Raw genomic sequence first — 72,089 nt, 5'->3', positions numbered from 1 at the left:
ATCTTATTGAATGGTGGAGCAGACTTATAGATGAATAACTGAATGACATAGTCCTGCTCCTATGTTCCTAGGAGAAAATGCCATTTCCCTGAGCAACTATTAACCAAATTATCAAACCTACTCTATCCCCACCACCATGGATGCACTGCTTCCGACCCACTGTGATTGTTCCTGTGGTGTTTTCTAATCAATTCCCCAGCAGAGAATCAGGGAACACAACAGTCTAACTCCTGACATCATCACCAATATCATCGTTGCAGCAAATTCCAGGGCAAGATTAATAAATATGACAAAAAAACCATTACTCTGACAATTCTGCAGAAGAGATGCTTTCTAAGAGACTCCAACAAATCTAACCTTAGGTTTTCATATACCCAGTGACACTTGAAAGTGATGATATTTTAAATAAGGTGATCATGTGCCCCTGACAGCTGCAGTATCCCCTGCTGATATTGTTCCTCAGCCAAATCATGTGTGTCACGATTGATGTTAGAAATGTTTAAAATTCCACAGATGGCTGCGGTGTGTCACAGTTCATTCATGGGGCAGAACATCGCCGTCGGCTTGTGGGGGCGGGCCCGACACGCCGATGTGTAAAATGATGCGAGATGACGTCGGGTGTGCGTCCCGATATCATCGCGTCTCATTTTGACAGTGCATTCGGCACGCGCACGCCAGAGGCAGCTGCGTACCCGCCGAACTGTCAACCACCTATTAAAGCCATTAAGAAAGCAATTTACCCGATTAACAATACTGCCCTTAAGGTTGGCGTGCAGGTGAAGAGCCCAAGCGGCCTTCACATTTTCCAGGGAACCTCATCCATGGGCGGGATGAGGTTTCCTGAAGGTTTTATAAAATTAATAAATAAATCTTGTCCACTTCACAAACATGTCCCAGATCATGTGACACTAGGTAAGATTGTACCCATGGAGTCCAAGTTGCTGTGGTAACATGCACTTTTACATGCATGTTGAAGCATAGACCAACGGATAGTGATGGTAGAGGCTCCAACATTCCTTCCACCACACGGCTGACCAGGAATCACGCCGACTCTTACCACCTGCCATTGGCATGTTAAAAAAAAATTTGCAGGTTGATACTCAACCTATTTGACTGCCTTGCGAGTGCACATTCCTTGGCCTTCATGTCCTGGGGTAGGAATCAAACCCAAGGCTTCTGACTCAGAGGCAGGGACGCTATCCACTGAGCCTCCAGATGGCTGTGTAAAGTGCACAAAACATTTAACATATCATGGAACCAACATACCTTATGGGCAGGATTTTCAGCTCGGCATGGGGGCGCGCACCCAACACACCCGAGCGTGAAATAGCGCATGATGATGTCGGGCGATCATCCTGATGTCATCACACACTTGCGCGGTTTTTCAGTAGGTGGGCACATGAAAGAGTCAGCAGCGCGCCCGGCGACAATTAAGACCCTTAAGCTGGTAATTAAGTTGAATTTTTTGCTGCCCGTCGAACCTTACGGGTGGTGGGCAGGCGAATAGGCCAGGCAGCCTTTGCATTTTTTGGGAAACCTCATTCACGGGTGGCATGAGGTTTCCAAAAGCGAATTAAAAAAAACAGTAAAAAATTTGTAAACTCATTTTTAACATGTCCCTGTTCATGTCTTTCTTTTTAATTTTTAATCCTTCAGCTCCCTGAGGCAGCTCTGTGCCGTCAGGGAGCTTTCACTGAGCGCACCCCCCCAGCATGGGCACACTTCAACGCTCGAGTTCCTATCACCCTCACCCCCACCCCGGCAGTGCTGAGACTCTCAGCTCGCGTTTCACACTTGACGGCCATTAATTGGCCCAGCCAGTGTGAAATCGCAGTCGGGGCCCCTATCACGTGCAGCGGATGGTTTCTCGGCCGCTCATGGGCCCGCCCGCCATGCCTGCCCAACGAGGGGAAAATCCTCCCCTGTGACATTTAAGCACCAAAACACAGGGAGCGTATCCCTGATGTATTAACATTCAATTAACAATAATTTGGTAAATTTGTGTGGGGTTTTATGAATATTGCAGGATAGATGAGTCAAGCCTTCAGAATGTAATCTCTGTACTGTAATTAATTGCTGTAATAACTGCAGAGTGAGGTACAGAATCCATAGGTTTCCCACAAACTTTCTCCCTGGATATGATTAAGAAATGATGTGTAAATTTGTTACAGGTACAAATCCAGCTATCCAAAAGCTGCCGATACATTTTATTAAGCGGGCCATGAAACAATATCTCGTGGCAACAACTGTATAATTAAAAGTTTAATAATTTAAGCATTCAGATCCCAAAAGATCATATTATTCTGGTAATTTTAGTTAATTAATTAACCACAAATCGACATTAGAAGGCAAAATTCCAAATGTGCCCTTTGACCAGCAGTAGAATGGAGAACAAAATGAATGCTTCCATGCAATATCACACGCCTGTTGTTTCCCATGCTCTGAGTCAGAGCGACCCTTGAGCCCAGTTGACCCACTCAGCCCAACCCGGCCTGACCTTTAGTCACAACATGGTGCCAGTCTCACCATTAGTGGCCTGCTGCAGGTACTGCCAGTGAATGAAAATACTGGATGATAGTTTCCTCTGTTACTGACAGGAAAGCAGCACCTAAACCCACCTATGGAAACTACATCTTACCTGACCTTTAGAATGAAAAGAAGCAACATAGCAGAGAGAAATAGCCACACTTTGGGGCCAAACAAGGCGCATAAGGGAGGGATAAGCACAAAGGAGTAGACATGTTGCAATATGCATGAGGCTGAAGCCAATCATCACCTTGCCTCCAAAACCAGCAAGATGTGAAATCTGTCACAGACTCAGTCCTAAGGTTGCTGGTTTTGAGACACTCTACCTGTACAACATTACAGATCTTTTATACCACCCACTGAAAATGATTACGAATGCAGGCAGATTTCCAAGGCTATCGAGAAAGATCACGCGAAAGAACTCACAACTTGTTCCCAATTGCTATTAGACCATAAGACCATAAGACATAGGAGCAGAAATTAGGCCATTCGGCCCATCGAGTCTGCTCCGCCATTCAATCATGTCTGATAAGTTTCTCAACCCCATTCTCCCGCCTTCTCCCCGTAACCTTTGATCCCCTTACCAATCAGGAACCTAACTATCTCGGTCTTAAATACACTTAATGACCTGGCCTCCACAGCCTTCTGTGGCAATGAATACCATAGATTCACCACTCTCTGGCTAAAGAAGTTTCTCCTCATCTCTGTTCTAAAAGGTCTTCCCTTTACTCTGAGGCTGTGCCCTCGGGCCCAAAATTTCTCACAATATTCTAAATGTGGTCTGACCAGAGCCTTATAAGGCCTCAGCAGCTCATCCCTGCTTTTATATTCAAGTCCTCTTGAAATAAATGCCAACATTGCATTTGCGTTCCTAACTACCGACTCAACCTACAAGTTAACTTTAAGAGAATCCTGGACTAGGATTCCCAAGTCCCTTTGCACTCCAGATTTCTGAATTCTCTCCCCATTTAGAAAATAGTCTATGCCTCTATTCTTCCTACCAAAGTGCATGACCTCACACTTCCCCACGTTGTATTCCATCTGCCACTTCTTTGCCCATTCTCCTAACCTGTCCAAATCCTTCTGCAGCCTCCCCGCCTCCTCAATACTACCTGTCCCTCCACCTATCTTTGTATCATCCGCAAACTTAGCCAGGATGCCCTCAGTTCCTTCACCTAGATCATTAATGTATAAAGTGAAAAGTTGTGGTCCCAACACTGACCCCTGCGGAACTCCAGTAGTCACCGGCCGCCATCCTGAGAAGGACCCCCTTATCCCCACTCTCTGCCTCCTGCCAGACAGCCAATCTTCTATCCATGCTAGTACCTTGCCTCTAACACCATGGGCTCTTATCTTACTGAGCAGCCTCCTGTGTGGCACCTTGTCAAAGGCCTTCTGGAAGTCCAAGTAGATAACATCCATTGGCTCTCCTTTGTCTAACATGCTCATTACCTCCTCAAAGAATTCTAACAGATTTGTCAGGCATGACCTCCCCTTGATGAAACCATGCTGACTTTGCCCGATTTTACCATGCACTTCCAAGTATTCTGAAATCTCATCCTTAATAATGGACTCTAAAATCTTACCAACGACCGAGGTCAGGCTAATCGGCCTGTAATTTCCCGTCTCTTGCCTCACTCCCTTCTTAAACAGGGGGGTTACATTAGTGATTTTCCAGTCCTCTGGGACCCTCCCTGACTCCAGTGATTCCTGAAAGATCACCACTAACGCCTCCACTATCTCTTCAGCTATCTCCTTCAGAACTCTGGGGTGTAATCCATCTGGTCCAGGTGATTTATCCACCTTCAGACCTTTCAGTTTTCCTAGCACCTTCTCCTTGGTAATGGCCACCATACTCACCTCTGCCCCCCGTCTCTCTTGAACTTTGGGGATGTTACTCGCGTCTTCCAATGTGAAGACTGACGCAAAGTATTTACTCAGTACCTCCGCCATTTCTTTGTTCCTCGCTACTACTTCTCCAGCCTCATTTTCCAGCAGCCCAATGTCCACTTTTGCCTCTCTCTTACCCTTTATATATCTAAAAAAACTTTTGCTATCTTCCTTTATATTACTGGCTAGTTTACCCTCATATTTAATCTTCTCCCTCCTTATTTCTTTTTTAGTTGTCCTCTGTTGGTCTTTGTAGGCTTCCCAATCCCCTGGCTTCCCACTGCTCTTCGCCACATTGTATGCTTTCTCTTTAGCTTTTATGCTGTCCCTGACTTCCCTTGTCAGCCATGGTTGCCTCGTCCTCCCTTTAGTATGCTTCTTCATCCTAGGGATGAATTTTTGCTGTGTCTCCCAAATTACTCCCAGAAACTCCTGCCATTGCTGTTCCACTGTCTTTCCTGCTAGGCTCATCTCCCAAAAAATTCTGGCCAGCTCCTCCCTCATGCCTCTGTAGTTGCCTTTATTCAACTGTAATACCGTTACATCTGATTCCAGCTTTTTCCTCTCAAATTGCAGGGTAAATTCTATCATATTATGGTCACTTCCTCCTAAGGGCTCCTGCACCTTAGGCTCCCTTATCAAATCTGCCTCATTACACATCACTAAATCTAGAATTGCCTGTTCCCTAGTGGGCTCCACCACAAGCTGCTCCAAAAAGCCATCTCATAGACATTCTACAAATTCCTTTTCTTGGGATCCACTCCCAACCTGATTTTCCCAGTCTACCTGCATATTGAAATCCCCCATGATCACTGTAACCTTGCCTTTCTTACACGGCTTTTCTATCTCCTGGTGTATCTTGTGCCCCACATCCTGACTACTGTTCGGAGGCCTGTACATAACTTTTACCTTTGCGGTTCCTCAACTCTACCCACACAGATTCTACATCATTTGACCCTACGCCATTTCTTGCTATCGATTTCATTTAATTTCTTACTAACAGAGCAACCCCACCTCCTCTGCCAACCTGCCTATCTTTTCATTAGGATGTATATCCTTGGATATTTAGCTCCCAGTCCTGATCCCCTTGCAGCCATATCTCCGTGATGCCCACCACATCATACCTGCCAATTTCAACCTGTGCCACAAGCTCATTTACCTTATTTCGTATACTGCGTGCATTCAGATACAACACCTTCAGTCCTGTATTTCCTGTCCCCTTTCTCATTGTCATCCCTTTATCTGATGTGCTTGAAGTTAGATTCCTAGCCCTTTCCAAACACTCTGTCCTACTTTGTGTTCTGGAGACTTTAATAGCCTCTCCTGGGCTCTCCTTTCTTTTCAGTTTTTTCATAATTTTCCATGAAGTTGAATCCACTCCACCACACGCTAACCTGCTGCTTTGTTTCCCATTAGTCATGCTTTTTGGAGTTTTACCCTTCCCTCCCCCCCCACCCTCCCACTTTCTGGTTTAAAATCCTGTTGACAACTCTATTTACCCTTTTCGTTAGAACATTGGTCCCAGATCGGTTCAGGTGGAGACTGTCCTAACGGTACAGATCCCTCCTGTTCCAATACTGATGCCAGTGCCCCACGAAATGGAACCCCTCTTCCCTGCACCACTCCTTTAGCCACGTGTTTACTTCCCTTATTCTCGCGTACCTATGCCAATTTGCTCATGGCTCGGGTAGTAATCCAGAGTTTATAACCCTTGAGGACCTGTTCTTTAATTTAGTTCCTAGTTCCTGATAATCCCCCAAACAGTTCCTCTTTCCTAGTCTTACCTATGTTATTTGTCCCCCTCTTGAACCCCTCTTTCCTGCACTACTTCTTTAGCCAATAACTCCTGTTACTGAGCTGAAGTAATTGACTGTCCTTGCCGTACCAGCAGGGATCTGAGAAATGAATTTTCCATTATTGGCTGATTGATGTTGGTTGTGTTACTTGCGTGGTCTTAAAAATGAAGAGGCTAGTGATACATGAGCTTTCACTCACACTCGCAGAGTCGAACTCATGGTTATGATTCTATTTAACCCTACTCGCCTCCCTTGTATGACATGCTTGTTAAAATCAATTGTGTCTTTGAAACTATGGGCAGAATTTTCTTGATGGAGTGCGGGGGGAGGCCCAGTATATCTGTGCGTAAAATGATGCGTGGTGATGTTGAGCGAGCGGCCCGGCATCACTGTGCGCCGTCGTAATATTTCGTTTGGCGAGCGCGTGATGATATCCGCTGCGTGACCCACCAGTAATTAACGGGCCACTTAAGACCCATGACTCACCAATCGATGCCGATTTTTCGACGCCCATGCAATCTTCGGGTTGGCGCACGGGCACAATGGGCAGGCGGGAGGGACGCATTTGTATAAACCTCATCCACGGGTGGGATAAGAGGGCTCACTGGGGTCGTGAGTGTGCTCTGTCAAATATTGATTTTTCAAAGCTCTTGAAACTTGCCTGTGTGATCTGCAGTACTTCAAAATGCATACCAGCTGCTTTGTCTGGACCCTTAACCCTCAGGTCAGCACTCTGCAGCGAGGAATCTTTTTTGGGCTTGCAGGTTTCAGGAAGCCTTCCCTTAGACGGGGAATGGGAGCTGAACTCTCCACTGGAGACACCTCCTCTGAGAAGGAAGGGAGGGCTAGAAGGGGGCGGAGGCCAGGAGTGCACATTCAGCCTCTGGGGGAGCCACCTTTAGGAGGACAGGCACAGGCACAAGGGGCGCAGGGCCAAGAGGTCGACCAAGGCGGAAGGGGCCACAGAAGATGCCACTATCCTGCTGCCAGGGTATACAGGTGGCGAAGCAGCTACCTCAATATGCCTGAGGTGCAGTGTCGAAGTAGGCTCCGTCTCTCAAAAGAGACAGTCAACTCTATCTGTCAGATGATAAGGCCTGAGATCTCAGCGAACTGTGTGGGAGGACACCCCATGCCAGTGGCTCTAAAGGTCACAGCTGCCCTCAACCTCTATGCCTTTGGCTCACTCCAGGGGTCAGTGGGTTATCTTTGACAATCAGCTGTCCACATTTGTGTCAAGCAGGTTACAGACGCTCTGTTCAGGTGTGCATCGACCTTCATCCACTTCCGTTGGGACCAGGCAAGCCAGACACAGTGAGCTAGAGGCTTCGCAGCCATTGCTGGCTTCCCCCGCGTCCAGGGTGCAATAGACTGTACACATGTGGCCATCAAGGTGCCAGCAGGTGAGCCCAGTGCCTTCGTCAACAGGAAGGGCTTCCACTCCATGAACGTGCAGATAGTGTGTGATCACAGGATGCAGATTTTACAAGTCTGTGCAAAATACCCAGGCAGCTCCCACGACGCCTACATCCTCAGACACTCCCAGGTGCCGGGGCTCTTCAGTGCTCCAGCCCGGCTTGATGGATGGCTGCTGGGTGACAAGGGCTATCCCCTCAGAAGGTGGCTCATGACACCTCTCCGCCATCCAAGAACAGGAGCTGAGCAGCGGTACAATAGGAGCCACGCCTCCACAAGGGCTGTGGTGGAGAGAACCATCGGTCTTCTCAAGAAGCGCTTCCAATGCCTGGACCGCTCGGGGGCGCACTCCAGTACCCCCCAGATCGTGTGTCGGTGATAGTGGTTGCATGCTGCGCTCTCCACAATCTTGCGCTGGAAAGGGGGGATGCAGTGGATGATGAAGACATCGACGCAGTGGCTGTGGCCGCACACGATAAGTCCAGCAGTGAATCCGAGGATGAGCGCGCACAGGGAAATGCTGAGGGGGTAGACGCTGACCCAGCCATACTGCAGAGAGACAGGGACATCCGGGAGGCTTTAATCCAACAAACCTTCAGCTAGCACACCACAGGACAAGCCTGGGCTGGAGGCTCCATACTCGACGCCTAAGTGCCAAATCTGCCAGGTTCAGAACAGTAACTAAGGGCCTTGTTAATAAAGCTGAATGTCCCACTAAGCACTCCTAAAATTTTTGGAAACCATACACTTGCAGAAGAAAAGAGACACCTTCTGCCATGGTCACATGTCTGAATTTAATATCACAGGCAAAGAAACTTAATTAAACAAAATGACAAGGTTGTTCCAATTCAAAGCAAATCAGAAAGACCTCATCTCGGGCCAACACAAAAGCACTAGTAATAAACCCATGGTGTGCCTAAGGTGCCTTATGTTTTCGTTTCCGGGTGCTACGTCTTGGTGCTGCCCCATTACTGGGAGTGGCATCTGAGACAGCCTGCTGACTCTGCTGTCCCGTTGGCCTCGATGACCTTGGCGGTCATCCTCTGGCCCGTGGAGCCAGCGCTGGTCCTGCCTGAGAGAGATCTGCCAGTTCCACAGCTGGCATCTCCCCAGTTGTCCATAAGACCATAAGACATAGAAGCAGAAATTAGGCCATTCGGCCCATCTGCTCCGCCATTCAATCATGGCTGATACGTTTCTCAACCCCATTCTCCCGCCTTCTCCCCGTAACCTTTGATCCCCTTACCAATCAAGAACCTATCTATCTCGGTCTTAAATACACTCAATGACCTGGCCTCCACAGCCTTCTGTGGCAATGAATTCCATAGATTCACCACTCTCTGGCTAAAGAAGTTTCCCCTCATCTCTGTTCTAAAAGGTCTTCCCTTTACTCTGAGGCTGTGCCCTCGGGTCCTAGTCTCTCCTACTAATGGAAACATCTTCCCCATGTCCACTCTATCCAGGCCTTTCAGTATTCTGTAAGTTTCAATCAGATCCCCCCTCATGCTTCTAAACTCCATCGAGTATAGACCCAGAGTCCTCAAACGTTCCTCATATGTTAAGCCTTTCATACCTGGGATCATTCTCGTGAACCTCCTCTGGACCCTCTCCAGGGCCAGCACATCCTTCCTGAGATACGGGGCCCAAAATTGCTCACAATATTCTAAATGTGGTCTGACCAGAGCCTTATAAAGCCTCAGCATCACATCCCTGCTTTTATATTCAAGTCCACTCGAAATAAATACCAACATTGCATTTGCCTTCCTAACTACCGCGTCAACCTGCAAGTTAACCTTAAGAGAATCCTGGACTAGGACTCCCAAGTCCCTTTGCACTCCAGATTTCTGAATTCTCTCTCCATTTAGAAAATAGTCTATGCCTTTATTCTTCCTACCAAAGTGCATGACCTCACACTTCTCCACATTGTATTCCATCTGCCACTTCTTTGCCCATTCTCCTAACCTGTCCAAATCCTTCTGCAGTCTCCCCCCCTCCTCAATACTACCTGTCCCTCCACCTATCTTTGCAAACTTAGTCAGGATGCCCTCAGTTCCTTCATCTAGATCATTAATGTATAAAGTGAAAAGTTATGGTCCCAACACTGACCTTTGCGGAACTCCACTATTCACCGGCCGTCATCCTGAGAAGGACCCCCTTATCCCCACTCTCTGCCTCCTGCCAGACAGCCAATCTTCTATCCATGCTAGTACCTTGCCTCTAACATCATGGGCTCTTATCTTACTGAGCAGCCTCCTGTGCGGCACCTTGTCAAAGGCCTTCTGGAAGTCCAAGTAGTCCAACATCCATTGGCTCTCCTTTGTCTAACCTATTTGTTACCTCCTCAAAGAATTTTAACTGATTTGTCAGGCATGAACTCCCCTTGATGAAACCATACTGACTTTGCCCGATTTTACTACGCACTTCCAAGTATTCTGAAGTCTCATCCTTAATAATGGACTCTAAAATCTTACCAACAACCGAGGTCAGGCTAATCGGCCTGTAATTTCCCGTCTCTTGCCTCACTCCCTTCTTAAACAGAGGGGTTACATTAGTGATTTTCCAGTCCTCTGGGACCCTCCCTGACTCCAGTGATTCCTGAAAGATCACCACTAACGCCTCCACTATCTCTTCAGCTATCTCCTTCAGAACTCTGGGGTGTAATCCATCTGGTCCAGGTGATTTATCCACCTTCAGACCTTTCAGTTTTCCTAGCACCTCCTCCTTGGTAATGGCCACCATACTCACCTCTGCCCCCAGACTCTCTTGAACTTTGGGGATGTCACTTGTGTCTTCCACTGTGAAGACTGTCGCAAAGTACCTATTCAGTTCCTCCGCCATTTCTTTGTTCCCCACTACTACTTCTCCAGTGTCATTTTCCAGCGGCCCAATGTCCACTTTTGCCTCTCTCTTACCCTTTATATATCTAAAAAAACTTTTGCAATCTTCTTTTATATTATTGGCTAGTTTACCCTCATATTTAATCTTCTCCCTCCTTAGTTCTTTTTTGAGTTGTCCTCTGTTGGTCTTTGTAGGCTTCCCAATCCCCTGGCTTCCCACTGCTTTTCGCTGCATTGTATGCTTTCTCTTTAGCTTTTATGCTGTCCCTGACTTCCCTTGTCAGCCATGGTTGCCTCGTCCTCCCTTTAGTATGCTTCTTCTTCCTAGGGATGAATTTTTGCTGTGTCTCCCAAACTACTCCCAGAAACTCCTACCATTGTTGTTCCACTATCTTTCCTGCTAGGCTCATCTCCCAAAAAATTCTGGCCAGCTCCTCCCTCATGCCTCTGTAGTTGCCTTTATTCAACTGTAATACCGTTACATCTGATTCCAGCTTTTTCCTCTCAAATTGCAGGGTAAATTCTATCATATTATGGTCACTTCCTCCTAAGGGCTCCTTCACCTTAAGCTCCCTTATCAAATCTGCCTCATTACACATCACTAAATCTAGAATTGCCTGTTCCCTAGTGGGCTCCACCACAAGCTGCTCCAAAAAGCCATCTCGTAGACATTGCACAAATTCCTTTTCTTGGGATCCATTACCAACCTGATTTTCCCAGTCTACCTGCATATTGAAATCCCCCATGATCACTGTAACCTTGCCTTTCTTACACATCTTTTCTACCTCCTGGTGTACCTTGTGCCCCATATCCTGACTACTGTTCGGAGGCCTGTACATAACTACCATTATGGTTTTTTTACCTTTGCGGTTCTTCAACTCTACCCACACAGAGTCTACATCATCTGACCCTACGTCATTTCTTGCTATCGATTTAATTTAATTTCTTACTAACAAAGCAACCCCACCCCCTATGCCAACCTGCCTATCTTTTCGATAGGATGTATATCTTTGGATATTTAGCTCCCAGTCCTGATCCCCTTGCAGCCATGTCTCCGTGATGCCCACCACATCATACCTGCCAATTTCAATCTGCGCCACAAGCTCATTTACCTTGCATTCAGATACAACACCTTCAGTCCTGTATTTCCCATCCCCGTTCTCATTGTCGTCCCTTTTTCTGATGTGCTTGAAGTTAGATTCCTAGCCCTTTCCAAACACTCTGTCCTATTTTGTGTGCTGGAGACTTTAACAGCCTCTCCTGGGCTCTCCTTTCTTTTCATTTTTTTCATAATTTTCCATGAAGTTGAATCCACCCCCCGCACGCTAACGCTATGTTTCCCATTAGTTATACTCTTTGGAGTTTTACCCTTCCCTCCCCCCCCCACTTTCTAGTTTAAAGTCCTGTTGACAACTCTATTTACCCTTTTCGCTAGAACATTGGTCCCAGATCGGTTCAGGTGGAGACCGTCCCAATGGTACAGATCCCTCCTGTTCCAATACTGATGCTAGTGCCCCACGAAATGGAACCCCTCTTTCCTGCACCACTCCTTTAGCCATGTGTTTACTTCCCTTATTTTCGCGTCCCTATGCCAATTTGCACGTGGCTCGGGTAGTAATCCGGAGATTATAACCCTTGAGGACCTGTTCTTTAATTTGGTCCCTAGTTCCTGATAATCCCCCAAACAGTTCCTCTTTCCTAGTCTTACCTATGTTATTTGTCCCAACGCGGACCACAACAACTGGATCCTCCCCCTCCCTCTCCAATATCCTTTCAAGCTGGTCAGAGATGTCCCTCACCCTGGCACCAGACAGGCAACATACCATGCAGGCCTCTCGATTCTGCTTACAAAGGAATCTATCAATTCCCCTAATTATAGAATCCCCTACAACTACCACTTGTCTTTTTGTTCCCCCCTCTTGAATGGCCTCCTGTGCCATGGTGCCGTGGTCAGCTGGCTCATCCTCCCTACAGCCCTGTTCCTCATCCATACAGGGAGCAAGTACCTCGTAACTGTTGGACAAGGTCATGAGCTGAGGCTCCTCTGTTCCTGAACACAGGATCCCTCTACCTGCCTCACTTGCAGTCATACCCTGCTGACCCTGACCACTGACCGGACTTGAGGTACTTAATCTACCGGGTGTGACTGCCTCCTGATACAAAGCGTCCAGGTAACTCTCCCCCTCCCGGATGTGCCGCAGCGTCTGGAGCTCGGACTCCAGCTCATCAATTCTGAGCCGCAGCCTCACTGGATGCTACGGTCACTCTGAGGGGTGCAGAGGAGCTGCCGCCCTCATCCGGAGTGCCCTGAGAGGTGCCCACAGAGACGACAGGCAGCTTCTGTGCTGACGTGAGGTTGCTTCGGACCTCCCTGCTCACCATGGATGGATGGGCACCGAGCTGGGAGCTCCCCTTAAACCAGCTTATATTTCACCCCTCTCCTATTTTTACTTAGTTCTGTTGAAGGGTCATGAGGGCTCTAAATGTCAACTTTGTTCTTCTCCGCCGATGCTGCCAGACCTGCTGAGTTTTTCCAGGTATTTCTGTTTTTGTTTTGGATTTCCAGCATCTGCAGTTTTTTGGTTTTATCTCCCACACTGGCACTGACCAGCTGAGGTCAATGCCGATGTGAGGGCTTGCTGGTCATCCCTAGGAAGCCCTGATGGGTCTTCTGGAGGAGCCCCTCCACGAGAGTCGCCACCCTCTCCATGGAGGACACATGGCGATCGTCCGCGTAGACTCCTCCACCACGAAGACCAAGCTAAACGTAGCCTCATGTATATCCCACAGATGCTCCCGCACACCCAGCCGCATTTCATGCCCCTGCTGCATCGTGGACGACTCCAGAGGCACATCATCAGGCACCGACTGAGCACATGTCTTGTCCCCTGCAGTCCTCCGACTGCTGGCGCCATGGGCACTATCTGTCTCTGCCAGCTCCTCCAGTGACTGTGAAGTGCCCTCACCACCATGCCCCAGGACACTTTCTGATGTTCTAACTCCCACTGAGGTGCTAGTCTCTGCCTCCCTGGTAGAGATGGTGTGACGCTGGTGAGACTTCAGGGCCCTCAGGTGTCAGAGGGTGCATCTGCTGCTCCTCCTCCCGGCCCTGCTCCACTGATGCTGAAAGGAAGAACAAGGACATTAGATCAGTTAACGTGGAGACAATGACAAAGTGCGTCCCTGTTCCCTGGATCATTATGCGCTCATCCTTCCAGAACCAATGGTCAAGCCATGTTGCAAAACTAAATCACTTAAAATTCAGCACTGCTATGGTTGTTGGGAGAACAATGCTGACCTCACTGCTGGACATACATACCTGCCCATGGCACCCCAGCCTCACCGACATTAGTGGACCTGGGTGCATGGCGCCTCTCCAGTTCCAGGGCCTCCTGCTCAAACTGGCTGAGAGTGGCTAACTGTGCCTGGCCGCTGCCAGTCCTCATCCACTCTGCACATTATGAGCATTCTTCTCCTGAAAATGAGAGAGGAGAATTGATTTGTGAAAATTGCACTTGAACTCTCTTCGCGGACGGCCCACCCCATCCAGAGTGGGACATATCAGGGCTCCAGTGCCTCTTCACCCTGCTGCTGCTAAACACTCACACAAAGATGCTAGGCCTGCTCTGCACTCCCAGCACCCCCTTGGCCACATGCTGCCTACATCACATTAGGCAACACACGGTATATCCTTCCATAGCAAGGAGACACAAGAATGTGGAGCGCAGAGGACAGCAGGTGGTTTGTTACCACGCCGCATTGAAGCTCCCCTCCCAGCATGTCATCACCCTGACTTGGACATGTTCTGCAGTTCAAACACTGCGCCTAGGTGCAGCTCCTCCAGGTTGCCCCCAAAACAGTCATGTGGGTCTCAGTGTAACACATGCTGCAGGGGCAAAACACATCTCTTCATCATCCTCTCAGGGTGACTTCGGCATGGGCAATATCTGCTGGCCCACCCAGCGAAGGACACATGCCGTCAATGATTCAATGTAGTCACTACTCTCAGACTTCTGGAGGGCAGCAGGGGGGGAAAGCCAACCTGCTGGGTTAAGTGACCAATGCCAACATAGTACTCACCCTACCAGAGCGCAACAAGTCATTGAAGAGCTTGTGACACTGGATCCAGGTGTGCAGCACCACATCGCGGGAGCTCACCACCTCCTCCCAGGCACGTCGTGTGGCGGGGGGGCCTCCTCCTCCCGTCCTGGGGAACCAGCACCTCCCACCGTGCTGCCACCTCCTCGAGGAGGGCAGCAAGTTGGTCATCGGAAAAACGAGGGGCACACTGGCCCCCAGCCCTACCCTCCGGCCTGGCCTGCCCCGATGGCCTACTCTCTCGACTTGCATAACCTCCATTGCCCCTCTGCAGAGCCCTTCGCCCAGCCCTTGTGAGCAGCCTTTACAAGGCTGCCAGACCTTTGTTTATACAGGCCGCCGGGTCGCCATTGGACCCGGCAGGCTGAGCACACCTGCCGCCACCTGCCCACTACTGCTCTGCACAGGAGTCGTGAAGTACGCTGGACAGGCCTTAATTGGCCCGCCCACGTAAAATGGCGGCGCGGACCCGATCGCAAGTGACGATCGGGTCCGCATCCGCCTGCTCCCATTCCGACCCACCCTCACCTCCCCGGCATCCAGAAAATTCAGTCCTATGAGACTAATTGTAGTCTGTACAATAAAGTAGGAAAGAAAGATTGGATTAAATGAAAGAAAAATGTCATAGAATAAGTGTGAAAAAGTAAATTTTTAAAAAATTTCTAAGAATTTTCTACCTGTAGGAATGAGACTTTACGGTTTAAATTGTTCCCTTTCTCGGCTGGATGGATTGATTGGCATTATAGGAACATAAATCTCATCATTAAAAAGGTACTTGCAATGTTAAGTACCAGCCCTAGCTTCCTACAGTGAGTTCAATTGGTAATTAATATTTAAATTAGATGTAGAGACGTTTCAAATTTTGGATGGGAGACCAAAACTGGGGAAGACAAATTTGATAAAGTCACCAATAAATCCACTAGGGAATTCAGGAGAAGCTTCTTTACCCAAAGAGTGATAACAATGTGGAACTCATTACCACAAAGAGTTGTTGAGGTGACTCATATAGATATGTTTAAGGGGAAACCGGATAAGCATCTGGGGCAAAAGGAATAGAAGGGTATGTTAATAGGGTCAGATGAAGGGGAGTTGGAGGAGACTCATTTGGACCATAAATGCTTGCATCGGCCAGTTGGGCTGAATGGCTTGTTTCTGCACTTAGACTTCATGAGGACAATTTTAACCTCCCAAAATGGATGCTTATGAGTTGGGTGGGATGAACATTTAAAAGATCTCAAACCTGATCCAACCCAGTTTGAACCTTCAGTTCACTTCCAGTGTAATCAGAGGTCTGATGGGGTGAGCAACCAACCCGCCCTCAGGAGGTGATTTGATCATTTAAGTATTATATTGAGGCTGTATGCCTCATATTCTATCTCTCTTCCAGGCTTAGTTCTGGCTGGCTGGATTTTTTAGGTCTCAGAAAAGGAAATAGCTAAAGCGAGGCAAGGAATGCTGCATGAAAGAGGTTAGCGCTCTTCCAGCACGGTAAAAAATCACAAGGCACTACACAGGAGCATTATCAAACAAACTTTGACACTGAGGCATATAAAGATGCATTTGGACAACTGGTCAAAAGCTTAGTCAAAGGGGTTGGTTTTAAAGAGGATCCCAAAGAAGAGGAGAAAGGTGGAGTGGTTTAGAGATGGAATTCTAGAGCTTGAGGCCTAGACAAGGCTACAAATCATGGGCAAATGAAACAGATTATGCACAAGGCCAGAATTAGAAGAACATGGAATGCTCGGAGCTGTGTGCGGCTGGATGAAGCTACAGAGAAGCTATAGAGGCCATGGATGCATTTGAATTTTTTTTTATTCTTTCATGGGATCTGGGCATTGCTGGCAGGACCAGCATTTGTTGCCCATTCCTAATTGCCCTTGAACTGAGTGGTTTGCTCGGTCATTTCAGAGGGCAGTTAAGAGTCATCCACATTGCTGTAGGCCTGGAGCCACTTGAGGGCCAGACCAAGTAATGGTCATAACCACGGACAACAGATTTCCTTCTTTAAAGGAAATTAGTGAACCAAATGGGCTTTTATGATAATCAATTGTAGTTTCATGGTCACCATACTAATTAATTGAATTTAAATTCCACTAACTGCCATAGTAGGACTTGAACCCATGTCCCCAGAGCATTAGCCTTGGCCTCTGGTTTGCTAGCCCACTGACATTACCAATATGCAACTCTCTACTCTCAGATAAGGATGAACATTTTATTTTAACTTTGAGCCATTGTTGGACCTTGATGGAATATAATGTTGGATATGGTGGGTGCATTGAATGTATTTCCAGTCTCAGCCTTGTCTTGGTCGGGAAATATCAAGTTGAAGTCTGGCATTTTTCGTGTAAGGAAAGAAGGAAGATCAAGGGAGAATAAATAATCCTTGCATTCTTCCATCCACATTTTAATAGCCAGTTTCAAAGCAACAATGGTGCAGATCTATTTAGTGAAAGAGGAGAAATTAAGGGGTGCATTGATTACAAGGAAAGAAAGATTAAATCATGCTCAAGGGTTCTGCTTTGTTACAAAGAAAGAAGATATGTTGTAGACCCCTTCATTTAAATAAATCATAGGGGTTAAATTTTGCCACCCCATTGGCGATGGAGTTGGAGGCGAGAGGGCTGGCAATCTGGAATGGGAAGCGTTTGGGAGAGGAACCCAATATCTTCTCGCAGCCATGACATTTTCCATTAATGGGAACATTAACAGCATGCCCACCCACCAAGTGGCTGATTGAAACACTGAAGTGGCATGTTACCTGTGCTGGTTGGCCCTGCCTCTGTGTGGGGAAATGGCCAGGTAAACCCTGGCAGCCTGCCAACAGATTTCAGGCAGGGTTCACTTTGATGGGTGCTCCATGGTCCACAGAGGGGCTTCATGGCATCAAAGGCTGCCCCCACAGCAATGCCACCACCAGTGCACCACAATCACCCCCGCTCCCAATCACCAGGGCCCACCTGCCTGGCTCTGGCTTCCCCCAACCACTCTCACCACTCTTTCAGGGCAACTCATCATTGAGGCGCCCTCAGTCCAGTGATGCAGCCTCATCTGCTGAGGTGCTGGCCCTCTGATTTAGGTTGGCAGCTCTTGGGGTGACCTGCTGTCCTCAATTGGACAACGATCCTGGCATCGGCCAGTTAAGAGGTCATTGGTGGCAAAATGCTGCCCCAGGGTTCTGTCACCTGCCGGGCGTGGGCGGGGCGGGGGGGGGGGGGAGGGGTGGGGGGGTTGCCATCTGCTTTCAGCCCTGGCAATGGAACTTCAAAGTCCGCTGAAAAATTTGGGCCTCCCCCACATAAGTGATCTGGGTGGGATCCCTATCACCGGAGCTAAATTCCACCCGTTGTGTCAGTCTAGGAGACTCCACAAAACAGAAATTATGAAAGTGAGCATCAGATGAATTGCTGGTTAGGAATGGCAGGGCAATGCAGGAAATGGTGAAATGTAACAGGACTAAAAAGAGTCAATATCATTCAACAAAGAAGGCAAAGATTGTGATTGATTCAGGTTTGAAATAATCCCCCATCTGTTGCCAGAAACACTCAACATGTCATGCAGCATCTGCAGAGAGGGAAACAGTTAATATTCATCAGAGCTGGAAGCTGTTGGATGTGAACTGCTTTTAAGCAAGTACATAGCCACAGAAAACATGGGCAGAGAAAGAATGAGAGGGAAAGGCTTGTGATAGGATAAAGGTTAGGTTTAATAAAATTTAAAAAGGGATGGTGGTGCAAAGCAAAAGAGGGTGACAATGGGGCATGTATAAACAAAGTGTTGGTCCAGATGGGGTGTAAATACTTAGAGTAGAATAGCAGATGTAAAGTTTTTAAACCTGTTCTGTGCTGAATCTCATCAGCATCACTGATCTGTGGGAAAGCAGACTTGAAGAGATGCTGCACAGCCTCTATCAATGTGGTCCACCAGTTTCTCTAAGGTAGACGATACATTAGAGCTCAGAGTCTGGGTGGCAGCAGTTTGAGATTCTATCAAAGCTGCATACACTGGTGAGACTCCTGGTGCCGAGGTCCTAACTACAGCATCCATAAAGGTTGCGTGGAAGACTCCAGGGTGTGGATACCCTGCTATAGGACACCAATCGAGCAGACCTTTCAATATATCATGCAATTGTCTTTTAAAGACTGGGGCCATGAATCATCTCTTCCTACCCAGCAGAGCACAATGGCAAGTTTGCCCTCAGGTGAGCCATCTTTTAGACTTTCAATACTTTCCACTAGTCCCTACTACTACTTACTTACTTATGCTGGATACTCACCAAGTGCAGACCCCTCTAACTCACTGTCTGACCCAGCAGGGATGCCAGTCCTTCTGCTATTGTTTAAGGGGCATGGAACATGTGATGGTGTATCTCCTGGAGGATATCCTCCTCCTCGAAAGAGAGAGAGAGAGAGAGAGGAGTCCAGTTCCTGAAATGGATGTAGAATAACAAGAAAGCGACAATAGTTTGCCCTGACAGGTTGACCAATTTCACTATGTAGTGTGACATTGTCAAGCTAGATGAATTTGTAATTGAGTTAAATGAAGATTACAAAGGCAAATACCCAGCTCCATTAAGCCCCCAGCTTTGGTGTCTCCAAAATTTTGCATTGTTACTTAGTCAAAGATCTCAAACCCTGTCAGCTTCATTTCTCTTAGGAACTGGATGTTGGGTATCCTAATGCTGCCAGCAGATTGGCTTGTTTATTTAGGTGCACATGATGAGTCTGAGAAGTAAGTTGCAAACAGGGGTGGAGAGGTGTTCAATGGGAAGAAAGTAACTGGAGTGTGACATGGAAAGGAATCATTAGAGGAGCTTTTGTTCTGCAATTGCTACCATGTGAGAACAGAATGCTGTTAGTGGTTGTTGTGTAGAGAGCAAGCAAGAGGTGTGTGTCCTGCTCTCCACTCTTAATTAGCACATTCTCTTAGATAATATCAACACCTTCAACACCTCTTTGTTCTTTTGTCTGTGACATCTTTTGGTTATCTCCTCCTATCACTGCTTGCTTATCCCAACAACCACCACCCCTCCGCTTCTCTCCCCCCCCCACCCCTTTAAACCAGCTTATATTTCACCCCTTTCCTGTTTCTACTTAGTTCTGTTGAAGGGTCATGAGGACTCGAAACGTCAACTTTGCTCTTCTCCGCCGATGCTGCCAGACCTGCTGAGTTTTTCCAGGTATTTCTGTTTTTGTTTTGGATTTCCAGCATCCGCAGTTTTTTGTTTTTATAAGAGGTGTGTGTGTGTGTTTGTGGATTGAGAATGAGATGTGCTATACTGTCCCCTTCTGAGTGCTGGAGAAGCATGTAATGCAATAAACGGAAGTATTAGAGGAAGGTTGGAAAGATTATTGCCAGGTATAATGCAGAGAGGGAAAAATCTAGAGGTGTACACACCCTTGCTGCTCTAATCAGTTCATTAAAACACTTCCTGAATGTTGCTCCCAGAATTTACAGTCTCTTCCATCTCTCTCCAGGCTTACTGGATATGGCCTCCTTGCCCTTATATTTTCCACCAATCCCTCCAGGAATTTGTTAGAAAACTTGGAGTAGCCTTAATTGTGACTTGTTTCTTCCTTGCAGAAATATCTGAAACAGTTCTGCCAGAAGTAAATGCAATCTCCCTATAAGACGTACATTCACACTTCAAGTAATTTCTAGAGGGCCATTGGAATGAAATGTGGACAGCCAATCAGATCTAAATGAGACCTGAGAACTAAAATCTCCCAGCCTTCATACCTAAAGGAAATCTTGCAGTAGGGAAAACTATTTTGAAATTGCAGATAACCCATATTGTTTAGATCATTAATATAAAGAAAATGTTATCATTTCAATATATTTATGAGACTATCCCAGATACTTTAATTGATGATCACCAATACTAAGCACTCCAAGCACAAAGTAATTCCCAGGATAGGCACATCTCCAGTAGCTAACATGTGCTTCATTATGTGAAGGCACATTTTGCTGTACAGGGAATGTGAATTTTCAGTATATTGCATATGTAGTATTGATATTCAGAATGGAACATGTATTTAATTTGATGATCCATTTACTGAGTTTTAATTTTATTCTTAATGACCCATCATATAAACAATATTAGTCTAAAAAGTAAGCAGTATAAATAAATTGGATCATTTTTTAGTACACCTACCTTAGCAGCTTATTGCTGGTTTACAAATCTCACTTACATAACAATAATCTAGGCTGACGTTGAGGACTAAAGATTTCTTGTTCTGACTCACTTCATGTTCATTAACACTGTTGAATATAAATTATACTGTCATTTATTTGCTGGTTTAAAGCAGACTTTAATTTCCAGATGGCCTTCACTAATATGATAATTGAAGCAGTTTCTAAAAAGACCAGGTATATCCATCTAGTAGCCCTAAAATGATAACACATTTCAAGTTACTAATGTCAAATTTATAGCACTTTGATAAATAATGTTCTCCTTTTAAAATTAAAGCTACTTATTTCCTCTTGGCCATACATACAACTGCAGTTTGTTTATTAAAGCTGCATCAATATAAAATGTGGATAATTTCCTTACAGACCTGAGCTGCCAGTCTTTATAAACTAACCAAAATGCAATTCCTATGTTGGATGGTTTGCAAGGTTCCTTACAAAAATCTGCCATGAAATCCAATACAGGAATAACAATAACATTTATGTAGCAGCAAAATTTTTACTTGTAAACACCAACTTAAAGGGTGACTGGCTTCTACAGTCTGAATGTGACTGATTGCTTAATCAAAACATTTACTCTTTGAGAAAACATTGAAAAGTTTGTAGGCAAACTGAAATAGATTGCACACTCCAGGCATATCTCATCTGCTAGGAGCACATATCAAGAAAATGAAGCAGTCAGGCCATTTCCCAAAATTATCAAAATTATGGGTTGTGTGCACGCAATTTCCTGATTGGTGCTCTCAGCAGGTGAAACTATACGCTAAAAACACTCAAACCCCTTCCTTCCTTCATCAAAAGCAACTCAACATTTCACTCAGTTCGAACTACAGGTAATCCATTCGTAGTTTCACTTCAGACATATCACTTCAAAGTGTTACACGAGATGTGAGAAATAAGCATCACAAAGGAAAGAAATCCATTAATTTCCTATTAGCTTTTCTTTGCTCTTGGGGAGAAACCATCAATTTGAACCAGCTGTCAATCTACAGAGAAGGAATTACTTGCTAATTGACCCTGCCAAACGTCTTTAAGAGGTGATGGTCTGTTGGTCTCAGTATGTCCTTACTTACAACAATTAGATCTTGGGACTTTAAAAGACACAAAACCATTACAGGAGAGTCATAATCATAAATTGTCAGTAATGTATAAAATGATAAAGAGGTTTATATTTCTACCCCGTTACTTTAGCTAAAATGAAAAAAGTATCTGACAGTAAATTGTGTCAAGGTCATTTTACAAAAAAGACTTGAAAATAACATTGGGATATCTCTAATCCTTCAAGACTTATCTTTGTAGCATTTATTGGGTGGATCTTATCACAGAGACTGCCAAATTACTTACGCTGCACTGAAATCTTTGTTCAGTGTCCATTCTATTCAACTTCTATTCACTATGGGACAGAATGATGGATGTTCGCATGCATTATTCTCAGTATAAATGGTCCACTTTATCTATATAGATACCATTATTTGGTAGAATGTATTTAATAGCAGATAATTCAATTCCACTTTATTTCCACTTAACTTTAAATAACTGTTAGTAAGGATATTTATGTGTTCCATAACACTTTGGTGTATTTGGACCAGGTACCAATTCTTTTAGAAATATATTGTCAAAAGATAAGAGTTACAGTTAACAGTACTGTAGCATCAGTATTCAAAAAGCAATCTTCTTCCATTGTCACACAATTTAGATCCTTGCAATATAACTTGATAGGAACAGGAAGGCATAGGAGAGAGGGGTACACATGGTGCAAAATAGCCCCCAGGCCATGTTGTTGTAAATGAAGGTCTCTTCATTTTCCAGGATGAGCAGCCAGAACTTCAAACCTGAAAGACCAGCTTAAAAAAAGTAAAACTGACAGTTTTTTAAAACTGGCCTTTCAGGTTATTTCACTGACAGTTGCTGCTTCCGTCCTTTGGGCAGCTTCATGGTTCGAAACGCTTTTTTTGGAAAGCCTGCGAGAAAACCGCAAAGCAAATTGGATGCTGTGAGGGGGCAACTTTTAAGATAATTCTGGATGAATGAGATGAGCTGAACTAAGCTAGATGGCCTTTGTCATCCATAATTATCTTGCGAACAGAGGAAGGAATCATGGCTGGAGCTCTGTTTCTTTTGTTGCTAATGGAAGTTTACTGTGAGCAGCCTTTGTGGGGTGAAATGGCCAGGAGTGTGTAATGGTCTCATAGTGGATCAATAACTTGTTTTACACAGCACATGATTGCCAAGAGTCTTCAATCTTGCCATTTACTTCAATCTTGTCCCATTTGTCTACTTACCTATTATTTTAGTCTATCTTGGTGCTTTTATGAGTTTATTTGAGATATTGCTATATTGTGATGAAGTTGTGTTGCATAGTTGATATTGAAAATATATTATAGTGAAAAGCAGTAGAGTCTTCACACTTACTGATTAAGAAAACATAGATACAATTGTAAACCATTCAGCCTTTGTCTTCTGGCCTCTTAAAAGTTGTATTTCATCAGGACACCTGACAGCTCCAATGCTTCTCACTAACAGTGGAGGGCTATGTCGTTCAATCATTTCACTCTGTTGCTCAGGAGCCATTTGATCTTTCTATGCTCTGAGATTGCTGCTAAAATAGAATCCGATTCTATTCATCCTTTGCATGAAATAATTATATTCCACATTCTACAGAATGGAAAAGATCTTGTGCACTTTAAGTAGTCTTCATGACCATAGGAGATCCCAAAGTACTTTGCAGCCAATGACCTATTCTTGATATGTAGTCACTGCAGTAAAACTGACAATTCAGGTTTTTTTTTAAAGCTGGTTTACCACAGTGCTGCCCAAAGGTCTTTTCTGCTCTCAGCAACAAAAAAAAACATTGACTGTCAGTTAAACTGTCAGTTGCTGAGAGTGGGAACTGACAGCAGAGCTGCAAGTGGAGGAGCAGCAGGCCGGGGAAAGACAAACCTGCACCTCCAATCACAGATTCTGTCTCTCCCATGCTAGAAATATGCAAGTTCTTCCTTTTGTTCTTTGATTTCTGGTGATTTGCTTGCCAAGCTGGTTTCCCAGTGGCTCTGCGTGGAGCTGTCTGTTCCTCTCTCCCTCTTGCTGATTAGTCTGTAAAGGCCATCTAGCAATTATGAACAAGTTATAATGTATGAACAGATCTATAGGTGCGAGAGTACTGCTCTTTTGAAACTCTCATGTCATCTTCCCTTCAAGTTGCTAAGACCTGTTGAATGCAAGCCATTGGGGAAACCAATGACTCAAGATTGTGCATTCAGTGCTCACTCTAGTCTTTACTCCAGCTCTTTCAATCACAGGTTTCCTCCATCCTGCTCTTGCCACTCCTCTAGAGACAGAACCAAGATTGGAGGAACAACAAGGGCAGGAGAGAGGGAACCTGTGATTGGAGGAGCTGCAGCAGTTATTTTGGCTATTCCGTTGGCCACCATGCAGAAGTTTCTCAGCTACATTGAATGATTTGTGATGTCTTTTGGGAGGCAAGAAGAAGAAACAGAAAATGAAAGGACAGAAGGGAGGCTCCACAGGTAATGAGGCCAGAGCAAGCCTGTGGGAGCTGTCAGTCAGCCTTTTGCCAGGTCAAACCAAGCTGTCATCCACATCCACAGCATGAGCCACTCCCAGGGAACTGGAACTTTACTTTTAGTGACATTGAGTTATCTTGAATGAGGGCTGTGTCAGTGTGACTGGGGAGGGAGGAGGGAGCTTAGGCAGCAGCAAGTGAATGGGACCGTTCCCTCTCCTGTTTCCCCTTTTCCCTCCATCCCACTCTTGTTCCCTTCTACAACTCTCCAACAATGAAACAATGCGAAATATAGCAGAATACAGAGATAATAATTTTCTTATATCTACCTTACTAAATCCCTTTTATCACTTAAACACCTTGATGTCACTACATTCCACATTCTAAACTCAAAGGAGTTCAAGCCAGGTTTCTGCAACCTTTGTTTGTAATTTAACCCTTAAAGTCCTGGTATAATTCTGGTGCAGCTATATGGTACCTGCCTCCAATTCTTCCTGAGATAAGAACTGAACACAATACTCTGGATGCTGTCTGCATAGCTTCCTCTCTTTGTAATCCAGCTCCCTTGAGATAAAGGCCAACATCCCAATAACCTTTTTGATTCCTTTTTGTACTTATCCACTAACCTTTAGTGTTTTATGTTCCTGGTTTCTTAAATTTCTTTGCTCCTCCATGGTTCCTTGTCTCTCACTATTAGGAATATATTTAAATTTGTTTCAAAGTGGATGGCTTCATACTTCCCTGCATTAAAGTCCATCTGCCACACTTACCCAGTAAACTCCATCTGCCACATTTTGCCCACTCACTTACACTGTTTATATCCTTTTGTAACATTCTTCTCCCATCTACACAACTCCTAATTTAGTGTCATCTGCGAACTGGGATATACAGCTCGATATTCCTTCATCTGGCTCATTGAGATATAAAGCTGAGACAGATCCCTGGGGAACATCAGTGGTCACATCGTGCCAATTAAGGTACTTTCCTTTTATTCCTTATCTCTATCTTCCACATTTCAATCAATGACCAACCTATGACACAAAGTTACCTCCAATTCTATCTGCTTTTAATTTTGCTAATCCCTTATACAGAATCTTACCAAGTGACCCTGGAAATCCATACAGACAATATCCATAGATATTCTCTTATCCATCCTGCTAGTGACCTTGTCAAAACATTCAACTAGACTAGTCACCCATGGTCTATCCACAAATCCATGTTGGCTCTCTTTGATCAGCTGATACTTGTCTTAGTGCTCATCCTATTCCTGAGGATAGATTCCAGGAACTTTCTCAAAACTGACTCTAAATTGGGAGGGCAATTGTTGCCTGGGCAGAATCTTATGCCCTTCAACATTGCCAGTTTGGAGGCAGGGGTGGGGGCATTTAATCAAGTGGGAGGGCTCCACTCATTTCATACTTATACTGTACACTTTAATTACATGTGAATCATTTACATCCATTATTACATTTCCTACTATTTAAATCAAAATTTTATTCAGCCCCATTAGGATTCCCATGGATTTTTCTTTACTCAGAAAACTTTCATGTGGAACTTGTCAAAAACATTCTTAAAATCAACATATTTAATAGCTGTATTAGTTACCAATTTACTATCATTAAAGTTGTGGAAGTTTATCAGATAAGACCTTCCGCTGAATATTAGGTAACAATTGCCTTTTGACAATGTGTCACATGGGGCAGAATCTTCTGGCCCCGCACACCGACGCGTAAAATGACGTGCGGTGACATCGGGCATGCATCCCGACATCACCGCGCATCATTCCGACCTTCAGTTCGGCTGGCGCGCACCGGAAGGCCTGTTATGGCCATTAATGAACTAATTACAGTACTTGTCAGGGCTGCCCATCCAACCTTAAGGTTGGCGGGCAGGCAAAGAGCTCAGGCGGCCTTCGTATTTTTCATGGAACCTCATCCATGGGCAGGATGAGGTTTCATAAAGGGTTTATTAATTCAATAAAATGTTTCAAGAAAATTAATAAACATGTCCCAGCTCATGTGACAATGTCACATGAGGGGACATGTCAGAATAATTTTATTTATTCTTTTTTTCAATTTTTGATAATGAAATTAATCTCCCTGAGGCAGCTCTGTGCCTCAGGGAGGTTTCTGCGCTCTTTCACGGCCATGTGCAAAAGAGCGCAGGCCCCGACTTGCCTTCCTCCTCCCACCCGCACAGGTGGCACTGAGTGCTTTCAGGCACGTGTCACGTTGGGCGGGCCTTAATTGGCCCGCCCACGTAAAATGGCGGTGCGCAGCCCATCACTGGCGGCGATCTGCTCCGCACCTGCCCGCACCCACTCCCGACCGGCCTGCCAGACGGGGAGAAAATTCTCCCCATGGATTTGAAAAGTGACTGTATGAAGTGAGAAAGTTAAAGATAAAATTTTCTTGATAAAATGTGGATAGAAGTCACCAAATGGGAATATGTTAGTCTATTCTACAAGGTGCAGAGTTGGAGATGCAACAGAATGTAAGATATTAAAACTATTTCTTGAAAATGAAGCAGTCAACATTAATGTGAAGAGAACTTGTTAAATAATGACCAACTTAAACAATTAGAATCCACTTTCACTTACTTCATTTCTGGGTTAATTTCATTACCTGATTGACTGCCAATCATATGAATAATTTTACACAAGTTACTAAGCCCAATGGTGAGAGGAAACTGAATTAACATTTACAGAGTTAAGGTACTCTCGGTCAGTATTAGCATATATGGATCTATATACCTTTATCCCTGCACTACCAGATTCCCTCTGTTCCTCTCGAAGCATCTGTGTTATGACACTGCCGATGGTAAATGCTGAGCTGTTCAGATCCCAGAGGGAAGCCTGAAACAACTGTTGCAACAAATTTTCAATTTGTATAAATTTCGAGATGTTTACCTTGAATTCAGTATTAATAAGACCACCAAGTCTTATAGGCGTTTATAAAACTATATTAAACATTTATTAATAAGAGAAATTATTTTAAATACACACAGAGATCTACAAATTACAATTATGATAACTTCTAAATCCACTACTCAATCTAACTTCAGTTACATTTTCGTTAAGGCAATAGTGAAACATATGCCAGGATTTTTGCCTCGTCAGGCAGGCACGCATCCAACCCGACCGAGCGTAACATTACACACGATAACATTGGGTGAGCGTCTTGACGTAATCGCGCACTCGTGCGATATTTCAGTCAGCGGGCACGCGCTGGAGTCAGCAGGGCACCCGCCAACAATTAAAAGGCCTGTTAAAGCCATTAAAGTTATAATTGAAAGAAATCTTTTGCTACCTGTTCAACCTTACAGTTGGTGGGCAGGCGAAAAGGCCAAGCAGCCTTTGCATTTTTTAGGAAGCCTCATCCACGGGCGAGATGAGGTTTCCAACAGCAAATAAAAATAAAATAAAAATTTTAACATTTCATTTATAACATGTCCCTGCTCATGTGACAGATTCACATGAGGGGACATGTTTTATAATGTTTTAAAAATCTTTATTTTAATGTGTTAAACTGTTCATCTCACAGAATCACAGAATCACACAGTGCAGAAGAGGCCCTTCGGCCCATCGAGTCTACACCGACACGTGAGAAACCCTGACCTACCTACCTAATCCCATTTACCAGCACTTGGCCCATAGCCTTGAATGTTATGATGTGCCAAGTGCTCATCCAGGTACTTTTTAAAGGATGTGAGGCAACCTGCCTCCACCACCCTCCCAGGCAGTGCATTCCAGACTGTCACCACCCCCTGGGTAAAAGAGACAGCTCTGTGCCTCAAGGAGCTTTTCCAGGGCGCACCCGTGCACATGTGCGAGGTTAACGCTCGCCCTTCTCCCCCCCCACCCACACAGGCAGTGCTGAGCGCTGCCACTCACGTTTCATGCTTGGTGGGCCAGCGTGAAATTGCGGTCCAGCCCCAATTGGAGGCGGCAGTCGGCTTCCCAACCGCCCCCACCTATTCCTGCTGAGCCCACACGATGAGGGAAAAATCCTCCCCACAGATTTTAAAAGACCCAGGCAAAGAAATATGATACAAAAACAGAATTACCTGGAAAAACTCAGCAGGTCTGGCAGCATCGGTGGAGAAGAAATCAGTTAACGTTTCGAGTCCTCATGACCCTTCGGCAGAACTGCTGAAGGGTCATGAGGACTCGAAACATTAACTGATTTCTTCTCCACCGATGCTGCCAGACCTGCTGAGTTTTTCCAGGTAATTCTGTTTTTGTTTTGGATTTCCAGCATCCGCAGTAGCTTTTAGCTTTTTGTTTTTAAAGAAATATGATACCCTGAACAAGTCGACTTCTAAGTGAATTTTCTTAATTTCAATCCTTTGAAGACAGCAGCTTGAGGCAGAGATGCTGAAGGCTTTTCACACGCAGATCTTAAAAATGCCTTCCCTTGCGAAACAGTCTTCTCTTCTTTATACATATCTTCCTCTTTGAATGCAAATATCCATTGTTTCACTATGTCTTTGGACTTTATCTCCCCGATAATAAAACCCTCTCTTGGCACTAAGTTTTACCAGTAATCTTTAGGAAAAATAAATATACTGCTTCTAAACTTCACCTGGCTAAGTGATACATTTCACCCTTCCTTTGAAAACAGTCTAGTCTTGTTTATTTCAAAATGCAAACGTTCCCTTGACACCTATGTTTTCTAAGCTTCCCCATGTTTATCTAATTAACATTTCAAACCTAACCTCTCTTCTTAGGTCAAAGCACCCAGACTAATTCAATTAAATCTCACGCATGCACACACACACACACACACAAACACATGTATTAAAACATATCAGGGGTGCTGAGTGGGTGCAAGTGCAGGCGGGCGTGTAGCCGATTGCCGCCCATGATCGGCTGCGCACCGCCATTTTACGTAGACGGGCCAATTAAGGCCCGCCCAGCGTGATGCGCTCCCTATGCGGGTGGGGGGAGGGGGCTGAGTCGGAGCCTGCGCTCTTTCGCAGGCACAGAGCTGCCTCAGGGAGATTAGTTTGATTTTGAAAAATTTAAATAAAGAAAAAAAAAATATTTAGACATGTCCCCTCATGTGACAGTGTCACATGAGCTGGGACATGTCTATGAATTTTAGTAAAATTTTTAATTAAAGTTTAAAATCCTTCATGAAACCTCATCCCGCCCGTGGATGAGGTTTCGTGATAAATGCAAAGGTCGCCTGGGCTCTTCGCCTGCCCGCCAACCTTAAGGTTGGACGGGCAGCTCTGTCAATTATTTTAATTGATATTTAAATGGCCTTAATAGGCCTTTGACTGTTCGGCAGGCGCGCAGCCGACTCGGGTACGCGCCCACCGAACTGAGGATCTGAATGACACGCGGTGACGTCGGGACGCACGCCCGATGTCACCACGCATCATTTTACGCGTCGGCAAGTGGGGTCCGACCCCACATGCCGAACAGAAAATTCAGGCCATAGGCACATCCACTATTACTCTATTTTACAATAAATTCCAATAACATTATGAGAATTATTATATCTTCTTGATAATCTGGGAGAACAATTCATCTCCATGGTTTGCCTCTCAAATTGCTGAACCTTTTCCTGGATACAAGAGATACCAGGAGTTTATGCCAGATTACATTGTATTAAGATTAATGTTACAAAATATTTTTCCAAGGAACCAAAGTTAATTGCCTCAATCTATATGTAGTTTGCAAATTTGAGATAAGCTGAGGTTTAAAATGTAATGGCCGCACTGAAGTAACACGGTATGAGCTTCAGGAGGAACAGAAATTTGAATATGTTAATGAAGCAATCTAACATTGCAGTAAATGTCTTGAATCTCCCTTGGCTGGAAACATTGGCCAGGATCTTTAGGTCAGCGAGTGGCGGGGTGGGGCCCGCTTGCCGACGTGTAAAATGACACAGGATGACGTCAGGTGGATCTCCCAATGTCACCCCGCGTCATTTCAATTTTCAGGTCGGCGGGGGCTCAGCCGAATCAGCTGTGCGCCCGCCGACCTGTCAACGGCCAATTGAAGCCATTTAAAAAGTAATTGAAATAATTAATGGACCTGCCCATCCAACCTTAAGGTTGGACGGGCAGGCCGAGAGCCCTAGCGGGCGTCAGAAAAAGCAAGAAACCTCATCCACAGGCGGAATGAGGTTTCGTGAGGGCTTTTAAAAATTTAATAAATGTTTTGATTAAAAGTGATGGACATGTCCCAACTCATGTGACAGTGTCACATGAGGGGACCTGTCAGTGAAATTTTGTCTGTGCACCTTGACCATTTTTAAATTTGGCGCCGATCTCCTTGAGGCAGCACTTAGCCTCAGGGAGATGAGTGCGCTCTTTTGTGCGCATGCGCAAAAGAGTGCACTCCTGGCCCAGGGAATCCCCCCCGCCTGCATAGCGCTTCCTGGCGTACGTCACGCTGGGCGGGACTTAATTGATGGGGGGAGAATTCTTCCCATTGATTTATGTATCTCACTGAAAAATTGCATTGTCAAACTTGTTCTGGGGCCAGAGAGAGAAATCATAGGCCCTGGGGTTTCTCCTGTTTCCGGGCCCCTAGTTCAACCTATACCCTCTCTCCTAACCCTCCCCTTAAATCTGGCATGTTAGTTTTTCCCTTCCAAGATTCACCAATCATTTCATCAAACAATCACAGAGAGTGCCTTGTAAAATGATAACACCCTTTGTTGGCATCTGTTACAAATATTGTCTGATATATATGCAGCATGGACCATTAATATTAAGAGTAGCAATTATAGAATGCAATGGTAGTTCATGTGCGCCCGATGGGTGATCCCACTATGACTATTAAACAAACCAGGGAGTACAAATTTTATTTTAACAGCATTGGTGCATTTTCCATGGTAATGCCTCTACCAATCAGAGTCCACTTGCAATCAATCAGCATTCTCTTCTCATACAGTATAAATTGTTGTTTTCCCCTTATATTGGTATTCTTGCAAAGTGTCCTGTTGAGTACAAGATGAAAAGCTTTGACATGCCTTTTTTTTCAGCGATGCTCATGCTACCAAAAGACTATTTATTATCTCTGTGTGGGAATTTAGAACAAAAAGGCACAAAGTTAAAATTAGAGCTAGGCTGGGAACGAAGTCAGAAAGATTTTTTTTTTCACACACAGGATCCTGGAACTCTTTTCCCCATAAGGCTGTGGATCTTGTGTCAACTGAAATACCCAAGGCTGAAATTGACAAATTTGCATTAGGTAAGTATATCTAAGGATTGGGATAAATGGAGTTGTAATACAGATCAATCATGAACTAATAGGATGGTGGAAGAAGCTCAATGGGCTGAATCACCCATTCCATGTTCAATGTTCCTATTTTTCCTGTTAACCATCAGCAGTAAAATCCAAAACCAATGGGAACAGAGAGTAAATAGAACCATTCCATTTCAAAGGCTGCCCACTTGATTTTTCCTAAGTGGAACTAGTTGAAAAGCATTACAGAAGGCGGTGATTATCATTGCACCATGCTGATGCTAGTGTTTCAAATGGAGCATCCAAGTAGTGTATGGTTGTTTCGTATCATTGATTGTGGCTGTGGAATGGCAGTGCTATCATAGTGCCACACATTATTGCTTTTATTTTATTACCTTCCTGGCCTGCAGCAATAGCGCTGCTTTGTTTTAGTGACAGAACTGGTAAATAAATCATTGGTTGTATTTGTGAGGAACTTATCAATCCTGCATATCCCACATAAAGATTTCCACAAATCAGACTTTCTCCAGAATCGTGTTAATCATCAATTCTAAAACTTAAGAAAAGCTGTGAAATTCATCAACTTTATTGTTATTTTTAGAAATACTCACTAAATTTTGGCACAGGGCCAGACTTCCAAGCAGTGATTTGCTTGAGTGCTGCTTTCACAAGGCCATGGTTAAATTTCAGGACTCTTACCTCCTGATGTTTTTCTCCTCTTTAGTGCCAGAGATGATACACATAGATGAGGTCTTACTCTCTCCAAATTATGTCTGTCATTAGCTGCTTAATATCTAGGTATTAGTGGCAAACCCAGTGGTCAAACAGAAAACTGTCAGCCTATTCAGCCAGCTAGATATAGCATGTGCTCTATGTAATCTCCTCAACTTGAAAAAATAGTAGTCAAACTATTTTTGAGGCTACAAACTGACAGATGTATTAGGAGTAAATAGATAAGTAAGCAAAGGCCAAAGAGCAGCTTCCCAGTAATTTATAGGACTTAATTATTCTCCTTTGGAAGAATGAAAACTACAAGCATTACTAATGCTAAAACTCAATTTGAAACTGTATCTGTTAATCATACAGTTGGAGTTCTTTGTTAACTTTCCACAGAATCTCCCTCCTCACTCTTTCCGAATGCTTCAAGGCTTAAAATAAATTGCCTCAGAATCCGAAATAAGCTTTCAAAATCCTCCAAGTTTGATAGGCAGACAAAAGTGTATCTCTGAAACTCAAATAATGCTGCCAATCAAACATATACTATAAAAAAATACATAAGATGTTTATAATTGAATTGAATGGTTTGGTCATCTCCTAAGAACAAATGCATCCGTTTTAAAAATTTTGCATTAACTTCAAGCTGTTCCCTCATTTAAGAACAACATTCACAATAAATATTTGCATACCAAGGCATCCCCTAGCTACCCAATAGACACTTCAGCTAATGTGTATTAGATGAACTAGATTCTTCAATGAACCTCAAAGGTACCATAATGAAACCAATAAACATTACAAATAAGTCACCCTCCACAGTTTGTCCCAGCCACAAAAAATGATAATCCTTTAAAAAATGGCTGCACATTCCCCTTCCTTTCCAGACAAAACTTTATTTCAAAAATGAACTTGTACATCGCAATACTTTAACAGAAGCAATGGATTATTTTCCTGATTTGTAGAAATAACATAATTTGGTTTTGTTTACTTATTAAAGACTTCTATCTTCTGAGACAAGGCAGAGACATCGTGCTTACTTCTCATGATGATGTAAATTGATTAAGTGATTCACTTCATTCATGAAACCCTGTAATTAACCAAGTTTGTATCATGTGGGTTTATTACAGTATGATGCAGTTATCAGAATTTCAAGCATTAGTTCATTATCCTCATAACTTATAGTTGATTATACATTGCACCACTGCTTACTCATATTGTTGCAGTCAGTTCAACTACAAATTACTCACTCAAGTCACTGAAATTAGGCATGCGTGGGATTATGCAATTTGTTGCAAAAGACAATAACATTTATAAGAATGAGCATATTAAGTTTCTAATTAAGAAAATGCAAATTTACATCTAGCTGTAAGTTAACCATCTGGTTGTTTCTTTGCGGAAAAACAAACCTTCTGATATGCTGAGTATCATGAACACTTTGACGACAGATTATGGTTCATCTTCAAGGACTAAGAGCATTCTGGAAGAATTTGTGTTTTAAAAGACATTGTCCCTTTTTTTTCCTTTACAAGAAAAGGTAATTAAGCAGCTCTAAAGAAGCTGGAAACCTCTTGAGCCTGGTGGGCCCCGTACAAAAAGGGTCACATGGTAGTTTATGGCTCTGGAAAAAAAATGCCTGGGTAAACTGCGTTTAAAAGTTGGTTTTGGTTTTGCTTTGAGAAGAGAAAGGACCAACTGCTTGTGAAAGGAAGACAGCAGCCTTTTTGCAATCCAGAGCCAGTCCACAGCCCAAAGTGAATATAAATTGCTCCTAAGTTGCTACATGCTGGAATAGAGTACCCGCAAATGTTCTTCGTGTCTGCCTGAAAAGCAGTGCAAGAGTCATCAACTGCTTTGCAGATCAGCGCTGAAAGATCAACCATATAACCTGAACGCCATTTCAAGGACTCCACCTTCTTTCCTTTTCTCTTGAACCATTGACTTTTAACCTTTGCCAGAGTTCCTCTATTTTCACTTTTTTTTGGTGCGTGTACGTTGTGTGTTTGTGGCACTTAGGGTAACTCAAAAGAGTGATTAGTACACTTTCATATTCCATACTGTATATTAATAAGCTTTGCCTTTCTATTTGAGAATGGTTTTATAATAAACTAATAAGTGTGTTGTTTATTGAAAGAAACTTGATTAAAGTCTCATTTATTCTGAGTAACAGTAACGAAGGTAAATGATCGGCCATTTTGATGAGGGAATCAAACTTTTAAACTAATGGTGTGACCTGTGGAGTAGTGGGGCTAGATCAGCTGTGCACTCCTCCCATCCCGGTTATAACAGCAGAGGCATTTGAATTTTAGTTGCAAATAAAAAAGCAATAATTTCAAATTTTAACTGAGCAGGATCAGCATTCAATGTGAGAGGCGAGGTATAGCAATTGGGTCTAATCTTGATGAGGGTCAGAGAATGGGATCTCTGCTTTGGACTGTATTTCAATACCCATGATGTAGGTAAATTATTTCCAAGCTTGGGGCAAAACTAGTCTGTGTAGTATAAGGGTCTGGCATAGAAAGGGTTAATGTACGACTGGGTACAGTACCAACTGCAGCATGATGTAGAGAGTCACATGATAGACTGTATGTAGAAGAATCTGGAAGGAACAAGCATGGAGACAGCACCCATGCAGGGCTATACCTTGAAGGTGTACATAGTTATGAGTTGTTAATAAACACTTAAGGTGGAATCATCCCTGAATTGCACTAAGTGCGGTAGCAGGCGTGAAAAATTCTTGATTTTGTTCCCGACATTTTTCCTGGATCTGTCTTGCCACAAACACCATGTCCGCAGTACCCTAGGATAGTCGGAAGCCACACTGGGTTTCTGGGAGCATCTCCTTAGCGACCGGACAAAGGCGGTTCAGGAGGATGCAGTCTCATTAATAATGTATGCATGGGAAACATGCCGGATTGTTGGCGGGCAGGCTCCGATTTGCCTACCATGCCATGATTTCAGTGCTTCCTTGCTCCGGGCGCTATATTTAAAGTTCATCAGAGTGCAGTCTACTTCATGTCTTCAGACCAGAGGACTGCTCCAGGCGACAGATGGCCCCGAAAGCAAAGAAGACAGCAGCCCCATATTTAGTGAAGACTCTCTGTGTTTCCTGCTGGCCACAGGGGTGGGGTTTTGCATTGTATCGTCTGCTTTCTGGCACGTCCTGCCTCATTAATCGTCGTCGGTGGTCCCTTGGAATCGAGGATGATGCCCCATCAGGCCTGGTGAGACTTCAGGTGACTGAGGAGCCCAATTCTGGATCCACAAGTTCTTCCACAGTCGGGACAAGTAGTGCAGGGGAGTGGAAATTGCAGCCCCGGATTGGCTCCCTTCTCCTTCCTCTGTCGTTGCCGTTCTGCCTCGCTGTCGAGTCGCTGAGTCTTAAAGTGGTTGGTGCTTTGATAGGCCAGCGATTGGCAGCATTCTCCTCCCAGTCAGCGGTGATAATGCCTCTGTGCTTCAGGGTGACCTTGAGCGTATTCTTATACTTTTCCTTTGGCCGTCCTTTGAGCGTTGGCCGACAGAGAGCTGTGAGAAGAGAACTTGCCAAGGGAGGCGGTTTTCAGGCATCCGGACACAATGGCCAGTCCATCGGAGTTGGTTCTGCAGGAACAGGGCTTCAATGCTGGTAGAGGCTGCTTCATGGAGGACACTCGTGTTAGTCCGGCGATCCTCCCATTTGATCCCCAGGATTCGACACAAGCACCGCTGATGGAAGCTCCCAAGGATCTTAATGTGGCGTTGGTAGACAGTCCATGTTTCACTGCAGTAGAGGAGGGTGATCAACACAATGGCCTTATAAACTAGAATCTTGGTTGACTTGCAAAGGCCCCTGTTGTCAAAGACACATTGACACAGCTTGAAGATGGCAGCGCTGGCACAGTTAACTCGGTGTTGGACTTCCCCATCAATGGTGGTCCCTTGGGAGATGTGGCTGCCCAGATAAGGGAGGTGCTGCATATAGTCCAGAGCCACCCCATCTATGTGGATGGTGCGGGGGATGCTCAACTGGCCTGGGGAAGGTTGATGAAGGACCTTCGTCTTGGTGATGTTTAAGGACAGGCCAAGCCTGTCAATGAGGTGCTGAAGAGGTCAAGCGCCCATTGCATGTCCTGTACAGAGTGAGACATCACGCAGTAGTTATCCACAAACTGAAGGTTGTTGATATCCATGGTGGTGAGTTTTCGGCAAAGACCAGCCACCAAGCTCACCAATCCAGCTTGAGAGGTGGTGGCAGCGGCGGTCAGTGCCAACGTCCTGCAAAAGAGGACAGCCACCCCAGTGCCGCAAGAGGATTAATGATCTCCTTGTTCCGTCATGGTAAGTCATTCTTCTCAGCACTCTCAACTCATGCACTCTCAAACCCATCACACATCCACATGGTTCACAATCACTGCCAGCTCAACGGACATCACCACTCACTCCCTCACAAACACATTCATCTGCCCTGCCCATTGCATCCTCATGCCATCCATGGCACCACACTCACTCCACACATGAAAGGCATCCTTCCCATCTGGCCTAGCGGGCATCTTGCTTACACTCTCCATCTGTCTCCATGCAGGATAAGTTAGCCTACAACAACAGGGAGACGTCCCAGACTGGTGGAGGAATGCCCAGCATCAAGGTCCTCATGGCCTTTGAAAGTAGATCCATTCAGCTGGCTGGTGAGAATGTGGATCGCCCCTGCACAGACAGTGAGGTCGGCGCTGCTCAACCAAGTGAAAATCCTGCACTCCAAATCCATCAGACAATCATGCTGTGAGTGATGTCTCCTGTTTCACAGACCCCTGCCATGCACCAATTATCTCTCTTTTCTATTGCAGGCACATCCAGGAAGCAGCCGAGGGCAGCCACAAGCAGGGTCATTGACTCCAGCCCTGAACACACCTCGGAAGAGGGACCCACAGACACACCAATGGAAGACCGATCTCAGCGCTCACCCACACCCTCCACCAGCGCAGACACACACGCCACAGTGGGAGCTGGTTCTAGACTAGACTTGGGGTCACGATCTGGTAAGCATACTGAACTGTCTGATCCACATCAGGTGGAGGCGGGGAAATACAAGGGTGCCGGCACTTGGAGGACAGCCAGAGGCCAGGAATCTGCTGAGTCCAAGTCAGGTGACGAGCCTCTGGACTCGGTTCTATCTCAGTTGCTGGAGCTGCAAAGACAAGCTCAGGAACATTAGGAGGGGCTGTCTGCTGCACTCCTCAGATTACAAGGCACGATGGAGGAGTCTGTGCGCCATCAGCCTGAGGTGATAATACCAGCATCCCTGAGGTCAATACTGGTAAGATAATGGCTGCCATGGAGACCTTGGTCCAGGGCATTGGTGCTGCACTGCTGCAGGAGCTGCACTCCATCACTGAGGCACTTGCTGGCATCCATCAGTGTCAATGCGTGAGGCGGGCAGGGCATCTCAAACTTATTACAGTTGCCCCTTCCTCTCAAGGAGTCAACTAGAGACCCTCGGGTGCCCATAGGGAGGAGGATCAGCATGTGCACTGCAGAGGTCCATCCACCCAGATGGCTCCAGGAGTGTCTGACCCATCCGATTCCCCTCTTCCTGTGAGCCCCGCTGCTCCAGCTCCGCAGGCCAAGAAGGGTGCCACTGTCACACTGCAGGACCCTGAAAGCAGGCCAAGGACCTCCAGGTCTTGGCCTTCCTGAAGACGCCTGCCAAGGTCATCACAGTTGGGGCGTAGCAATCAGCAGGCTGCCTTCACCTCTGCTGCGGGTGTCCTGGGAGCACCAAGGCGTAGCAACAGGGTTAGGAAGGTTAAGAAGATGTAGTTGCACAGCGTGGGCATGGGCATTAATGACTTGTACATGGTGTTCACAATTGTAAGTTAGTTCCCAAGAATGTCTCCTCGTCTATGGCTCCTTGTTATGATGAGCAGTGTTTCTGTCATTAAGATGTGAAACCTTGGTTCCTGCACAAGGTGAAGGCAAGTGTCTCAGTCCAGTGCCTCTTCCCTGTGCTGTGCATAACCTTCAGAGCAAAGTGATTTTCTGTCTTCACAGTAACTTGACACATCAGTGATGCCTGCACCTTGATGTGGCTTGTCATTACTGCCAGAATGTCATAGGCAGGCGTCAGAGTTCTGTGATTTTCTCTGTGTGCTCTCAGCACCTTTTTGAGGTGGGGCTGGTCCCCATCTCTTCCGCATCTGTGTCCAGAGATGGTATGGTCCTGAAGGGGACAGATGATAGAGGCTGCCAAAGGATCAGGTGCTGTTAAAATATCACCACTGCATCTCCATGTTATGCCCCTGTTCACAGAGCACAAGCGAGCTGCCCTCAAGCAGACAGGAGTTGGACATTCACAGATGCAGTGTGAAGATCTATGGAGTGTCCTCACTGCATGTCGTCATCATCCTATGGAATCTAGCAACTGTTAGGGCCTCCGCTACGTCTCCACAACATGACCTTGATCACAGAGGGTATGTGCGCTGCCATCCGCCAGACAGGTGTCCGACATTCACAGATGCGATGTGAGGATGTCAGGACTGTCCTCACAGCTTTGCGTCATCATCCTCCATGAATCGTGTGCCTATTAGGGCCTCTAGAGCGCGCCTGCCTTGCCTGGCCACTGCGAGGACTTCGTTTCTGGCATCCTCGCCTTCCAGGACCTGATAACTAATCCCCTTCAAGGTCCTCCTCATCGGAGATGTGCGGCTCTTCCATTTCCTCCTCAGGTAGGTCCTCTCCTTTGCAGTGCCAGGTTGTGCAGCATGCAGCAAGCTATGATGATGCGCAACACCCTCTGGAGACTGTACCGCAGTGCTCCACCGGACCTGTCGAGGCACCAGAACCCCACTTTTAAGATGCCAGTCATTTGGTGGAGCAAAGTCCGAGTTGGGGCATGAGTCTCGTTATACTGTCTCTGCTGCACTCTGAGGCTGCTGCACGGGCATCATCAGCCACGTCCCCTGTGGGTAGCCCTTGTCCCCAAAAGCCAACCCCGCAGCCTCTGTGGACCCTGGAAGATGTCGGGGATCTGAGACCTGCTGAGAATGTAGGAGTCATGGACGCTCCCAGGGTATTATGTGCAGACCTGCAGAATGCATTTGTTGTGGTCACAGACCAGCTGACCATTCAGCAAAAGGAAGTCCTCGCAGTTCACATACTGGACTGCTTGTTGCCACGGAGATAGAAGCGCCACGTGAGTGTAGTCGATGGCACCCTGCACCTGTGGAAAACCTGGGATCCGCTTCTTGGTTTGCCTGATCCCAATCGAAATGCACTGTGCCTTCACGAAGATGGCATCCGTGACCTCCTGGATGCACTTGTGAGCGGAGGCTTGCGAGATCCTGCATAGGTCACCTGTGGAGCCTTGGAAGGAGTCACTGGTTAAAAATTGATTTCGGTGGTCACTTTCACTGCCACTGGCAGTGGATGCCCTCGTAGTCCCTGTGGTGCCAAATCCTGCAAAAGGCGGCATATGTGAGTGACCAGTTCCCTGGACATGCGCAGTCCTCGGCGACCCTGGTTCTTGCTCCCCTGCAGGAAGGACAAGTGCAGTCTATAGATCCTGGGTCTAGCGAGGAGCCTGTGGACTCGGTGTGGATCTTCAGCTGCATCCAGAAGAGGCACCTTGAGGGTGGTGCTCCTCCCTTTGCCAAGCCAGGTGCCTTCATCGCAATCTTCTTCTTCTCTGCTCCCTGTAAGACATGAGGCATACAGCTGAATCACCAGGCTCCATGATCCTGATGTTTTCCTCCTGCAGTATCAAAGAGAGAGACGCGAGGGTTAGTATATATCTCCTAAGGGCCTTTCTTGGTTAAGTCTCCTGCTCCAGCTGTGTCTCAATGCCTTTTCACGCATGCCGGAGAGTGCTGGCCATGACTTGGTTGGCCAGTGTGTAGTGCGCTTCATGGCTGTCTGAAACCCACCCACCTCCGCCCCACTCCATTGACCGATTGGCAGCAGTTTCGGCACTGGACTTCATGTTGTGCTCTCAGCTCGGGCGCAGGCATTCTCCTAACCCCCACTGCAAGTCTGCGCTGTTAGCTTGAACCATGAGGGTTACTGGTCCAGGCCTGAATAAATACATTGCAAAGAGCTGTGAGCACCAGCAACAGAGACTGTTCCATGCCCACTTTTCACAAGGGGATTCTACAACTTGCCCAGTCATCCAGCCCCCTAAAACTCACATTAATTTGCAGTCTGTGCCTGAGGGGTGAAAAGTTCTGGAGCGTTTGGTGGCATTTTCATGCTTTTGCCTTGCTTGAGTGGGCAGAAATGCTTCAGAGTCCCGACTCCAAGCATGTCAATGGAGCTGCCGGTGAACGGTCTCAGTTGCGGAAGAATGGTCACCTTTCACAAGCTTTTCCAAGTGTGTGGCCGCTTCCCTCACCCACACCCCCTCCCACCAACCGCACAACCAGCACGTGTTTGTGTACTTCCATTAGTCTGTGCTGCCTTGCCCCACACAAACACCCCCAGCCCCATCCGCACTGGAGCCCTTGCCCTGGCACTGCACGGAAAGCCAGCTGGGGAAAAGCAACTTGCATGTGCTTCCCCACCTGAATGCGCAGTGCTTCTCCCTTGATGACCGACTGTCTCCCGCGAGTGCTGCGCAAGGTTTTGTGCACCCACCTCTGAGCTCCCCTTGAAGTTCAGCTCGCCAGGTGTACGTCTTTTAAAGGCTGTCGTAAATCACGTTGTTCTGAAGTCTTGCTGAAGTGGGGATTAAATTTGACATGGTGGGTGGTGGGGGATGATTCCGGCATGCGGGCACAAAAATGAGATGCAAATGCATTGAAATTAAGTTCCCGACATTGCACGGTGGGAAACACAGCCTGCCATTGATGGTGCTGGGGGGCGGTGGTGCAGGGGAGGTGGACAGCCGTGTCTTGGATTAACATCACCGGGAAACGCGACTAGGGCCATCCTGCGATATTTCCACTCAAGCCACCAAACACATCCACCACCAATGGGAGTGGAAAATTCCAGCTTTAATGTTCAACCATACAAGCCTCCAGACCTCTCCATGAGACACCAAATAACCCCTACAACATGGTGGCTGTGAATCCTGAAAGCATGAAAAAGTAAAGAAACTGCACTCTGATCTGAGAGAAGTGAACCTGAATCAAAGACACAGCTGGAGATCACCTGAAAAAGTTCCATTGCAAGATCTGATCAATAGCAGAGACAGAGTCAGGAGACATAGCCAGATCACTAAAGGCCGAGCAAATTTTTTTTAAAAAGGTGAAAGGGGAGGCAATGGCGTAGTGGTATTGTCACTGGGCTAGTAACCTGGAGACCCAGGGTAATGCTCTGGGGACCTGGGTTCAAGTGGAATTTGAATTCAATATAAATCTGGAATTAGAAGTCTGATGATGCCCATTGTCGATTGTTGTAAAAACCCATCTGGTTCACTAATGTCCTTCCTTTCGGAAAGGAAATCCTTACCTGATCTGGCCTACACATGACTCCAAACCCAGAGCAATGTGGTTGACTCTTAGGTGCCCTCTGAAATGGCCTAGCAAACCACTCAGTTGTATCAAACCTCTGCAAACTCTCAAAAAAGGAATGAAACCAGATGGACCTAGGCACTGGAAATGACAAATGGTAAACTCAGCCTTGTCGACCCTGCATAGTCCTCCTTACCAACATCAAGGGGCTATTTGGCGAGCTGTCTCACAGACTAGTCAAGCAAAGCCTGACATAGTCATGGAATCTTACATTACAGATAATGGGCAGAATTTTTAGGTTGGCGTGCAGCCGGGCATCCGACCCAAACGGGCGTGAGATGACATCAGCTGACAGCCCCAACGTCATCCTGTGCTCGCGCGATATTTCAGTTGGCAGGCGTGCGCATGTCAGAATCGCGCCTGCCGACAATTAAGACAATTAAAGTTGTTAAAGTTCCAATTGTCCCTGATTTTTCATGGTCTGTCCAACCTTAAGGACGAATCGGCCAGGTGGACTTCGCATTTTTGATGAAACCTCAGCCAAAGGCGGGATTAGGTTTCTGTAATTGAATGAAAATCTATGGACAGAATTTTTAATATGCATATGTTCAGGCAACTGATTGTGATGCTTGGACATTTTTTTCACAATTTCAAAATCTTTATTTAATTGTTTTGAAGTCTTCACCTTCCTGAGGCAGCTCTCTGCATTCAGGGGGCTTTCATTCAGCGCTCGCCTGTGCCCGAGCTTACATCAGCGCCCGCCCTCCTCCCGCCCCCACTCCAGCAGCGCTAGGTTTATCAGCGTGCGTTTCACGCTGGCTGGCTGTTAATTGGCCGGCCAGCGTGAAATTGCGGTTGGCGGTCCATTCCCCGGCCTCTCCCTGGCCTGTTGATCATACCCACCTGCCAACCTAAAAGTCCTGCCCAATGTCCCAGGCACCACCTTCACAATCCCTGGGTATGTCCTGTCCCACCAGTAGGACAGAGGTAACAGCACAGTGGTATAGTCGGGAGGGAGTTGCCCTGGGAATCCTCAACATCGACTCCGGACCCCATGAAGTCTCATGACATCAAGTCAAACATGGGCAAGGAAACCTCCTGCTGATTACCACTTACTGCCCTCCATCAGCTGATGAATCAGTGTACTGAGAGTGGCAAGGACGCAGAATGTACTCTGGGTGGGAGACTTCAATGTCCATCACCAAGAGTGGCTCGGTAGCACCACTACTGATTGAGCTGGCCGAGTCCTAAAGGACATTGCAGCTGGACTGGGCCAGAGACAGGTGGTGAGAGAACCAACGAGTGGGAAAAACATACCTGACCTCATCCTCACCAACCTGCCTGCTGCAGATCCATCTATCCATAACAGTATCTGTAGGAGTGACACCGCACAGTCTTTGTGGAGATGAAGTCCCGTCTTCACAATGAGGATAGCCTCCATCACATTGTGTGGCACTACTGCCGTGCTAAATGGGATAGATTTTGAACAAATCTAGCAACTCAGGACTGGTCATCCATGAGGGGCTGTGGGCCATCAGCAGCCACAGAATTGTACTCGAACACAATTTGTAACCTCATGGCCCGGTATATCATTACCATCAAGCCAGGGGATCAATCCTAGTTCAATGAAGAATGCAGGAGCAGCACCAGGCATACCTAAAAATGAGGTGTCAACGTGGTGAAGCTATAACACAAGACGACTTGCATGCCAAACAGCATAAGCAGCAAGTGATTGTCGAGCAAAGCGGTCCCACAACCAATGGATCAGATCTAAGATCTGCAGTCCTGCCCCTTTCAGTCGTAAATAGTGGTGGACAATTAAACAACTCATTGGAGGAGAAGGCTCCACAAATATCCCCATCCTCAATGATGGAGGAGCCCAGCACATCAGTGCAAAACATAAGGCTGAAGCATTTGCTCCAATCTTCAGCCAAAAGTGCCGAGTGGGTGATCCATCTTGGCCTCCTCTGGAGGTCCTCAGCATCACAGATGCCCGTCTTCAGCCAATTCAATTCACTCCATGTGATATCAAGAAATGGCTGAAGGCACTGGATACCGCAAAGGCTAACGGCCCTGACAATATTCCAGCAATAGTACTGAAGATTTGTACTCCAGAAATTGCCGCGCACCTAGCCAAGCTGTTCCAATATAGCTACAACACGGGCATCTACCCAGGTGTGTGGAAAATTGTCCAGGTATGTCCTGTACACAAAAAGCAGGACAAATAAAACCCATCCAAATACCGACCCTTCAGTCTAGTCTCGATCATCAGTAAAGTAATGGAAGGGGTCATCAACAGTGCTGTCAAGCAGCACTTACTTAGCAATAACCTGCTCACTGACACCCAGTTTGGGTTCCGCCAGGGCCACTCAGCCCCTCACTTCATTACAGCCTTCGTTCAACCATGGACAAAAAGCTGAACTCCTGAGGTGAGAGTGACTGCCCTTAACAACAAGGCCGCATATGACCAAGTGTGGCATCAAGGAGATCGAGCAAAACTGGAGTCGATTCAGGGGGAAAACTCTCCACTGGTTGGAGTCATACCTGGCACAAAGGAAGATGGCTTTGGTTGTTGGAGGTCAGTCATCTCAGCTCCATGACATCACTGCAGGAGTTCCTCAAGGTAGTGTCCTAGGCCCAACCATCTTCATCAATGACCTTCCTTCCATCATAAAGTCAGAAGTTGGGATGTTTGCTGATGATTGTGCAATGTTCATCACCATACGCGAGTCCTCAGATACTGAAGCAATCCATGTCCAAATGCAACAAGACCTGGACAACATCCAGGCCTGGGCTGATAAGTGGCAAGTAACATTCACGCCACACATGTGTCAGGCAATAACCATCTCCAACAAGAGAGAATCTAACCATCACCCCATGATGTTCAATGGCATTACCATCGCTGAATTCCCCGCTATCCACATACTGGGGGTTACCATTGACCAGGAGCTGAACTGGACTAGTCATATAAATACTGTGGCTACAAGAGCAGACCAGAGGCTAGGAAATCTGTGACAAGTAACTCACCTCCTGATTCCCCAAAGCCTGTCCACCATCTACAAGGCACAAGTCAGGCGTGTGGTGGGATACTCTCCACTTGCCTGGATGAGTGCAGCTCCAACAACACTCAAGAAGCTTGACACCATCCAGGACAAAACAGCCTGCTTGATTGGCACCACATCCACAAACATTCACTCCCTCCACCACCAAGCACAGTAGCAGTAGTGTGTACCATCTACAAGATGCACTGCAGGAATTCACCAAGGCTCCTTAGTCAGCACCTTCCAAGCCTATTACCACTATCACCTAGAAGGACAAGGGTAGCAGATAGAATGGAACACTACCATTAGGAAGTTCCCTCCAAGCCACTCACTGACTTGGAAATATATTGCTGTTCCTTCACTGTCACTGGGTCAAAATCCTGAAACTCCCTTCCTAACAGCACTGTGGGTGTACCTACACCACATGGACTGCAACAGTTCAAAAAGGCAGCTCACCACCCACCTTCTCAAGGGCAATAAATGCTGGCCTAGCCAGCAAAGCCCACACCACCTGACTGATTTTTACAAAAAGGCAGTCATAGGACCTAGATAGATCACAAAAGAACTTGAGCAAAATTGAGAAAAAACCTCAGATTACCTTTTAAAATAGGCAGCAATTGGGATCAGTGTGATGTCAGTGCAATGAAGAGTTTAGCGCAAAGGAAAGGAGAGGCCGAGAAGCAGCCAGAAGGCTTAAAAATATAGATTTTGAAAATGCGGACACATTACCCAAACTGCAACAGCAGGTGGCAGTGCGGAGCATGCAGCTGGATGTGAATGAAGGGAAGCTATCTGATGTAACCCAAAAGAAACAAAACCTGCAAAAATAAAATGAAGCTATTTCACAGGAAACATTTGTATTAAAGTTGAGTTGGAAAATCTCAACCAGAAGTAGAGCCAGGTACATCAGCAGCTAGAAAAAGTACTTAAAGAAGTTCCTACCCTGAAAGACTCTTTGAAGAATCAATATTTGCCCTTGGAAAAATATAAGGAGCTAAAAAAGGATGTTGAATGCTACCTCAGAAAAAGCTGCACTGGAATTATCAGTAGCAACAAAGCAACACCCTGAAGCACAATGTGAGTTGACAAGAGGATCAAACTTCTGTTCCTCCACATGAGTTCTCAATACTGAAGGGATTGCATCTTTAAATTCTTCCAAAAGAATTACTTCCCTAAGAGCTGTGTAGGTTGTTTCTATTTTTAACGCCCACATCCACTGGTCAAAATTACTTTGTTTTACTCTTTCAAACTCGAGATAAGTTTGCCCAGTTTGTTTTCTCATATTCCTACATTTCTGCCTGTGATGCTTCAGGCACCAACTCATATGCATTCAAAATAGCCTTTTTCAACACATCATAATTCAACTGCATTTCTTCTGAAAGTGAAGTAAATACCTCAAGAACCCTACCTAACAACTTAGACTGTAATGATAACATCCAGTTTTCCTGTGGCTATTTCATCTGTTTAGCTAGCTTCTCAAACAAAATAAAGAATGCTTCACTATCTTTTTCCTCAAACTTTGGAAGAGCTTGTACAAATTTAAACATATCCCCACTGGATTCTACTCTAGTGATAAATCCTTCCTCACCTACTGGCATCTATTTTTTAACTACCAACATTTTCAGTTGGAATTCTCTCTCTCTTTTTCTCTTTCCTCCTTCTTTAGCTTCACAATTTCTAATTCCCTTCGTCTGACACCCCAGATGGAGAGCCGGCATGAGTTGCACAGGGAGCATGCCGGCTCTCCATCTCAAGGGCGCCCTGCTCGAACCTGGTCAGCAGCAGGTTGGGTGGGTCTCCACCTGTCTGTGATCTCTCCAATTGGTTATGGTTCATCTTCTCCTGAAAGGACAGAGGAGCATTGATTAGCCCTCTCTCTACCTGCAGCGCCATTGCAGGCCAACCCCACCCGAGGAGCACCTTGCAGGGCACATCCGAGTTGTGGGCCTCGAGCCACAAGGCACTCAGTCCAAGCAGCCAGGGCTCACCCCCTTTGCCAGCTCCAGCGTCATTGACAGTTGGCACTCAGACTCTAACACCCTGAGCTCCACCTGCCAACATGGTACCCACCCTTCCTGAGTGCAGCAGGTCATTGAAACTCTTGTGGCACTGCACCCATGTGTGCCGCACCACATCATGGCTGCTGACCTGCACTGCCACCTCCTCTCATGCTTTCTTTGTGAGGCACGGTGGCCTCCTCCTCCCTCTGGAGGCAAGGGTTTCCCTCCTGGCAACCACCTCCTCCAGAAGCATGGCGAGGCACTCATCCGAAAAGCGGGGAACTGAGTGCCCACCCGACCTGCCCTCCCACCTGGCATCTCCAGCTGCACTTGATTCCATAACTTTACTGTTGAAAACACAGAAGATACGTTCTTCTGTGGCAATCTTCAAGAGGCTGCCTGTGTTGTTTTAAAACCGGCCGCAGGGTTGCCATTGGACTCGGCAGCTGACAGGCTCTCACCCGTCCCTTCCCGACCAATGGGGAGCTGCGGTTTGCTCTGGCCTGGCCTTAATTAGCCAGCCAGTGTTAAATCGCGGTCGTGGGCCGATCGCGGACGGCAGCCTGTTTCCTGGCCAATCCTGGGCCCGCCGGTCACGCACGCCCACCGACCTGAAAATTCTGCCCATGTCATCAAGGGCCAGTTTATAAATGAAGAAGAGGAAAGGGTCAATGATAGAACCTGATGGCTGGAAGAGGAATCATCGCTGGAGATGTTCTTGCCACAACTAGATAGTTAAGATTGGAATATAGCAAGGGCAGTCCCACAGAAATGGCCATTAGAGAAGAGGCCTTGAACAAGGATGATTTCCTGTAACCATGACAAAGGCTGCAGGAGTTAAGAAGGGATAATACATAGCTAACTGCTTGTGACTTTGATTTGTGCAGATACAGTATTGTGGGCAGGTTGGAAACAGATCAGAGATGAGTATACATTTAGAAGGTGACTAATTGAAGGAAATAAATAAAATAGGACACTGTCTTTTCATGGTATTGATTGGTATTAATATCGAACAATCCTAGGATGGAAATTGTATCATACCAGCCTCCCTGTGGGGGCCAACTCCTGTGCAGATTGGGCATGAATCAAACATTGCGCAAAGCTTAATGATTTCTCCAGCACGTTGTCTACATTATTGAGCAGTAAAATGCAATTAAGATCCTGTCATTTTTATTCACCATTTCACAAGTTTTCTGTACTTATCTATGATCAATTAGCTATACTTTCCTGAGTTGGTTGAAAAAGAAAGGTCCTAGCAGAGCAAGGCAGCTTATTAAAAAGCAAAATTATTTTGTAGGTTATCAAATGTGAACAGCAAACAGTTGGAGTAATATTCTCTTCATTGGTTGCATCTTGAGAGAAAAATTGATTTCACTTACCATGAATCCCATGAGAATCACCACAAGCCAGCAGTCAATGCTTATCTCATCAGCTTGATGACTTCACCTATTTTATCCATACCACAGTTCATTTTGCCCAGTGCCTATTCTTGCAGTTTAATGTTATAATCTAACAGTTTAGTGTATGAATACATGAAAAGCTAGCATTTGTAAATATCGATGTTCACGACTACAATATTAGGGAAAAAAAGAATTATGCAAAATGATTTCTTTTCAAGATGAAATTTCCAGGTTCAGTATATGATTTTAAATCAGTTGTTCAGTTAAATAATGTCAGACCGAGAAGGCACAAAGAAAAAAATCTAAAAGAAATGTGTTTCTCTTCCATATTCTCTTGTTTAAATTCTATTTTTTTTTAAAAATGGACAAATGACTGGACTGATAAAGTGGCCACAGCTGGCCACATGATGGTAGTTCTGGAAGTTTCTGAGCACTTTAACAATGGACAAAGGCTAACTCATCAAACTCCTGGAATGTGACACTCCTTGCATTGTATAAACATTCCAGCCAAGCCAACGCAAAGGGCAAGCGATAAGATGTCAGCACCAGCCAGCTCTGGACAAAGGCAGAGCTATTTGTGACTCCTCATCTCCAAAGTTGTGCTAATGGTTTCACAGTTATCTGCTCAAAATACAATGGGTTTTAACAAAGGGGGCCTTGTTAGCTGAATGGTTCAACCTGAAACCACCCTGTCACATGACCGAGACTTGCGCTGTTTTAATTGCTTTAATTATACAGTTTTCAGATTCCATCTTCAGTCCCTGTTTAACCTCAAAAGAGCACCAGGACTCCAGGCTTAGCAGCCTGCCTCTGTCCGCTATCTTCCATCAAAAGTAGCAGAAGAACCAGAGCTCTGTCCAGGTTTCAAATTGCCTGGCCCTCATCTACACTGTTTTCTACGGGAACATCCGAACTTTTGTACCAGTGCCTACTACAAGGCTAACTCATCTTTCTGTACATCTCCCATTGTGGAAGCCAGCAGTACCAGGAGAGTGGATCCCTCAGTCTCAGCTTCAGCCAGCTAACCTCTCTGAAGGAGTACATCATAGGACTTTTGATTCTGGACTCTGGACTCAAGTGAAACCATAATTCTTATTTTGTCTGTGATCTGTGCCCTGAACCCCTTTCTTTCCTTATCCCTCTTTTATTGTATGAATGCAAAAAGGGGCAGACGTTGCGAACCCCCTTCCTCTGTTTTGAGTGTGTGTAAAATAAATTAACCCTTTGATTTTTACCCTATCTGGAGTTTGCTTTGGGGTTATTGATAGAGGATTGGATCACTCCAAAACTGAAAGGTTGGGGGAAAATACGCCACTGCTTACAAAGGGAGAAACCAAAATTCAAAAACACCTTTCTGTTTACGGATGAGTGGTGAGAGAAATCAGGGCTGTTTGAAATTAAACCCACCATCCCCCAGCTTCTGTCCTTAACAGAAATATAAATTGAAAGAGTCAATGTGCAATCAGTCTCAGTGATACAAGTTGAAAAGCAACATTGCAAAACCTAGATAGATATAAACTGGAAATGAAGAAGAGCGTGAAATTGCTAGGCAGCTCAAGACATTATTCGCTTTATATCTCTGAAAGATACATTTAATGCCACATTCTTCCTTGTAATGATTATTGCACACACTTTACTAACCTCTGTGCGTTATTTCACAGCAATCTCCAAAGTCCCGTAATCAATTCATACAAATAAATCTGACCTTTAAGTGTAAGTTAACCCCTGCTATACCAGGCGGAAATGGTGCAAACATGAAGTTAAGAAGGTGCAGTGAGTTGGGCCATGCTCTGAATATGATCCCCTCCATTTTAGAGGTGCAGAGGCCTAGCTTAAATGGTAAAGTCGCATCCTGATGATATCACAGGGAGATACACCCCAATTTAACAGCTGTCCCAACTAAGGTGTGCATGGGCTCAAACCAGCTAGCAAAGGCTAATGGCAATGAGGATCCTGGCCACAGAAAGTCCAGACAAGCTTATGCTTTTCTTTTAATTTTTAAAGTTTCCTTCAGGGCCGAGACAAGCAGCACTGATCTTCCTGACCCTACAAAGATACATTGGGTCTTCCCTTTCCATGTTACCCCTCTCTCTCCCAATTGCATAATTTCCTTATCTCCCTCCATTGCTTAATTACTTTGCTGGTGATCATCTGCTCCTGGCCTCCAGCGATGGTGTAATTCCCACCAGCTTTCAGGTAGAATTGTGTTGGGACATATATTAAGGGAGTTAAAATTTCTTAGGATTCATGCTGTTGGGATCAGATTGGTCGCTATCAGGTTCGATTTCCACACCTCTATTTCCTGCCCCAAGTTAAAGTCACATAGGGCTGGATTTTCATCCTTGAGGTGGGTAGCGGCAGTTGGGAAAATTCCTGGCTTGGTCTGCCCACCTTCGGAGAAAGTGCCCAGAAAGATTGAAGTGACTGCATGAATGCTCCCATGCCAAGGTATGCCCCCCAAACAACTCCTATGGTCCCTCATGTCAAGCTATGGCACTTCCATGACCTTTAACTCACTATACACTGTACAGAACTAATGAACCCTATAATGAGAGTAGTATGTGTAAAGAAAAAGCTTTAAAAAAGTAAATAATGGATAGTTTTCCACTTTCTTAAAAAAAACTCCTTTTTGCTACAGCCCAATAAAAGTATCAGTCATCCAGACCCTTTAAAGTATCAATAGCTGAAACTGAAAACACTGGAAACCTCTTTGTCTTGTGTAAATAAACATTATGAAATTGACAGCATAGATCAGAGAGTGAGAGCTGTCAATCATTATTTTCCCTGGGGCTCAGGTGTTTCAATACGCTAAGGGATTTCTGGGCTCTCAGCCAAGCATACATGATGATGTTTTTTGGGGGCTGTTTGGGAGCATACCTTGTCAAAGGGGCATGAGGTGTCATTGAGGTTGCTTGGGAGCACACCTTGGCATGGGGGCAGGAGGGGCCATAGGGTTGGGGCATCATTTGGCCTGGGAGGCATGAGAAGGACCTTTTGAACTTGCCTTTCAAAAGGTTCCCTCGTCAAACTATGGATCATGACAACTCAGAAGTGCCATGAACCACGACTCATTGAAAAGCTGGCCCAACCCCATGAAAAATTATGGAGGACTAGGACATGCTTATCCTGCAATGGAGCCAGCCAGGTCAGGAGTGCAGGGTGTGGGCCCGTGACCTGAACCAGCCTGCACCCTTAAAAGGCACTCCTGGAAATTGGAATCCCCAGGAATAGGGTCAGGGATCCCAGAATTGGGAGTAGCCCACCATTTTTAAAGGGCTCTTGGGTCATTCCAACTCTGTGAAAATGGAGCCTATAGTTATTTTGGCCATTTGTCCTTTTGATCTTTGGATGTGGGTGACACTGGCAAGGCCACATTTATTGCCCATCTCTATGTATACTGAGAAAACAATCCCTAAATTGGCTGCCATCCTTGCTATCGCATTTCTTGTGGTGATGATACTCCTGCCATTAGCTATGAACTTCCAGGATATTGACCCTGCAAAAATGAAAGAACGCGATATATGTCTAAGTTAGCACAATATCCATTGCATTCCCAGGAAACACACCGTTTCGATGGCAGTCCCTGATTCGCCCGCCACGCCATCACCTCGCCGCTTCCTCACACTGGGCGCCATATTTAAAGTGCAGCCATGCGCACAGCTCTCAATGCTTTCAACCCAGGACAGCTGCACAGAAGACATGGCCCTGAAAGAAAAGAAGAAGTCAGCCCCCCCAATTAAGTGACATGTCCCTGGAATGCCTTTTGGATGCCGTGAAGGCCTGTTGTGATGTCCTCTACCCCCACTCTGGACGAAGACCTGCAAGCAAGGTCACCAATCCAGCATGGGAGGCAGTGACAGCAGTGGTCAATGCCAATGCCCTGCAAAAGAGGACAGTCACCCAATGCCGCAAGGGGATGAATGCCCTCATCCATCCCACTAGGGTAAGTCACTCTTCTCATCACTCTCAACTCACACACTCACAAACCCATCACACGCCTACAGGGATCCCACACCTCAAGAGACAACACCGCTAGCTCTCACACAGACCCTCACATCTCCATCAGGCTCATATCCTCTTGAGCTCACGTCCTCATCCTGTCCATGGCTCCGCTCACCACACAAACATTCCATCCTGTGGCATGTGCCTGCTCATGCTCTCTCCATCTGTTTCCATGCAGGAGAAGCTGACTCACATCAGCAGGGAGAGGTCCCAGATGGAGGGTGGAGTGGCCCACATTAGGCCCCTCATTCACTTTGAAGGGTGTGCCATCACACTGACTGGTGAGGACGTGGACCATACCTGCGGCTACGGTGAGGTCAGCAACGAACACCCACATGACGATCCTGCACCACATCATCCCTCTCTCAATGCAAATGTGAGTGCTCTCTCTCCTGCTTTTGACTCTGCTGCCATGCACTAATTATCTCTACTTTGGTACACAGAGTCTGCTAAGCAACCGGCACCCGAAGCCAGCCAGCCCCTCAGCTCCATCCATGCACACACCTCCAGCCAAGAGGACACTTCCTCCATTGAAGAGCTGGAAATAAGAATCCTACAAGATATGTCACAGCGCTTACCCATCCCGTCCACCAGCGCAGAGGTACACACCTCAGTGGGACCTAGATCTAGAGCAGGCCCGGGTCCACAACCTGGTGGTCACTGCATGGACACCAGGAGGAGACAAGTTCAGCCAAGCTCCCTGGCACTTGGAGGACTGCTGGGGAAGAGACATCTGTGAGGTCCAAGTCAGATGATGAGCCTCTGGAGTTGGTCCTCCAACTCATCCCATACAGTCAGCAGAAGACACGAGAACATCTCACAGAGCTGTTGGAAGCCCTCAACAGAGTGGCATGCAAGTCGGTGGAGTACGCCCACCTGCTCTCTAATGAAGTGGTGCCCACATGTGCACGTATGGAGGTCTCCATGTGAAGGATGGCAGACGCCATGGAGACCCTGGTCCAGCAGAACGTGGAGATGTGTGCAGACTAGCACTCCATCGCAGTAAGCATGGGTGAGTTCCTGCAATGGCAATGCAAGAGTGAAACGGGGCACCTCGAAGTACCCCCCAGGTGTTCCTTCCCCTCAACGAGTCAGGCCAGGGCCCTAGGGCACCCAAAGGGGGGAGGAGCAGCAACTGGACACTCCTGGGTCAACCACTCAGGAATCAAAGGCTGTCCCCCTGAGTCCCCTTTGCCTGTGATCCCTTCAACCTCATCCTCTATCACCGCAGAGGGTGCAGCTGGCCCACAGGAGGACAGCCAAAGCAAGCCGGGGCCCCCAGGGCCTCGGCTCTCCAGAGGACCCATGCCAAGTTCATCAGAGGCAACAGGGCCAATCATTGCACAGGCTGTCTCCACCCTTGCTGCCGATGTCAGGGCAGCACCTAGAAGTGTACGGCCTAGAAAAGTTAAGAAATTCTGATCACAAGTAGTTGCACGGGTGAACACATTCCGTCACTTCATAATCTGAAAATATATTCGCTTTCACTGAATAATGTGTAATGGAGTCTCTGAGCTTCATTGACAGGCTTCGCAAGTCATCCCTCTGCATCCAGCCCCCCTACCCACCCACCTCCCAACAACCCCAGTAGCAGTTCAGCTGTACGTAGCCAGACAACGAGTGGTTATAGAGGGAGAAGTGTGTGTGTGGCAGGGCCTTTTGGAGCCTCGTGTAAGCACTCTCCCATGCATGCCCATCACACTCATCTAAGCTGACCAGTATATCCGCCCACTCACTGATCACACTCCCATGCAGGACCTGTTCCTGCCCACCAGGAGTCTCATTTCACTTTTGGATTTGCAAGTGTGGTGCATCTAACATTTTTCTTCAAGTCCCCTGTCCTTTCCCCTTCCCAAGTCACCCATGTCCTTTCCCTCATCGTTGTCAACCCCATGGCATCACCTTCCACCTCGCATCGTCACCTACCAGCCACAACCCTTTTCTTTTGGGGCTGTCCAGGTAAACGTGCATGGTTCCTACCTTCCCAAAATTCCTTCCCCCATCCACATTAACCTCCCTGACCTCCTCCATCCCACCTTCAGGGCCCATATCTGCATCCAAGTCCCCACCAACCACCCTCGCATTCCTTCTACTAACACCACCGCACCCTCACCCGCCCACCCTACTGCCTCACTCTGCCCTCTGCCATTCTCACCGTTCCCTCCTACCATGCCCTCTGTCAGTTGGTTCCCCAGGAAGCAGTCATCGGCTCCACAGACTCCTCCCTTCCTCCCTTGCACGTTCACTTGGACATAACCCCCCACCTCCAGACTTCTGCCCTTGGAACTACTTCCCTCCGTCTGGACTCCACCTCCCCCCCCACCTCCTAGATTCCTGTCCCCCCAGACTCCTCCCAATGGACCTGTCCCACCCGGGGACTCCTACCCCCCTTTTGGCCCCTTCCACCCCCTATTAATCCTTCTCCCTCCCTGACTCCTTCCTGCAGACTTACTCCTTCTCCCTTCCTCACTCCTTCCTTCACCCTTACTTCTTCCTCCACCCTTAGTCTTTCCCCTCTTCGGAGTCCGACCCCAATCTGGATTCCTTCCTTCCCCTGGACATCTTCCCCTCCTCGGACTTCTTCCTCCACGCTGGACTCCTTCCTCCTCCTGAACTTCTTCCCCTCTCCAGACTTCTTCCTCACTGTGGACTCCTTCCCCTCTCCGGACTCCTACCCCCCTCCGAATTCCTTCCCTTACACCTTCCTCCCCTCCTTGCACTTACCTCCCCAGTTGCTGTATTCTCCCCGGTTACCCACTCCTTCCCTATACTCCCTTCCAACCTCACAACTCCCTGAAACCTTTGTTCCCCCTCCCAACCTCACCCCTCGACACCTTTGCTCCCCCCTCCCAACCTCACCCCTCCACCCCGACACACCTTTCTCTCCCAGTTGAACCTCCCCACCCCCCGATATACCTTCCTCTCCTACTCACATCTGCACCTTCCTCTCCACCGCCTCGACAATCATCCATGACAGACCATGGCCAAGACACTGAAGTCCCAAAGTAGACCCTCAACTGTGATTTTCCACCTTCCGTGAGCTGTTTTGCAGCAGAGCCTTATCCATCAGAATCTACCCAGCATGCAATGGATGTTCCTCCAGAATCCCATTGCTATCAGGCCCCAGCCTCTTCTGCTCCTCGGATGTCCACGATTATAAGCAAGGCCCTGATGGTAAGTCGCTTGACAAGATGTGTTGTGCACTGGCGTGTTTTCCTGCTGAGATGGGTGGTAAATTTGATGTGGAGGAATGATTCCTGTGAGCTGGGCTTATAATAATATGCAGATGTATTACAATGATGTTCCTGACGTCCGATGGTGGGAAATGCAGCCCGCCATTGACGAGCAGAGCAGACGATTGCAAACCAGTTTCATGACGGCATGAAACCGATTTTTGGCCTTCCCACCATATGGTCCGCTCACGCCCACCATGATGCCCCATGCCAGCGGGGCGGACAATTCCTCCCGACCCGGGTAGGAGCGTCTGTACCCTTGGCTGAAGGATATTGGTGAACCAGTTGGGTATTTGCAAAACAGTCTAGAAACTTTCAGAGCCATTTGCTTTGCTAGCCCGCAGATTACCTGATTTATTTAATTCAATTTCATAATTGAGGATATTTAGTCCTAATCTCTGAGTGACCACATAACCACTGCCCTAGCTGCCACAAAGTGGTCTGACAAGCATATTATAAATGCAAATTATCCTTCTATAATTTCTATAATATTTTGTAGTATCATTTAAGCTCATTACACATAAAACAAAACTTGCTGTTTTCAACTCATGGCCCTAAAGTTGCAGAACTGAATTTCAATTAAAGATAAATAATTAACAAGTGACAGACCAATATATCCATTTGTCAATGAAGGAATCCCTTGGGAACGCAGTCAAGAAATAAAAGGGCTTTGTAATTGGAATGACTCCCCAACCTGACATTCAAATGTTATTGCAGCAAATAAATGTTTTGAGGTAACTGGCCTCCTATTTCTCATCTACATGTTGTCCCTTGGTAACAAAATCTGAAAACACATTATCAGATTCCACATGTAAGCTGATGACACTCAGCTCTGTCTCACCACCACCTTTCTCAACCCCTCCATGGCCTTTATTTGTCATGCTGCTTCTCCACCACCTAGCACTGGATGAGCAGAAATTTCCTCCAGCAAAACATTGGGAAGATTGAAGCCATTGTTTTCAGCCTCTGCTACAAATTCTGTTACCTAACCACCAATTCCATCCCCTTTGCTCCACTGTATGAGGCTGTACGAGACTGTGTGCAACCTCAGTGTGGTATTTGACTCAACTAAAATTCAGAAACCATATCCTTTCCATTACCAAGTCTGCCTACTTCCACCATTGTATTACCTCCTGCCTCACCCATCTGATATAATAATTCAATTTATTCCTTTCTTGAAAGATGACTACTGTTATAAAGTGGCTTATGCGCTGATTATATATGCCAGGTCATTGAGTGTATTTAAGCCCGAGATAGATAGGTTCTTGATTGGTAAGGGGATCAAAGGTTACAGGGAGAAGGCGGGAGAAACTTATCAGCCATGATTGAATGGCGGAGCAGACTCGATGGGCCGAATGGCCTAATTTCTGCTCCTATGTCTTATGGTCTTATAATATAGGCAGAAAAAAAAAATATGAAAATTGTGCATTGTTTGCTAAAAGGATTGAAAATTGATGCCACATAGTTATCTCAATGCCAGTGATCTAACCAGAAAATCAATGTGAGACAAATAAAATTAATTATTTGTGATTTCAATTACCCAGACACCGATTTGAAAAATAGCAGAGGAAAAGACTAGGAGGAGCTCATGGGGATAAATTTCCAAGCATACCGTGGCAGGATGGAATCTTTGCCAATACTGAAGAATTGAAATTGTTCCCCCATTGAGATTTCCTATACTCCAGGAGCATAGTCAGGGAATGAGCCCTCATGGTTATAAAACTGGCATGTGATTAGTCTGTCAAACAGCCCATGCAACCCAAGACTATTCTGGATCCAATCTTTGGTAAAGAGTTGGTTTTGGTGCACATGGCAAATGTAAAAGAACAGTTGAGGTCTGTGATAAAGATATAATTGGTCTGAAAGGACAGTGATGAAGAAATAGTGACTCATAATGATTCAAACTGTGATGTGGATGAAATTGGGAGAATGTCAGTTGTGCTTGCTAAGGAGAGAGCCATCCTCCCCAGATTTGTAAAATTATCTTTTTTTCACATTTTACTAGGCCTCCTGTGCATGAAAAACAGGTGTAAATAAAGCTCAGTCAGCCATGTGATTAGTTAGGGGGTGAAAAATCCAGCTCAGAAAAAAAAAACTAATCCATTTTTCCAATGGATAAATTGTCTTGTCTCCATGACAACTCGTGGTTGCTAGTTAAAGTTTTACATGAGTGTGCCTCAATCGCCCAAGAATGATGGGAAAACTTACCATTTTACTGCAGGTGCCGTAGAGGTACTGTTGCAGGAAGAGCAGAAGAGGATGGATCTGGGAGCAGAAGCTCACTTCCTACCTGTCGAGAATGTACCTGTGCCATAAGAGTTGCAGCCTCACTCAGGCAGATTTAATTCTAACTGGAAGGTTACAATGAATATAAAATGAGAGTCACAAGTCCTGCTGCTTTGTGTCAGAATTGGGCAATTGCCCCAACAATCCTTGCCATGAAAAATGTATCCCTGAAACTAGCTCCACTTATCAACTTGAAATTCTGGAATATTGTTTTTCCCGCTATTTGAAAAGCCTTATGCCTCTGTTTAAATATTGAGAAAATAAATTACATACATTCACTGATATTTTAAGAGCCCAATTGGAAAGGAAGAAAAGAGTTTGGTAAGAAGAGGAAGGAAACAACATAACCAAACAACATCATTACACAACATTCAGAAGTCAAGCAACTGATAAATACGCTCCATTTCATGTTGTTGAGTTCTTTATTAAGTGTTTAAGGCAAGTAGTCTCGGGGGAGGTACAATCAATAAACCTGTAGACCTCTTACACACTAGCTGAAAATAAATTTTGCACTGCTGGGATATGCTACGTGAATCGTCTTGAATTAATAGTTCGTTCTGCTATCTGGCACTCACAGGGAGTGCTGTTCAGGAAATTGTGAGTGCATAACCTGTGACTTCTTACGATACTCTGCCTGCAAAGACTGCTCTTGCATAATGGCTTTGCTCCCAGAAGGTATGATTAATCAGAATTATTCCCATCCAACCAAAATGTACATTTTATTTGGTTAGAATTAGTAATGCAATGAAAGCAAAAAAAAGTCAGTTGAACTGCAAAAAAAATGTTTATTTCTTTTGAATTTAATTATTTTTTGGATATGAGAGCTTTATAAATCTTTATAAATAACGAGTTTTCCTCTGCAGTTGCTATGACGCATTGTCAGTTGCTATGTGACAGAAAACACTCATATTCCTAAGTCCAACAGTTAAATTGGATGAATGAATACAATTCATGTTCATTCTTCAGTAAAAAATTAATAACAATTCAGATTTCAGTATAGCCACAGGAACATCATTTATGATTAATTTAAACTTGGTTGTTGATACTCACTCAGGCCTCTATTATTTCTAAACAAACTGGATTTTTTCCCTCAGTGTCTGGGGAAAATTCTCAGTACCACAAGCAGGAAAGTGTGCAGAGGGCATATATTTATTCAAAGGGCATAATTTTATTGAAATTCAAAAGCGCAAACAATTAAGTTCGAAAGTTTTTTGACACAGTTGCTTGTTAGGACCTGGAATGTTCTTCCAGAGACAGTGGAGGACAAAAAATCCAGAATAGCTTTTAAAAGAGAAATGGATAAATATTTGAAAAAGATAAATGTAAAACGATGCAGGTAAAGGTCAAGGAAAAGGAATGAGATGAAGTAAACAGCTCTTTCAAAGTGTAGGCACAGATATTGTAGGCTGAATGTGTTCCTTCTATGCTGCAAAATTCTATTATTATGCAGCATTTTGTTCCTGGATGGAGTTTCATATGAGTCTGGGAACAGAATTATCCTTCTGGGTTTACAGTTTTGTCTCTGACCTTTACTCTTGTCTAGTCAGATGCATAGCTTTGCAAGATTACCTCTGGTGAAAAGAAAACAAAGGATATAATTGCATTAAGCAGTCCAGAGAAGGTTCAGTCTACTGATTCCTGGGATGAAGTGGTTATCTTATGAGGAAAGATTGGACAGGTTGAGCCTGTATCCATTGGAATTTAGAAGAATGAGAGATGATCTTATTAAAAGATATAAGATCCTGAGGGGACTTGAAAGGGTGGATGCTGAGAGGATGTTTCCTCATGCGGGAGAGACTAGAATTAGGATGCACAGTTTCAAAATAAGGAGCCCCCCATTTAGATGGAGATGAGGAGACTTATTTCTCTCAGAGGGTCATTGGTCTGTGGAATTCTCTTCCCTTGAGAGCAGTGGAGGCAGGGTTATTGAATATTTTTAAGGCTTAGTTAGATAGATTCTTGACTGACAAGGGGTAGCTAGGAAAGTGGAGTTGAGGCCACAATCAGATTAGGCCTGATATTATCAAGTGGCAGAGCAGGCTCAAGGGGCTGAATGGCCTACTCTTGCTCCTAATTCATATGTTCATAAGAGATTATATTGGAAATATTGCTTGGGATTGTTTTCATTCAGATAGAGTTCCAGCAAGGCAGGAGTTCTGCCTGCCCCTTCAATTACACTGAGGCCTACACCTTTGGGTCAGATGTCATTGAATAGCACAAGAGGGCTTCCATTGGCATGAGGAACCCACGAGAGAGCTACCATTGATCAACACTGCTGCAGCAATTAAAGAGGGCTGAGGTGAATTTAAAGGAAAGAAGCATGAAGTACAGCATTGCAGGTATTTGCAGAGTCCGATGGATGTCAGATTGGAAGGGGAGAGGGTCATAGAGATCTCTTCCTCTACTGGAATAATCCAGGACCATTACTCCTGCTTCCCAAGGTTATCTTCCCCTTGCAGTACCACAAAGTTATGGTAAGTGGGAAAGACAGGAGGGAAATCTCCTTGAGGCCTGTGACACCCCCATCCCCACCTCCCCCACCCAACCACCATCTGGATAGCGCATGTGAGGAAAGAGTAGCCAACAGAAGTCCCACTGGCAGTGCCAGAAGGGAAATCTTAGTCTGAACACTGAAGCTGCAACAGGCCTCACCAAGTGCATTTTTTTCATACAATTGCAGAAGAGAATCCCAGTCACCAGGTGAAGCAAATTTATTTTATGTGGACAAAATAACTTTTGCTTTTTAACAAATCCTTGAAGTTAATCTGAAAAGTTAGCTGCCCGTAACTGAATCAATTTGCTATGTTTTCTGGCACATCTTACTAAATATACTTCAGTTGTCAGATCATTTGCTCTCCCCATGTGAGTTTTAGCTTGCCTGACTCATCAGTGCCTTCTGTTGCTCAGTTCTACAAATGTGATCACCAGCAGAATTATCAATGCTCCTACGCAACTCCCATAAAGCTGAATAGTTTTGAAACCTTCAAATACTCATTGATCCTGACAAACATACATTTGTTGGTTTCTGTTCAGGTATTTTAAAACTTAAAATTAATCAGATATTAGCCTGTCTAAACTTCAATCTTTCTCATTCAACATTTTCCAAATAATAGTGTGACTTCAACCAACAATAATGATTAAAACAACAGAAATTTGCAGCCAGATAGAAATTTGTAAATTCTTTGTGGCTTCAACATTTTCATTTGGGCACTTTAGTACCGCTTTGTTTCTTGGGATATTCCTTGATGCTATATCTAATTAGACAGCATCAGCTCCCTAATTTTGGCAAAATTTGTTGAACCATATAACTGTTTATATTTAAGACAATTCTTATTCATACAAATATGCTATGAAATAGTACCATTCTTGGAATCGTCCCAAAACTTTCAGCTTCTTCTCAAAATTGTCTAATTGAACAAGGCACCATTCCTAGTTCTTCTGCTTATGTTCTCTGATGTAATTTGGAACATTTTGAATCTGAACCGTTGTAAAATTAAGTTATTACTTTACCTGATCTGCATTTCAAAGGCTTCATAATAAAGTTTTATGCTATTGGAGCAGTTGCAATGATAGCTTCTCCCCCTCTTTCCATAAAAAGGGCCTACACAACTGTATCCAAGAATCTGGAGTGCCTTCAAGTTGTTGGCTGTCATGAAGCTGCTGCATCCCTTTCATTGGCTGCAGCATTTTAAATGCTAAGAACCTGTTTCCAAACAGCAGCAAACCTATTCCAATCCAAACCTGTGGCTTCTCCTACTGGATGGTCATATTGTGAATCTAGATCGGTTTATACAACCTCCAATTCCCATTCCACCTCCAAACAATATTCTATTCATTAAGGATAGAAAAACATGGAGTTATGCACTTGAATTCTCAAAAAACACTCATGATGGGCAAAGCTGCATACCCAGTGTGCAGTTCTGTAAAATGGCCTTTTCCAGAATGTTCTGGTATTTGAAGAACTCCATACTTGACATTAATGTAACAGACATAAGTGGCCTTTATAGAAATGGCATAAATACAACTAAAGACTTAAAAGCTCAACTGCAATTAGTGAATTATCTATCATTTGACTCACAATTTTAAAAATGTATTATTATGATAGACTCCACATAAGTATTAACAAGCATAGAGATACAATTAAAAGTGACATAGTAATTGAAAAGGATAAATTCAACTGTATGCAAAATTGGATATGCTAGCTGATCTCTTGTGCATTAATCTGGATGCATTTTTAACGTTTAGCTGCAACCTTGACCTGTCACTTGAAGACCATTATTCCTGTGGGTAAGTAAACAGCTTTGAGGTTAGAGGGGAATGATTTATCTGGTTGCAACTCTCTAAATTTTAACATACTTGGTTTCTCACAATGTCAAAAGAACAACTGAAATTAATGGATTTTCTTTTCTGTATATATTTTTGACTTGAGATTCATTGATGTGACATCTGAAGTGTCCATAGTGTGACAAAGCATTTATAGAATTGTTTTACATGCTTCATTCCAATTATGTTCTCACCAGACTGCACATTTAACCTGAGGTTTTAAGGCTTATTTGAACACAAAGGGCAGAATTTTACGTTCGACGTGCAGGTGTGTACCTGACACGCCCAAGTGTAATATGATGCGTGATGACGTTGGGCGTGAATCCCGACGTCATCACGCGCTCATGTGTTATTTCGTTTGGGGGGGCGCGCAGCCGATAATTGAAAGGCCTAGGAAGGCCATTAACAAGCTAATTAAAATCAAATTAACGCTGCCCGTCCAACCTTACGGCTGGCGGGCAGGCAAAAAGGCCAAGTGGCCTTTACCTTTTTTGGCAAATAAACATTAATTGAAAATTTTATTTTTGAATTAGAAACATGCCCTAGCTCATGTGACAGAGTCACATGAGGGTACATGTTTTAAAAAAAATTTTACTGCCTTTAATAATTTTTTTAAAAAGTGCTTCAATCTCCCTGAGGTAGCTCCGTGCCTCAGAGAGATTGAAGCGCTCTTTCACGCACAGGCACGAACTGCGCGCCAGGCCCGCTCTCCCTCTTACCCCCGCCTGCACAGGTAGCGTTGAGCGCTGCCACTTGTGATCCAAGCAGGGCGGGCCTTAATTGGCCTGCCAGCATGAAATCGCGAAGAGGAGACGATCACGGGCGGCAGTCAGCTTCCCGACCACCACTGCCCGCTCTCACCGAGCCCGCCCGACGAGAGAAAAATTCTGGCCAAAGTTTACAAATAACACAACAGTATTTTTATTAGTAAATACAGCATGTTCAAAATCAATAGAGCAGTTTAACTTGATTGAACATCCAATCTTCAACATTTCATTTTATGATCTTGTATTTCAATTTGAACTATCTCCATTTAATCCCAGTTGTGCCATATATTGTTATTTGTTTTTGTTGAATACAGCCACAGCTGGTTAACACAGCACTCTGATTGACTGCAAACTCTGCATGCAAATGTGCTCAGAAATACAGCATAATGAAGGCATTAGGAGCCATTATACCCAAACAATGATGAGGCCCAACAAAACCAAATTATAAGGAATTCTGCAATTCTAAATATTGAATAAGATTTGTGTTTGCGTAGTGATAGCATACCTCATGTTTTCTGTGTAGAATTGAGGGCCAGTCTGATGCCCTTGTCCTTTAAATGAACCTATTCAGTATCATAAAACCTTACTTCCAATGTGTCATTACAAATTAAAGTTAAATTCCATTTGAATTTTGATGCCTCACATTGAAACTCATACAAAAAAACTACAAACAAGATCTGTATCAAAACTTCAGCCTTTAATTCATTTTTTATTATCTCATTGGCATTGCTGGCAAGACCAGTATTCATCGCCCATCCCTAATTGCCCTTGAACTGAGTGGCTTACTATTTCAGATGGCAGTTAAGAGTCAACCACATTGCTGTGGGTCTGGAGTCACATGTAGGCCAGACCAATAAGGATGGCAGATTTCCTTCCCTAAAGGTCATTAGTGGACCAGATGGGCTTTTACAACAATCAATGATAGATGATAGTTTCATGGTTTGAGCCTCATTAATGAGACTAGCTTTATAATTCCAGGTTTAGTATTTGAGTTTAAATTCCACCAGCTGCTGTGATGGGATTTGAACCCATGACCCCAAAGCATTATCCATGCTTCAAGATCATTAGTCCAGTGACATTAGCACCCTTGCCTTTGAATCAGAAGGTTGTGGGTTCATGTCCCACTCCCGGAAACCAAGAACTGTGATTGTAGTCGAAAGAGTTGCAATCCGTGACTGTTGATAACTCGAAAGAGTATCACCCCTTAATTTTAAGTAATGGGCTGTCAGAAGAGCAGTGAAGAAAACAACTATAAATGTTATGGAGGGAAATTTATCTTTTACTGAAGTCAATAGAAAGGAAAACTTGCTCGAAATGTATAATGGGCTAAAGATCTGCTACTGCCCACTTTGCGCTCCTGCCAAAGTTGTACTTTAGCTCAATTGTGTCTGTTGAGACCTCCTTGCACCTGATTTTGGTGTCCCAGGCTATCAGCATCATACTTGGTGTAGGCAGGACTCTTTCACACACCCAGCAGTGAGGCCTTCTGGTTGTTGATCTCCAGGCTCAAAGATCCTGTTTGGAAACATTTTTAAAAATTGATGCATTGCTGTTTTCATTGCATTTATATTGTAAAGGTTGGGTTCCCTGTTGTAGACTATTATTGAGTGTAGTTTCTTGCCATTGTGTCATAAGTTCCAAGAGCCAGGAGGCTACCTGTGAGCAGGTGAAGAGGAGAAATCCAAGGCGAGGGAGAGGAGAAACCGAGGAACCTTTATTTCAAAGAATCCACATTTCAGACACGCCCCCATTTCAGAGAACGTCATTTCACAACTCACCCCCTTCCCCCACTGAATAACAGCCCCTCTAGTTCCATCTCATCCACGCTCCATGCAGTTGTGGTTCTGTAGGTGACATGGCTGAGCTGGAGCTTCAATGGTAAATTGGAGATCTCACAGAGAGGGGTGGTGGGTGTGGCAGGAAATTTAACTTGCTGATCTCCTGGGCTGCTGGAGACATCACTCAGGAGAGGAATCCTCAATTCCAGGAAATTTTTGGTCACTCCATGCAACCAGGTTGGGAACCGTAGCCTGCGTCTATCGCATAGTCCTCGGCACATCCATTTAAAAAAAAACACTGGAAATTCTTGGCAACATAAAGTAGGTAGCAATACAGTTTCAGTTGTCTTCAGGCTGTTGTCCTGAAATTATGGGGCAAAGGTGTAGAATATAAACCGTCAGATTGTTTAGTCTGATTTCTGAGATTGAAAGCATTTCATGATATTGAACAAAACACAAAATCAATGTGCGGAGGCTCAAACTAACCAAATTACTGACCAAAATCTGTTAGTATTTTACGAAATGTTGAAGTGAGTTCATAGATGATACGAAGGGCACATAGACACAGTGACACTATCACATGAGTGCTAAACATCACATCTTGCAGGTACAGTAAATATGCAAGCACTTAGGCACTTAAATGCTGTTCTTTTTTTTAAAAAAAGGAGAACAAATACACGATGATCTTGTAAGAATTTTTGAAAATTATTCATTCTTGAGTTTGAGCACACTAGCAAGTCTAGTATTTATTGCCCACGTGCGTCAGCCATGGCTCAGTTGGTAGCACTCTTGCTTCTGAGACACAAAATTTCAAGTTCAAGTTCCACTCCAGGGCTTGAGTAAAAATTCAAAGTGGACACTCTAGTGCAGTTGAGCGCTATACTACCAGAGGTTCCATCTTTTGGATCAGCCATTAAACTGAGGCCCCATCTGCCTGTTTGGGTGGATGTAAAAGATCCCTGGTACTATTGGAAAGAGGAGCAGGGGCTTATCCCTGATGTCCTGGCCAATGTTTATCCCTCAATCAACATCGCAAAAACAGATTATCTGGTCATTATCTCATTGCTATTTATGAGAGTTTTCTGTGTTTGCTGCCATGTTTCCTAGGTTATAACAGTGACTACACTTCAAAAAGTACTTCATTAGCTGTAAAACATTTTGAGACATCGGGTTGTTTTGAAAAGTGCTATATAAATGCAAGGGCAGGATTTTCCCCTCGTCGGGTGGACGTGGCGGATGGGCCTGAGAGTGGCCGCAAAACTGTCCGCCGCCTGCAATTGGGCTCTGACCACGATTTCACACTGGTTGGCCAATTAACGGCCAGCCAGCATGAAACCCGCACTGAGAGCCTCAGCGCTGCCGGGGTGGGGCCTGGAGGAGCGCAAGCGCTGAAGTGTGCGCATGCGCTCAGGCGCGCTCAGTGAAAGCTCCCTGAAGGCACAGAGCTTCCTCAGGGAGCTGAAGGATTTAAAAATGAAAAATAAAGATTTGAAAGATAAGGGAAACATGTCCCCACATGTGACTCTGTCGCATAAACTGGGACATATTAAAAATTATTTTAAAAAAACTTTTATTGCTTTTTTATCCACTGTTGGAAACCTCATTCCGCCCGTGGATGAGGTTTCGCAAAAAATGCGAAGGCAGCCTGGCCTATTCGCCCGCCCGCCAATTGTAAGGTTAGATGGGCAGCAAAAAATTCAACTTAATTACCAGTTTAAGGGCCTTAATAGGCCTCTTAATTGTCGGCGGGCACGCTGCTGACTCTCGCGCATGCCAGCCGACCGAAATATCGCGCGAGGGCGTGATGACTTTGGGATGCTTGCCCGCAAACTGAGCTGAAACTTCTGCCCCAAGTCTTTCTTTCTTTGTCCCTAGTTGCCTTTGAGAAGGTGGTGGTGAGTTGCCTTCTTAAACCGCGTAGTCCTTGTGGTGTAGCTACACCCACAGTGCTGTTAAGGAGGGAGTTTCAGGATTTTGACCCAATGACAGTGATGGATCGGTGATATATTTCCAACACAGGATGGTGTGTGACTTGGAGGGGAACTTGCTGGTAGTGGTGGTTTCCCATGTGTCTGTTGCCCTTCTTCATCAAGGTGGTAGAGGTCCCACGTTTGGAAGCTGCAGTCAAAAGAGTCTTGATGAGTTGCTGCAGTGCATCTTGTAGATGGTACACCCTGCTGCTCCAGTACGCTGGTGGTGGAGAGGGTGAATGTTTAAGGTGGTGGATAGTGTGCCAATCAATTGAGCTGCTTTGTCTTCGGGCAGAAATTTCTCTGAAATCGGCAAAGTCCGATATCGGGCGGGGAAATCGGATTTTGACCCACTGATGACAATGGTGGTATTTCACCACATATCGTGTGGAACTTTGTTAAAAACAATCAGAGGCACAGGTTTTATGTTAGATGGCTGGCAAGGCAGCTTCTGATTCACCCATCATGCCGTGACCTCAGAGCTTCAGTAATCCAGGTTTATTTAGAGGCTGCCTCTGGACAGACCTGGCACTCTCCAAGGGATAGGAAGCCCCTGGGAACTGATGGCCGCCAAAGCTAGGAAACATGATTCACTCAAATTTAGCGATGCCTCCCTCGAGTGCCTACTAGACACAAATGAGGCCTGCTGTGATGTCATCCACCCCCGCTCCAGGCAAAGACCAGCAAGCAAGGTTGCCAATTGTGCATGGGAGGGGGTGACAGTGGTAGTCAGCTCCAATGCACTCAAAAAGGGACAACCACCCAGTGCCGAAAGGGGATGAATGATCTCCTCTGTTCCGCCAGGGTAAGTCACTCTTATCATTACTCTCAACTCACACACACACAAACCCATCACACATCCACAGGGATCTCACTCACTGCCAACTCAAGGGACATCACCACTCACTCCCTCACACACACCTTCAGCTACCCTACAGATTGTGTCCTCATCCCATCCATGGCACCACTCACCACCCACACATGCCAGACATCCTCATCTGGCCTGGCAGGCATCCTGCTTACACTCTCTCCATTTCTATTCATGCAGGACAAGCTGGCACATAACAAAAGGGAGAGGTCCCAGAGTGGTGGAGGAATGAGCAACATCAAGGTCCTCACAGATTTTAAAAATAGAGCAATTCAGCTGCTCTTCGAGGATGTGGACCATGCTGATGGTGAGGTCAGCAGCCCTCAACCAACTGAGGATCCAGCAGTGCAACATCTATCAGACCATCTCATTAGCATTCCTGACAGGTGAAGGTGCGGTGCTGAAGGTAATGTGGCGCTTGATGAAACCTGCCAAAGGATTAAGTGCTGTGTCTCAGGAGCATCTCCATGATATGACCCTCTACACAGAGCGTATTCCCTCATCATCCAGGTCCTCCCCACTTTGTATTGCCAGGTTGTGTAGTGTGCAGCAAGCCACGATGATTTGTGACACCCCCTGGGGAGTGTACTGGAGTGCTCCACTAGATCTGTAGAGGCACTGGAACCCCATTTTCAGGGTTCCTGTGGTGTGCTCCACCAAACTCCGGGTTGCAGCATGAGCCTCGTTGTACCTTCTCTTAGTAAGAGTCAGAGTTTTCCGCACGAGCATCACCAGCCACATCCTTTGCAGATAGCCCTTGTCCCCAAGGAGCCAACCCTGCAGCCTGTGTTGCCCCTGGAAGATGTGAGGGATCTGAGACCTGCCGCGTATGTATGAGTCATGGGCGCTTCCGGGGTATCTTGCAAAATTCTGCATGATCCGTTTGTTATGGTTGCAGACCAGCTGAACATTGAGAGAGTGGAAACCTTTGCAGTTCACATATTGGAGTGTTCATTGCCAGGGAGATTTAAGAGCCACTTGAGTGCAGTCCATAGCACCCTGCACCTGTGGGAATCCGGAAATCTCAGCAAATTCCAGTGCTCTTGCGTCCTAGCTCGCCTGATCTTTCGAAATTGACAAAGTTGTGTGCCTTGGCTAAAAGGGCATCCATGACCTCCTGGGTACATTTGTGGTGGAGGCTTGCAAGATTCTGCATAGGTCCCCAGTGGAGCCCTGGAAGGAGCCACTGCGTAGAAATTGAGCAGAGCGGTCACTTTCGCTGCCACTGGCAGTGGATGCCCTCTGAGTTCCTGTCGCACCAAATCCTGCAGAAGGTGGCATATATGAGTGACCAGTTCCCTTGACAAGCGCAGTCATCGGCGACACTGGTCCTCACTCATTTATATGTAGTAAATGTGCCATCTATAGACCTTGGGTTTAGAGAGGTGCCCACGAATGACGGCTCTCTGGGGTCCATCCTCTGTGTGCTGAGGAGGCCCAGCCACCCCTTGGTCTTGAGGACTCTGCTCCTCCCTTTGGTGAGTCAGGCATCTCCGTCACATTCCTCTCCTTCTTCTCTCCTGCCTAAGCAATGAGGCAGACAGCCAGATCATTAGGCTCCATCTTCCTGATAGTCTCCTCACTGCAGTATTAAAGAGAGAGATGCAAGGGTCAGCAAGTGTCTCCTAAGGGTCACTCTTTGTCAAGTCATCACCTGTGGCTGCCTCTCAAGGCCCCTTTATGCATGCTAGAGAGTCCTGGCTATCACATGGATGCCCAGTGTTTAGTGCACATGATGGCTGACCAAAACCCCTGCCACCATCGCCCCACACCACATGATTGAGTGACAACAGCTCCGGCCACTTGACTGCACTTGAACTCTCATCTCAGGCACAGGCATTGTCCCAACTTGCACTCCAAGGCTTTGCGGTTTGCTTGGAGCACGAGGGTGTCTACTTAAACATAATGCAAGCAATAAGGAGCACAACCCTCAGTGTTCCACTGCCACCTTTCCCAAGGTGCCCCTCAAGCTTGCCCAGTGGCCCTATGGTTCTGCAGAACCATAGCACTCATTCGATTTTGAAGTCTGTTTGTGAGGGGTTAAAAATAGAGGCACTCTATTGGCACTCTTAGGAATTAGTGCTGCTTGAGTGGGCACAGTTGCTTGATTAGCCTGACTCCAAACATATCAACTGAGCTCAAGCTAAACAGTCTCAACTGTGGAAGAGTGCTCATATTTGACATGTTTTTCCATTTGCCTGGCCGTTTTCGTTCCCCCTCTCCAGCCCCGGCATGTGTTTGATTGCAACCTTCAGACTATGCTGCCATGACCACCCTCCTTGCGCTGTAGACCTCACCCCGAGGTTCCCTTCTTTCTGGCACTGTTGCCCTGCCCCGAGGTTCCCTTCTCTCTTGGCACTGTTACCCTTGCCCTGAGATTCCCTTCTCTCCGGCAGTGTTGCCCTTGCCCTGACGTTCCCTGCTCTCTGGTACTGTTGCCCTAGCCCCAGCACCACAAGCCAGCCATGAAGAAGCCACTGTGGAGACTTGTCTGTGAACCTTCACCCCGAATCTGCAGAGCCGCTTCCTTGCATTGGGATTCTTGCAAGTGCTGTGTTATGTTGTGTACACTCACCTTCAAGTTCCCCTCGTAGTTCAGGTCGCCAGGTGCACATCTTTTAAAGGCAGTTGTAAATTGCGTCTTTCTCAAATCAGGCCAGTGGACGTGGGGGTGGGGTGATTTCGGCGTGTGGTCACAATAATGAGATGCAAATGTATTCAAATTAAGTTCCCACCATTGTCCGGGGGAGGGGAAAATCAATCCCTAGATTTACGTTGCCAGGAAACATGTCTTGGGCCTTCTCGCGAGATTTTCCAATCTCGCCACCAAACATGCCCGTTCCGATCGGGCGCGGAAACTCCCGGTCTCAGATGGTGTCAAGCTCCTTGAGTGTTGTCGGAGTTGCACTGATCCAGGCAAGTGGAGAGTATTCCATCACACTTTTGACTTATGCAGCAAACATTACTTAATAGCAAACATTACAAACAATCAACTCAAATTCCTTGCAAAATCTTTAGAGAGCCCTTGTTCCAACACTGAACAACAGGGTTCGAAATATTTCCTAAAGAATTGACATGAAAGCAATTCTTGGAACTCCTGTATTTAAAACTAATTATTACTTCCAGGCTTTGTTACTGAGAAGTAAAGAGATTTAGAAAATAAATGCTTAACTGGAGATGGGCTAATTTTAGAGAATTGAGGAAGGATCTGACCTGGTTAATTTGGTGGAAGACTTGTAGGCAGAAAAGTAATGGAGTATTGACCAACCTTTAAAGAGGAGCTGGTTTGGGTACAGTCTACGTACAGTCCCACAAAATCACATGACCTCCACTGACTTCAGTCAGAACTCTTAGATCTTTGCCGATGCTGCATTTAACAACTTGACCTTTGTGCCAAATACTTCTTTAGCCGGCATCAACTCTAAAGCTATAAAGGCAAGTAAAACTTAAATACTGACCAATGTCTAGGAAGGTTTGTATGTATGCCTCTCTGACAGGCATTGCTAGGAAACAAAATAAACTTTATAAAGTTACACAAAGTCGACAGCATAGAAACAAGCCATTTGGCTCAAATGGTCTATGGAAACAATGCTCGACAGGAATCTCCTCCCACTCCTCCTCATCTAACTCTATCCAGCATATCCTTCTATTTTTTTCTCCCTCCTGTGCTAATCCAGCTTCTCTTTAAATACATCAATGCTATATGCCTCAGTCCTATATGATAGCACATTCCACATTCTTTCTTCTGGGTAAGGATGCTTCTCCTAAATTCCTTATTGGATTTATTAGTGACTCTCTTCTATTTATCACCTCTTGTTTTGGACTACCCTGGATGGAAACATTTTCTCTATGTCTACCCTATCAAACCATTTCATAATCTGAAAGAACTCTATCAGGTCAACCAACAGTCTTCCATTTTCTCAAAAAAAGGGCCCCAGCCTGTTCAATCTTTCCTGATGGGTATAACCACTCTGTTCAGGTATCGTTCTACCACATCTTTCTGGCATCCTCTCCAGTGCCTCTATATCTTCTTCTATAATATGGAGACCAGAACTCTTCACAGTCTTGTCAGTGTGGCCTAATCAAGCTTCTGTAAAACATTAACATAACTCTGCTGTTCAATTTTATCCCTCTGGAAGTGAACCTCAGTGCCTAGTTTAATTTATGGTCCAAGCAAATGCGACCTCCTTATTCTTCATCCCAAAATGCACTACCTCATACTGTTGTAGGGTGTTGGTTATCATTTGGTCGGTCTTAATGAGGTTTCCATAGTCTTAAGTAGGTTAACTTAATGGGTTTATCAACTACAAGAACTCTGTACATATATACAGTAAAGTGTTCAAGCTCGGAGCTATCTCCATGCTTGCTTGTGTGTACGGCTCTGTCCAACACTAGACTGACCCCGAGGTGCGGGTCATGTGTCCTCTTATATCACTGTGTGGGTGGTATGTTAGTCAGTCCCATGTTAACCGTACATGTGCCCAACCATTATACTACACTTTTCCCAAGTTTTTATCCAATGCATTTCAAGTTATCCCAGTTTTCCCCATGTATTTACTTCGTTATTAGTACCCCATCTCCCCTCTTCAAGTCTCTGAATTCATAGGTTCAGGCAGTCTGGGGGCCTTATGACCCTACTATTTCTCACTCGCACTACTGTTGGAGGAGTGGTAGGCTCTGTAGTTGCAGGTAACCTCTGTTGGTTTGGAGGTTGTCCTGGTATCTATGTATCTTTTCATCTTCTTTTTCCATTCCTTGGTATTGAACTGCTTTTTGTTGATTCGGTAGTTGTGGTTAGAGGTAGTTGTT

Source organism: Cetorhinus maximus, chromosome 13, assembly GCF_964194155.1.
Source record: "Cetorhinus maximus chromosome 13, sCetMax3.hap1.1, whole genome shotgun sequence".
Lineage (NCBI taxonomy): Eukaryota > Metazoa > Chordata > Chondrichthyes > Lamniformes > Cetorhinidae > Cetorhinus > Cetorhinus maximus.
The sequence above is the reverse complement of the archived record's forward strand: the minus strand, read 5'-3'. Positions refer to the sequence as shown.